The following is a 72,089-nucleotide window of genomic DNA, read 5'->3' as shown; positions in this document are numbered from 1 at the left end:
GTCTGGTACAGAAACCTCGTATTTGCTCTTGATGTGAACAGTCTCCTACAAACATCTTGATTCTCTCTATTCTTATTTTTTTACTTCAGTGGTGTTCCTCACATGCCACAAATCGTCCAGAGCACTGTGAAAAAAGTAGGCACTGACATACAAAGACAGCTCTTCATGCTTTCATCAGGAGTCAAATGTCACCTTCGGCATTCTGGTTTTGCCTCTCTCCACAAGTGTAGTCAGATACCACTTGTGAGGAATTTTGGATACATTTAAGCTTCCATAACCTGACCTCTGCAGAGATTTAAATCACACTCTGCCTTTCACTAATCTATTTTACTTACATGTATCTTATTCACTTTGATTGAAGTTGTATCAATAAAAATTGGCTTTCTGGACTGATTTTGAGAGTTATAGATATAAATCAGACCAAGAGTTTCTTTAACTACCCACTGACAAAAGCATTGTTCTGGGTAAGCCACTAAAAACACTGTTACCTTTTAAATCTATGTATTCCAAAACAAGTACAACTCTGGAATTTGAATGTGCTTTTTAATGCACAACATCTAAGAAGCAAGAATAATGTCACTGGTGTGGAAAAGAATGTGCTTTCAGTACAGCATGTTTTAGCTTGCATCACTGTATGCCAATCTACAGTTGTGTTTTAAATACTCTGTGCTTTATTTGTTTTATTTCTGGTTCACTGCAGTGGTCTGAATGAGATATTTTTTCTTTTATTTTGATTAGGAAAAGAATGTTGCCTCTATAGGAAGACTTGATTTTTGCACCCTTTCAGTTATACAAACTTGCTTGGCATGGCTCTGTCTGGAACACTATTTTTAAAGTAGTAGTAAGGGTCTGGAGATGACTACAAATATCAGCTTCCTGGAATGGCCATGAACTTTTTAACCAAAAGTAGAAAGGCTGGGCTAAAAGTAGCCTGTGAATGCAAAGCGAACCGTTACAATTGTTTTCCCCATGTAAGATGCAGAGTTTTATTTCATGACGTCATATCCCAGCAAATTATAGTTCACAAACAAATAAATAGGAGCATGTGAGAATTTTAAAAATAAAAAAAAATAAAATCTTTGCCAATGTTGATGCTTCTCAAGGAAAACAAGGTTTCTTGTTTTTAATGAAACTTCTGTTTCCTGTAAGAAAATTTCAGTTACATGTAGTGGCAGTTAAGAACCAAAATTTTATAATCTTTCACTACTTTTACAACCTGAAAGTTAAGATTTCATTTTTCAGTTAAAAAATGCAGCACAAAGTTCTTAATAATACATTTATACTTAATGACTCTCCAAAGTCACTGAGACCATTAGGCTTTTCATGATGACCACTCTTAGACTCATTTTATATTGAATTAGGCAATAACTTTCACTGTGGCATGACTTTCTTAGCAGCATTTGTTGCCTGAGCAGCAACTGACAGAATCTTTCTCTGGATATTTTAAGATTCATAAGATGCTTCAACTTTAATTAACAAATTTAATTAGCATATGGTGGTTTGAATTTCTCCCATTTCCTCTAATCATCTTGTGCATGTGATGTCTTACAAACTTGTTGCTTGGACCTAAGAAAGGTCCCCTGCAGAGGGGTTATGGGGCCAGGCAAACAATTACAGTTATAGAAGGTTCTCAGTATTTCTCAAGGCCGAATCCAAATTAATTATTATCTTTTAATACAGTTTGCTTTTCTGCTGTGAATACTTTATAATGTAGACAGTCAGTCATGTCCCATGATGTCTATATAGCCTAGGGATTGGGAAAAATGCTTGCTAAAGATTTTGGTCTGTTTTGGGTTTTCATTGGGTTTATCATGTACGTGTTTTTATACATAAACCAGCACATGCCATCTCAATTTTTTGTCAATTTTAAAGAACTCTTTTCCCCTAAAAAATGGCTCTCCTTCATCTACTGCACATTAATCTGAGTGCTATAATAAACTTTTCTTACACTTTAAGATTGTTATGCATTGTGTCCATGGCAGGGGGTTGGAAATAAATGGTCTTAAAGTCCCTTCAAACCCTAACTATTTTATGATTCTATGATTGTATTGGCCACCAGGCTGAAAAAAAGGAGTGGGATAATAAAATGAAATTTTAAAGAAATCTTTTTATTTTGCAGACTGCAATAAGGAGTTGTGGGATTACGAGCTATTTCTTAGAGTGGGTAAATCAGATTAAGAAATTACTTTAAACTATTAGAGTGTTTGTGCTTATGACTGTGAAATAATTGACCAAGTCAAAGGAGGGGTAGCAGTTGAATTAATACTGCTTAACATTAGTATAGCATTTCAAAGCTCTTAAAATAATTAATTAATTGAGCTCAGTGTGTAACTCCCAAGAAATTATTTCCTCAAATTACAGCCTTTTCCTTCTGCTCTCAAACTATCCACAGAAACCTTTTATTTCTCTTAATGTATTTTTTTTATTTCTCTTATTGCTCATGTTCTTGTGAATGTTTTTGTACCAATAGGATTAAAATATATCTATATATCAAATAACCCGTAACAGAAATCAACACTGGTGTTAATCATGGGTTGGTGTTTCTATTTTGTAAGTAAGTGATAGCCACAGTCAGACTTTGGAGAAATCATTGCAGCTTTGAATCCAGAATCCATGAAGAAGAAATAACAAATAAGTAGGGTTTTTTGTGTTTTGTTTGGGTTTTTGGGGGGTTTTTTTTTTTTTTTGTGGGTTTTTTGTATGGTTGGTTTATTCTTTTTTTTAGCTTTTTTTTTTTTTTTTGTGTGTGTGTGTATTTTGGTTTGGGTTTTTTTTTTTTTTTTTTTGTTATTTTTTTTTTATAAGCAGGTTTTATTTCTGGTTTATGTGTTTTCCCTCTAATAGTCTTTCCCTTACCATGAATTTTCACAAACATTAATTCTGATTTGTGTGCTTCTGTGTGACCAGGATGTATGGGGTTTTTGGTGATTTCACACTTAGTTATTTGAAGGTGTTTTGAATAGGTGGTGCCAAATTAATTCATGGCGGTATTAATTTACTGTCTATTTTGGCAGTACGTATGCTGCCTGGACCCCCACACATCCCTGTGTTCAGGCTTATGCTCTTTTTTCCTGGTTCAGTCTGAGATACCAACCACATGACTTTGCAGACACAACTAGAGCGCTTCTCCAATTTTTGAAGTCAGCTACAGCCTCAGGTAACAGCCTTATAAAAATGGCTTCTTTTTGCCTCTCCTAGGCCAGCCTGTCATTAGGACTGAAACAGCAGCACACAAAATCACTGTGTCTCCAGGGCAGCCGTGTGATACAGCAGGATGCACAGTGAAGTGCCTTCATTAGGACTCCTTGAGCTTGGAGGAAATTTGCACTTTCAGCACAAATACCATGAAGTCAGAAGTGGAATGCGGGTTAAGGGAGGTAAAAAAAAGCTAGCTATGTAGCTCACATATCTAAGTGATGAATGAGTCCCCAGAATATTTCTTACAGATCTTAGTGAGTGGTCTCTCTGATGTTGCAAATGTGACAGGATTGCCAATGAACAGAGAAATTAATCACAGGGAAGACAATGTTTATGGAGATCTGTACTAACAAGCAAAGTCAATAATTATTTAGGTGATTCTTTTGGACTCACCTGCCTTTAACTCATGCTAGTTTCCATTCGCCTTCCTAATGTAAAAATGCCAGAGTCACTGTATTCCTGATCAAACGATTGGCCCAAGGTCATACAAAACTCAAAAGCAAATACATTACTGGAACCACTAGAGGTCTTGGTTCTGCCATACAGATGAAATAATCTAGTTTGTCAGTAAAGGATATAGCTGCTAAACTATTCCCAGTATTGTTCTCCTTTAAACAGTCCTAGTCCTTGGAGGGGAACAGAGTTAGCAGTGACTGTGACAACCCTGAGATGCAGCAAAGCAGGCCTTAGCATTGGTCACCGAGTTACAAGAAGAAGCACCAGGAGGTATTGCGGTGTAAATTCCAAAATGGGATTTGTGTATAATAGGGATATGTGCAGAAAATATCAGAGTTGTGTTTTTCTTATGGATAGATAAATCAATGATGTAAGGCATTGCTGTCTAAAGTTCAACCTTAGAAATAAAAGTAAAGCAAAAAATTCACTGAATATCTTCCAACAAAACATACCTCTCTTTTATTTTGAAGTCTGTGGGTAGTAACAGTTAATCTCTTAAGGACGCACTTGATTTCTTCCTTGATTTCTGATTAATTGTAAATTATACTTTATCCAGTCACATAAGTAGTAGCATTTACCATCCAGCTTCTACTTTTAAAGTAGGAATTGTTGATAACACATTTACAATTGTTAGATTCATACATACATGCTCCCTCTGAGCATGTAATCCCTATCCTTTTGTCTGGTGTCACTACTGTTCCCCTGGTCCCCAAGGTTAATGGAGACAGTGTGGTCTTTCTTGAGAAGGATGAGGAGGAAGGGGGGGGGATTTCTGGGAAGCTGTCAATGTCTTGAAATCTCTAGGAAGGGTATGATATAGACAGTGAGGATTGTTTCCTCCGCACTCCAGGTCTGCTGGTTTTTTATACACTAACAGACTCTACACTATGATCTTCTTTCCATTGGCCCTCAGACGGTGTTACAGCAGAATGTACTGGCTATCTATGGTGTGTTTTATACAAGTTAGACACTTGTCCTTTAATGTCTTTGTTATGCTTAAAACCAGTTTAACATTAACAATTTTCCAAGGTTTCAATCTTTTGATGATTAATAATTGAGAACTGATTAATTATTTACAGGCCTCTGAATTGATCCTGTTCCCACACTTGCAAGGACTCTGCTATCATCCTATGCTACACTCCTCTACAACACATCTTTATTCTAGGGTCACAGGCACTTTTTTATGCACTAAATAACTGCTGGTTATTACCACCGATTAGTTACAAAAACATATCAGAACTGTTATAGTAATAGACATTGCAGCATACAATCATAAAAAGCTGAACTAAAGCTACGAAAATAGGTAGTAGTTGCCTAGTAGCTAGAAAATTGCTGTTAGCTAAACAAGCTAAAACAAAGATCCAGGCAGGCCAAGACAAATCAAGACTGACAAGTCCTATTTCTGAGGCTTTGCAACATTAATACAAAGTCTGTGGCCTGTCATTAGCAATGGTAATAATATTATTTGGATCATGAGGCTACAACACCCAAACACACACATAAATGTGCAGACATAAACATACCTATATACATTTGCACCTTAAATACAGGCAGTACATGAAGTCATGAAGCATTCTTACAGTCCCTGTTGCCAGTGGACTGCAACCAATACATAAAGCACAAGGATTTTCACCCAGTCAGAATTCTCAGTTTGAGAAAATTATAGAAATTTGGGTTTGTTACATACATTCAGATTGCAATGAAAAAACCCACCTATGGTGTCTTGTGTTTAACAGGTGTTGCGTTGGACTGCAGACCTTCTTAAATCAGCTGCAAGTCTTAAACTGTTTGATATGTTTTATCAAAAGATCATTTATCGTTTTTTCCACACACGAATAAAGTGGCTATTTTCTGGTACATCTAAAACCAAATTGTAAGTCTGACATTATTAAGGTTGAATAGATATGCAATTATATCTTTTAAGAGGAAGAATTAAACCTCATCTTAAATTTTTAATGTCTGTGGATTACACTGTATATAGCAAAAAATGGTCATAAAGTGGGCTCATCATAAAAAAAGTTTTATGGCATATGAAAAGGGAATATTTCTCTCAGAAAAAGAACACTTCTAATTAGTTAAGCCAGAGATGAATGAACCCATTAGATGGAAGAGGCTGAAACAGATTTGTAGTCCACAACCAGCTGCAAGAACAAAAATTATCATCTGCCAAAATCATCTTCAAAAAAATAAGAGCTAATATACTTTACAGCCTGAAAGCACAGTTTATTTTGCATTATTGGGCTTTATTCCACCCTTCTTAATTTTAATCTGAAGAAATATAAATATAAATCTGATTTTCCTCAGTTTTGCTGGCAAAGTTAAGGAATGATCGATAAATTCTTGAATGGCTTAGCTAATAAGTTTGGCTGATAAAAGCAATAGCATTGATATAATATAGTTGGAGTAATCCATAGGCATAATATCAGAGCATGTTTTCATTTAAGAAATAGAAAGACATATAATCAGCATAGTAGATGGACTGAGAACTTGCTGTCAGTTTTTAAAATATAATTACTTGTAGGTCAGGAATCCCAGTGGAATGAGTATGTTTCTTTTGGGGTATCTTACTCTTTTGGGCCTTGTTGATTTAATTTAAAAATCAGCAATCTTGAAGAAAATATAGAATAAGTATAAATGAAGTGTATAAATTACACAGATATGGTGGAGGTGGTAAACAATGATAAATAATGTTCTGTTTGGTTATCTAAACCCAAGTGTTACATGACAATGAAATGCAGTGTCACACATCATAGAAGTGAGAAACATAAGCTATAAATACAGGAGAGAATTACGCATTTCGAAGCAGGAATAATGCCAAAGACTCTATGTATGGGGGGGTTGCTGGTAGTTCACCAGCTAATCAGGAAAGCCCAATGATGAATTGTAGTTAGTGAGCTGAATGCACTAGGGAATATTGCATGAAAAGGAAATTCTATCACCATCCCATGGTGTATAGTCCCCCAGTCTAGAGTGAAACAAAGGATGGTAAGTTAGAGAAAGCTGAAGAAAAAAGATGACAGATTAAAGAGGAAGAATAATCTTAGAGACAGACTCCTCAGGTGCTTCATTGACTTAACATATCTAAGGAAAGTTTAAGGGGTGGCTCTCTCCAAATCTTTAAGCGCTTTGAAGTCTAGAAAGTGGAAAACCAATAAAAAGAGACTTCTTCCACCTGGCTGGCACAAATGTGACAAGATTCAATGGTTGGTAGCTGAAACCAGAGAGGTGGATCAAAAATAAACATCACATTTCTAACAGTAAAGATAATGAATCCTCAAATCTGCACACCAGGAAGGTGTAAAGATACCAAAAACAAATAATTATTTTGAAAGAATCTGAACACCTTACATAAGCAGTTGGGTATAATGTCTTTGTGGTGCCTCCATTTCAGTAGTCTCAATTCATCATGGTCTTTCAGTGACCACTAGATCAGAGTCATAACAACTACTGGAAGCATCGCTGGATTGCTTTTCTGTTACCAAGAGCACCAGTGACTTCAGAGACCCTCTGTGATGTTGGACCCTGAACAAAATGATGTTATTAGCTTAAAGCTATGTCAAAACATACGGTGATCACATCCAATAACAAAAATGTAATTTCTATTTTAAAAAGAAAGAAAGGACAAAAATAATAATACTTTTTAAAATCCTGACAAAGCCTGGTTTTCTTTTTTGATGAATGTTCTATTTAAAGGAACTAGCTTAGCTGGTAGCTGATTTTCAGACGCTGAAAACTATCACTGATCCAACAAAAACTGTACATGATTCTACGTTTACTATGGGAAACAATTTCTGTTGGATAAATAGAAACATTTGAAACATTTCATTTTCTCCCTGAAAGACAACTTCATTTCTAAAGTGAAGCAGATAGATAGACTACAAACCTTTTTTCTAAAGGGGTTTGAAAGACTCCTTTTAAAAAAGGATTCAACAACTAGAAACAGAATAACCTTCTGTTTTGTGCTCATAGAAACTCTGCACAAGCCTAAGTGAATTTGTGCCTGTATTTTACTTTAACTAAGAAGCTAAATGTATTTGTTTATTATTTCTTAATTTTGGCCATGGACATGAACAAAAGATTTTGTTTCCATTATTTTATTGTAGGTATCTTGTGACAATCCACCCTGTGGTTAACAGAAGATGCCCTGTATTTTGTGATTTGCAATTAGTCCCACCCAGTGGGACAAAAAGGTGATGATTTAGCTCCATTTAAGAATGCAGTTCCACCAAGGAACTGTTTTGTGACACAAAGAATAAACCACCTCAAAGCATAAGGCAGAGGGGGGATAAATGAATGTCAGAACAGATTTCTCACATCTGCACTGAGGTCACTGAGCTTAGTGGAAAAGTTTGTTGTTTAGTGTGGGCTTAGGACTGCTCTAGTAAAGGTACGCAAAACCAGACTGTTGCAATGGGTGGTTGAACATTATGAATAAAATAACCCTCTAACCTATGCTGAAGAGGAGTATGGGAAACTTACTAAAGATGGAAATGCTAAGTGTACTGTTTGTTTGACTAAGTATATAAGCGTGAATTGAGAACGTATTGGTTTTTTTCATCCATAACTCTTCAAAATCCTATCCAAGGATTTTATATTTTTAACTAGTAGTAGATCAGAACAAACTTCAATCTCATTGTCCCTCTTAAAATTAAATAACCTACTTCTTAAGTCCGAAGCATGTTAAGAGCTCTGATCTGTGACTCTCTTCTTGAGCAAATAGGAAAATCTCATCTCACGTTATGTCCCTGAATTCTTTTTTTTCAGCTGATAATGGTTTCACTTAGAGACTGTGTCTATACTCCAAAAACCAGCCTTGAGAAAGAGAAGACAAGTTCTTCTTTTGGAATAAAGCATGTTCTATTCTTCATCCATTTCCAAATTCTACTGACAGACACATTTCAAAAGGTGCGTAGTTTTGGCCAGAGAAGCATCCAAAATCCAATCACAGAGAGGTCACAGGCCTATCCCTCACACCTGGACCCAAACTTTACCTCTTTATTCTCTTGATGATATGCTCTCTCACTTTCAAATAAGGACACGACGTGCCCACCAACATCTCCTACAAGACCTAGTGATTCACGGCTAATTTAATAGTTGAAAGAAACATCTTTCCTATTTCTTGTATTAAAGAATGAAGAATAGGCTTATGACTAAAAGCTACTAAGTTTATGAATCCTCTTGCCTGATGATGGCATCTGTTTAGGTGTTGCTTCTATTTTACAGGGCGTATATGTGTGTGCATATGTATATGGCTGTGGAGGATTTTTCTATTAAGCAATTACTGTTTTGCATATTATTGCACATATTCTGTAGTTTAAATAATAAGAATTGTTCAGTATATATGGTACTAACATCTTGTACCATGCCTTGCCTACAATCTTCTAACAACATGGTTAATACTCTACTACACTTTTGAAAGCATAAAAATATACTCCTTTAATATTTAAGAAACAGTATAACTATCATGTGAAGCTAACAAAAACCTCAGAATTTCATGACTTGGAGAACTGGACATTAAGTCCTACACCTAGAATAAGGAAGGTAGATACGTAGGGCAAAGAATGCTGGTTACATATGAAACACGAAGGATTGTATTTTAAAAAACAATCAATAGGTCAGAAAATTTGTTTGAAATGGTGAAAAATCAATTTAACTTAACTCCATGATACATTGCAGAGCCTTAAAGAAAAATTGTATATTTGTGCCAGTAAGGAAAGTAGCATTCTTCTGTGAATCCACAGAAATTTTGGATCTATGATCATTTATATACAATAGAGATAAGTAAAGTTACGAGGTTGTTCTCCTTTATTTATATATTGCTTTGACCTTCGCTGGAGTCATATTGATCTAGTGGAAACAAATATAATAAGAAATTGGAGATGATTCAGAAAGCAACTAGACTGATACAAGTATTATTAAAAGCATGAATTGTAGATTAAGTGATAAAAAATTTAACCCAGCCAGTATGATTAAAATAAATTAGTTTGAAATAGATAAAGATATAAGCAAAGGTTCTTATTCTTAGTCGTTTTCTGAAGTCAGAAAGAATTGAGCAATAGATGAATAGGGGAGGTCCTTGCACTATTTCCAGCAATGAGTCCTAAAACTTGCCAATGCCAGACTCTTTCCTCTTTTTACCTTCTCTACATCATCAATAAAAGATACTTACAAACAGAAATAGGTAATTTTGAATGTGATCTAAACTGAACCTCAAAGCCACAAGATCTTTTAACTGAAATGCTTGTTCTTACCAGCTCATGAACTTAATGAATTTGGTATACTCTTCCTGACATGTTTCCCCCCAAAAGCAGTATACTGACATGTTACAAAAGAAGACTTGGTTCAAACAATAGATGTTTGGATACTTCTGCATGTTTTTAATATATTGTCCTGCCATGTTCTCCACTGAAACATCTAAAAATAAAAAGAGTGTCTTCCTTCAAAATACATATGCTATCTTTTGTACTCTGTTGCTCAAGTTCCATTGGCTCTGATGTAATTCTTTAAATATCTGTAACTTAACATTAATTTCAGGCTGAATTTCTGGAAATTTTCAATAGGCATATGCCAATCAAGACAAATTGGGGTGATGGTACTCCCTTAGTGAGCAGCTTTCTGAGTAAATTTATTCATAGTAAGAGATAATGTCTGGACCAAGGTCAGGAAAGTTAAATCTCCACTGGAATAGCTGTGTGCAGACAGCTGAGGAAATAATTATATCTGAATTGAAAAAAAAAAAAAAAGAAATGGACTGGGGTCAATAATGATTTCAGTTCTTTAACCCTAGAGAATTATTGCAGGCCCAGATAATGCTGAAACTCGTTAAAGACCTAAAGGATTTCACTCCCATCTGAATTTCTGTTTGAAAATAACAACAGTGATGTTGTAGCAAATAAGCCCTGAAGTTCAACATTCTGTACCTGCTAGATCCAAGAATGTTGTAACTGTGTGGGCATAAAGGTAAAAAGTTCCAATAAGACAGCAATGTGGGTGTCAACCAGCAGGGCTTGCCTAAGAAGCCAAATGAGATCATGGAGTTGAAACATTTGTGTTCAATGGGCACGAAGCATAGGAGTTCATTTGACATAGGCACATACACATACACACAGAACATTTACTACCTAAGGATTTCTAAATCCTTTGCAAAGACAGTGCTTTCCTCACCAGCTTGTGCAGAGCCCAGGAGCTGTGGTTACCAGGCTTCTGGTAAGGAGAGCAGAAGGGTTTTGCAGGACTAGGTGCATTTCTGAGAAAGAGCCTCCTTCTGCTGCCTCCACTGTTGCAAACCAACAAACAAAAACCTGAAACAAAGCTAAGGAGGATTTGATTTTGAAACTTTTTCAGAGTCCTAACTATAAAGAAACTGACATGCAGCCAGTCAGTTCTAATTTGTACAGCTCTAATTTGTAAAGGAAGTAATCAGTACAAATGAAGAGCAGATAAAAAGAAATTACCATCATAAGGGAGCAGACAGAAATGAAGAAATAAAAATTCCTGGAATGTCTCCAGCAGAGTTTGGTTCTCATGTTATTTTACTTATTAAAGACAATTAGGAGAGATTTGTCCGTTGTTATGTCCCTTAGATTAGATTAGAAGACTTAAAAGTTTTCATGCGTTGGCCTTTTCCTGTCCTTAGGGGAAAAAAATCCCTCTGAGAATGCTACGGATGGGTAGAGTCTATGAAAGGTTTCAAATTAGCTGTTTGCTCTCTGTCCACTCCCCTCTACTTTCCCCTTATCTTTTCTCCAGTATGTTTGCATATTTAACTGTACAATTTCATCTGGGAAACTGGCAGGAAGTGTATGGGAAATAAGGAATTCTGATGAGATGCCATTAACATCTTGATTTCTGATAATAGTCATATTTCAATTTGCAACAGGAGGTGGAAATAGGTAGTCTATAAAGGAAGTAGAAATGAGGCCCTTTTAACAGCAACTAAATCATATTGACTGTCCTGTTACACCCACACATCACTAAGTGCTCTCAAAAGCTGTAATCTGCAATGACAAAGATGGAAAATAGACAATTTGCTTAAAGAATTGAAGTGGCCTTGACTTCTCCTGGCAACTTTTATTTTTCCTGTTTTCTCAACAGTTAAATTAACAACAGCAAATTAGTATCAAAGATAAAGGCAGCTGTCCTGCCTTTGTTCTACATAGTAAAATTTCCTGCAGGGAAATTCCTGTTCACTGAAGGGACCACGGGTTTGTGAACACCCAGGTATTAGCCTTTGCAGAAAATGTTCCTTAAAGGGCAAGTTACCAGTTGTAAGTTACCATTTACTTCAGAAGTGAAAGCCAGGATTCTCCAACTGGGGGAAAGGAAAGATTTATGGAAAAGGAGTGTCCAAGAATTTTCAGAATTAGATGAAAGATCTTCCTAACGTAGCAAGAACACCTTGAAACTAATATGAGCTCAGATTAACAACCAGCAGTGTGACAAAGCCAGGTCTGGAATCATGAGCTGTAAGTATTCAATGCCAGAGAGCAGGCAAGGGAATTCTGCGTCAGCTGTTAACTGCACATGCAGAGGTATTAGTGGGAAACTAATCACTGCAGTAGCTTAGCCAGTACAAAAGGAAAGTATAGCAAGGACCTCTGCATCAGCAGAATTATGACGTTCTCTTACAATTTTACTGAATTTAAGCATGGAAAAGAAGGAGAGAAAAGACAGCTCTGATGATATATCACACAACCCAGAATCCTAACAATAATGAAGTCTTGTCTTCCTCCACTCCAAGGCATTTTAAATTTCTTTGACAATTTTCCAGATGGTGTTTTCTTTTAATATAAGGCTAATCTGGAAAAGCTGTTTATTGTTTAACAGCAATATGGTGTCTTAATACAGTGAAACTCTGACAGTCGCCAAGACTCCTGGCCTCACTGCAGCAATAGCTTCGCCAGTAGTGTTTAGTGTTTCAGATGTGACCTGAGCAGCAGGGAGTTGTCCTTCTGACCCCATCCCATTTCTCAGTGCTGCCCAGCAGAGCTCAACCTGCCCCGTTTGAGGCTTGCTGTACTTTGGCCCTTGGCAAGTCTTCTCTGCAGGCTCCAGAGATCAGTAAGGCATCAGGCTTGGCTGAATTGCACAACATCCAGAGGCAGAGGCCTTTCTGTGTGCAACCAGGATATTTTCAATAAAAGCTGGGTTACATAGGGGAAATGTGACCATTTTGTACTTAGCTACAGGTAATCCTGGCTCAGACTTAGCTAGTCATCTGTGAGCCTCTGAAGGTATAAATTCTATCCAACTGACTTACAAAAGCTTTGTGAAACAGCACAGACTAGCATCACTGTGTCTGCCCTTAAGGAGCTCTGCAAGAGCACGATTTCAGCAAAACAATCAGAAATAGCTTTATATTCCTTTTATTCATCCCAGAAGCTACAGGAACTATTTTTGCTCTTTTGAAAGCATGTAGTAGCTTTGTTCAGCTACCTATAATAAAATGCTGATTTTTCCTCTTCCATCTGTTTTTTGTTGTTGTTGGTTGCTGTTTGTTTTTTGTTTGGTTGGTTTTTTTATAGACATGGCAAAGTAAGCAGCATTGAAAGACTTGTTTAAAGCACATACTCAAGGGGAAGCTATATGTTGTTTGGGATTTAACACGTCTTCTGGTCTACTCAGTCTGGCTTGGTCTGTTCCTCCAGTAAGAATTTTGAGAGCTGCCTGTGCAAGTGATGAGACTTTTGCACTTCTTGTGACTTCAATCCAAACTACTAGTGAAATACTGATGAAATGGCTTTGTTGTCATTTGATATCAATGTATTCATAGGAGGAAAAGATAAAGTATAAGGTAGGAAAATACCAAAATTGGTATTTTCAGATAAAGGACTCAGTCCTGGTTCCTATCATGTCTTTTATGTCCTTGTCAGTTGGTACAAAGCAACAGAAGAAATATCAGAAAATCTAGTTGCCAGCAACAGAAGAAATATCAGAAAATCTAGTTGCCAGTTCCAAACTACTAGTGAAATACTGATGAAATGGCTTTGTTGTCATTTGACATCAATGTATTCATAGGAGGAAAAGATAAAGTATAAGGTAGGAAAATACCAAAATTGGTATTTTCAGATAAAGGACTCGGTCCTGGTTCCTATCATATCTTTTATGTCCTTGTCAGTTGGTACAAAGCAACAGAAGAAATATCAGAAAATCTAGTTGCCAGGGATATCCCTAATTACAACCTTCAGATGCATTAAGTAGCAATATGTCATAGACATTTTCTCAACCCTCCTCCAGTCCTGGGCTTTGGCAGCTGGGGTACAATAGCTTCAGCTGCTTCTTCTCTCAGGAGAACTCTTGACAGCTAGCGTCACCTTTACATGTCATTTCAAATTGAACAAAGTTTTATCTATGTGACAATTTACACCTTAGTTGCCAACATGTAGGGAGAGTTAAAAGATGGTGACTATCTCCCAGAATTAGGTCTCCATTTACATGTGGAGTTTTAATTCCCTCTGCTCTTACTGCACATTTCTGATTCTTTGTGAAGTTGCAAAGGAGATTATGCCAATGCACTTTTCTCCTCTCTTCCAGAACCAGTTTTTAGCAACAGGAAAACTGTAGAGGAAAAACACATACTAAGAAATACCATATATAAATAAAAATAGATTAAAATACTGTTTTAGCTTCTATGGACCTGACGGTGCATACTGGACAGCTGTGCATACTTCTGTATGTAATGGCCAACTGAATCTAATACTGCAAGTAAGTCTAGTTGCAGGACATATCCTGCTGTCCTAATAACATACAGAGATACTAATAGAGTTTCCACTTGTGAAATTGCTTTCTGAAAACGCATATGGTTTAATTTGGCTCTACAGCTTTTATTCCTTTAAGTGTCAGCAATTTGCTGAAAACATTATTATTAGTTATAATTTATTTATTACCTCCTTCAAAAATTCCTAACAATATTTTTTGAACTCTGGCATTACATTTAGATACACTACTGAGCCTAGCAATTGACAAAACTGTGTCATAATAAGTTGAATGTATGCTGCCTGTGGTTTTAATATAGCAGCAATGTCATTATTTTGTCTTATAACTTTAAGGGAAAATTGGCCTCTTTGCTATATCACAGAGCACATATAATTATGCAGACAATATGTTTTATGCAATAATACATATAGATATTATATTCAAAGAGTGTTCAATCTGCAGTATCTAATCAGCAAATGTTGGGAGCTGCCAGAATTTAGAAGGCCAAATGAAGCAATGTTTTGGCAAGGAAGGTTCCTGGGTCCTGGTCTAATCTTATGCTTACACACCAGAAAGAAAATGGTAATTTCTTTTCTTGAAGCTTTCTGTTCTGCTTGCTCTGTACCCTGGACATTTTTCATGATCACATTGGTAAAGACTGAATAATGATTTGAAATTCAGGGAAAAAATTTTGTTCATAATAGAAGTTTTTACTCTAGCATTTCTAAACTTGTGTCCCAAGACTGATTTCTTTTCTTTATTTTTTTGTTAAAAATGTTAAAATTCTTAGACCCACAACAGATGTCACAATCACCTGAACTAAACACTGGTTAATAGTAATAGGGACTGACTATTTTCTATGAGCAGGTCTCTGTGGACGGGTACACCATCCTGAGCCCTTCCGTTGAGCCTGCAGGCTGACCAAAACCAGCTTGCTTCCCTCCAGAAATGGAACATCTGTGTGGGAATACTGCTAAACCTTTTCTTGCTCAGCTAGTCAGAGCAGTGCAGAAGCCCTCAGCACACACAGGTGCAATATGTGCCTTATAGACACCTCCAGACTTTTGGGAACCCGGGAGAGGGAGATGACCTAAATGTCTGGGCATTGGGGTACACAACCACAACAGGGCCAGCTGGTGAATTCGGGGAATTGAGCATTTTGTATTTATTCTTTAAGGGAAACAATCTGAGAATTTCACAGGCAGCAAATCACATTCATATGCACTGCAACGAAGCATAGGGCTATTAATGGAAATGGCAGAATTGTTAATAATAGTCACAAGTCTCTCATATCTGTGTTTTATTTATCGTCTGCATTTGGAACAAGGCAGGCTGATATGTTTGCACTATAGAAAAAACTTGAAGCTAGGATTCCTGCTCCCTCCTGACACCCAGATCTCCCAGCACTTTAAGGAGACTGAAGCAAAAGAGAAAACTAACCTTGTCAGCCAAGGAGAAGATTGAGGAGGCAGAAGGGAGCTAGTCCTTGCTGGAACAGCACCAACGCCCCCTTCCTCAATGCCTCACAAACTTAAAGCTTTTGTTATAAAAAGGTAAAGAGTTTTACATCTTTCTCACATCGATCATAATTATAGTGCGTGAAGAAAACAGAACTGCTATACGCTGAATCTGATCTCAGTGTGACTCCGAGCTGGGAAAGAGCCCACTGCAGCTGTTCCACTGCATTAGAGCCATCAGCTTCACCTCATTAGGAGAAGCATTCACCTTCCTACGAGATCTCTGCTGCATAACCTCCTGCCCTGCCGCTGAGACAGACATGGTAAAAGCAGTGTCACTTAACCCCTTGTGTTCCCAGCTGCACATAAATGTAGGGAATAGAAAGCCACAGAAACAGCTAGAAGAACAGCTTCTTGGAAGCACTGGTGTCTGTGCACAAGAAAAATTATCACTTTATATACAAAGATATTCATGCTGCCACTGTGTTGCCTCACTGACTGACAGATCAGCATCTGGTAGAACACCATGTGGTACACCAGCAAACATTGAGCAGTCGCTTTGGCCCAGACAATGTGTTAAGAAAAAGACAACGTAAAAGAAAGAACAAATTTAATTGTTTAGTCACCTTAGAGCAATCTAACATAGTCAAATGTTTCTCTCAGAATAAAATCTCTTTTGTATTTTGTGAGGGAACAGGAGAGCATGCAGTGACTCTTTGTATTTAACTAGATACCTTTTTTAACAGTCATATTTGATTTTCTTTATGGTACCAAGTTTTTCTTATTAACTTTTCTTTCCAAATCAAATGTACAAACATAGTAAGTGTATAATATCAACATAAGGTGTATGAATTGCTCTGAATCTTAAAACATTCTACCTAAAAATCTTTGAGAATTGCAGTCAGAAACATGTGCACATGCTTATTCCTAGAGCTAAGCTCTGATGTACACCTCAGTGCCGTTAAAAACAAATATTGTATTTGAAAATGTCTGGAGATCGTATGGAGTAAGGCTGGCTTAAAGCAAATGTGGAATCCTTTGTAGAGTTCAGTGTTTGGGGTTTTTTTGCGTTTATTTTTTTGTGATTTTTTTTTTTTTTTTTGGCAATATTTGACCTCTTTTATAAACTTCACTAGGCTAGTGTTTATAGACTGGTAGAACTGCCTTTACTCTTAAATACTCTATTATTTTGGAGACTTTTTGTGGAAAAGAGTAATATAATCAGGGCCTGACTCTCCTTTAATGTTACACAAGCTTTGCTAAGGAAGAATCCCCCAGACTCCAAAGTCACTCTGTTAAGGAAATGAGACTCTTCAAAAGGCTCTGAGCTTCCCTGGTGTTCAGTTCATTCACTGCTTTTGAACATGAACATGTTCCAACACAACAAACATATGTTTTGGTGTCTCCTCTTCACAAAAGGGCAGAGAAGGAAGATTGTGGAAGAAATCAGATGATGGACTTCCCCAGGCTCTTAGTCTCTGAACATATGCTGCCCACATTAGGTCTGAGAGCAAGAAACGTAGAGGTCTGTCCTCCTTCTCTACAGGGCATTACTGGAGCTTTGATCTCTTGCCCATATCTGGCTGGAACTGGGATCTGCACTTCACAAAAACTCTTTGCAGCTGTAAAAACACAGCAGGAAATCTGTCCTATTGCCAAGCCTTCACCTCTTAGAGAACAAGGATGCCATTGGAATAGGGACTACAGCAGGCTGCAAGAGTGGGTATGTTGCACTGTTACTGGGACGCAAATGGGCCCAGTTGGAGCCAGAGCACAGGACTGGGTTTGTCTAGGTTCATAATTTCTACAAGGCAATTGATAAACTGCATCGAAGGATCAGGTAGTCATGTGTCTGTGTATGTCTTGTGGGGCAGTGAAAAACAAGGTGTTTCTCAGTCCGTGATTTAGAAGTAAAAGCCAAAGGAAAAGCTGGGAGTGTGAGGAACAATTTGATGCAATCTTATCAGAGGGGGAAGTCCTATTATGTAAGTTTTGATTTAAACTCTTGTTATTTTGGGCTTTTTACTAGTGATCATAAACTCTGCATACGTCCTCTGGTCTGTGCTATCAGAAAGCAATATACTCCCTTCTCACCTATCCCATGGGAATGGACGGGGGGGAGAAATGGGTGGCTACTTGCTCAGATCCCACAGAAGAAATTTTGGATGAATTTCCCATAGCCTTCTCTAAGCTCTGAGACTAGTCCCTTTGCCAGTCAGAAAAGATCAGGAGCACAGCCCAACCCAACAATGGGACTGCTTTGTAAGATAAGTCAAGCTTTCTCAATGTTTTCTGTTCCTTTCATTGTGATGTTATGAAAATCAGACAGTATCCAAAAGTCAGTTTCCATAGTGAAGCAGTGCCTGGTAAGATGGAACAAATCAGAACACCCAAGAGAGCTAGTCAAGCGTAAACTTGGATAATGGAAGGCTGCATGTCCGTGCATGTTTTGATCTGGAGAAGGAGCATACAGATACTCCATGTTAATTCCCTTTGTAAACCTGTTTTGGTATGTACTGGATAGATTCCTTCTAAAACACAAACTGGATGTTTCAATATCTGTGCTAAATGTTTTCCAACCCTTCACTGATTACTTAGTTTACTTAGTATCCAAGCTAAAGGACATTTGGACAGTTTTGGTGATGCAGACAGAAGGATATTTTTTCTTGACCAAAATAAAACCCCAGAACTTCACTGATCAAAAATACAGCGTCCAGTACCAACTGATTCATTTTATTTGGGCCAAACTGCTTGCTAATGTGGACACACTGTGAGTGAGCCACCGGCAGCCTTCCCTCACAGCAGCAGAATTTGATGCTATTAATGTTTATATGCCCCTTCTTACACACATTTTTCCATGGTGATGCCTAATGAAGTAGACCATTCTTGACAGCAAGAATGCATGTGAACATGTTGGAAAATACCATATGCACTTTATGCTACATGAGAGGATACAGAACAAGGTGACATTTTTGGAAACTGAATTTCAAAGGATGTGGGAATAACACAGACCATCTGTGTAGTCACTTTTTTTCCTGTGGAAAACATGAAATTTACAAACAGGAAAAAGTTATCTGGCCCAGCATGTCTGCTTTTTTTGGTTTACCTTAATCTCACTTTCCTGTCTTTTTACTCTATGGCTTGACTCCTTTTGTGCTCAAGAAGGAAATCTGAGGCTCTTTTGAACTCATTTACACTTCTCAGCTTCAGCCTTCTCTTCAATTATTTATTCCATATGTTTGGAGCCCTTTCAATGAAACAGCTCTTCCTGAGTTTCCTTGGTTTAATTTAAGTTGCCACCAGCTTTTGACTTCTCTATGTGAGTAATTTTGCAGATTAAAATTTCTGAGTTTTGTGAATATAAAGCTTTTCATATTAACGAATACCATGAGTTATTTGGTTTTGTTTTGTTTTGATTTAATTAAAGCAGGAGAAATATAATAAGAGTGATAATGAGTAATCTTAATAACATTTTTAGTTTGGTCATTGGGGTTTTTTTTTTAAAGGAGGGCAGTGAAGAACTAAAAAAACAAAGTTCTAACATTTTTACAAATTCCTATAATTTCCTGAATTACCATGTACCAGAGTCACCATAAGGAAATTTAGATTTCTAAAAATCAGATTTCTAAGTCTGGGCTCATTCTTGGCTAATGAATACAATGGTTTATAGGACCCATTGTGGACATGTTTTACTGGAAAAAAGTTCCCCTATAGGTGCTTATGTGTCTCCATTGCTTGCAAAAGAAACCTATGGAGTCGTACTCAGAGTTAGATACCTAATTCTAGATGACTTAATTACAGCTGATGAATTCCACACCATGTGTCCACTGCTGCACAATAAATATAATTTGAAATAATAGGACTGAGACATGTAGGTTTTCATTGTGACTCCCCATTCAGTACCTTATCCACTGGACCACTAAGCCAGAAAAAGTAACTGCTGCAAAAGCAACAATAACTGAAGAAGCTTCAGTTTCAGTTTCATTAAATATTGCTGAAGAAGTCAGGCATGTGACTTCTCCCTGCTGGGTAACATGGTGAATCTAAATCTGAAGATGTGCAGCCACTGACTGGGAAAATGTGGTTGACAAGAAGAGCAAGCAGCTGATAGCTCATAAACATTTTGAGACCACTCTAAAAAGAAGGTACGAGTCCTCAGAACATTCTATGACTGCTTGAGGGGCTTAAATACTGAGCTCTGTGTGGGATGAAGGGTTTTACTAGGAATGTCAGACTCAGGGCAAGACACGACTGTCAGCAAAGGATGTAGAAGAGAGGAAAAGCAAAAAGGCAGACTGACCTTCTTTATATGCTGATGTAGCTTGGGGACCCAAAATTTCATTAGAAAGTAAGAATTGTTGAGATATCACTCACATAAAGAGTATTGTCATTGTCTTTTCTTCTGGGTAGGAAGCTCCTAGATGTAGAAGGAGACTAAGAGGAGAAGCAGCATTTTGCTGTAGTACCGAGCACCTCTCAGGTTCATAGCCAATACTTTGTTCCAAAGAGTTCTGTTTGACATTTTCTGTCCTTAACATTACTCTGTCAGTGCTACTAATAAGTTTGCTCATTTATGTCTGAATTTTGGGAAAAAAATTGATAAATGAAGAAAACTTATATGACCATTTACACTGAATACAATAACTTTGCTTTTGCAAAGGATTTAGGAATATATTTATTGTGCCTCTATATACATACGTATGTACCTCTGCTATCCCAGGAGAATGATTGATTCATTTGTAATGAGCAGTGGGTGGCTGGACGTAGACCAGTTGGCCAGATCGTTGCCGTGCTGCCTCTCAGTCACTTTGGCAAAACACCTCACTAGGGCACGATGGAGCTTTGGCTCAGTCTAATTCTACTTTTTCATTGCATTTTCCACAGCTGCCTTCCGAAAAGAGTTTTGTCCTCTCTGTATGCTCAGCACTGTAAGCTAGAAAGGTCCTAGCAAACCATGTCATTCTCATGAGTGTGACTCAACTCTCTTTTATGCTCTGCAGTGTCATTTAGATCCAGAATAGACAGATATTAAACAGTGCTGGAGAAATATTTGCAGGAATGGCCTAAAATTGATGTAAGTAAAGTACTATAAAATATGTATTTTAATATTTGGTCAAGAAAGAATACCAAAAAAAAAAAAAGTTTCACTTAAACACTTGGAGTTTACCAAAATACAAGACTATTTCATGCCCAAAAGTATGGACGCCGCTGGGAAAGGAACGAGGTAAATGTGCACAAATCAAAACGAGAGGCCATTCTTGCAGACAAAACAGTGGCGAGAAACACTGTGCATACAACTGGGACAATTCTTGGCAGGTATTATGTTTAATAACAATGCTTTCAGTCGAGAAAGTTTTAGGCTATTGGCCCTGCACACTACATCTAACAAGTGATATATTATTAAACTAGAGTTCTGTTTTATTGGACTGTAAAGTTTGTTCAGAAAACACTTCGAACTGAGCATGCTTCCCTTTCCTTGCTTGCGACTAGCTTTAGCTTCATATGCCAGCACAGACATGGAGGCCAATATTTAATGTCATTTTGATTCTTTTATAGAGAGGGGAAACTATATGCAATTTACACGAAATCTTGGTTTTTATTGCAAGCTGTAAAAAAAAAAGAAAAAAAAAAAAGAAAGATATTATCTTGGGTTGATTGGGTTTTTTTTTTTTTGTGGGTATGTTTGCCAGATTGTAGCAAGGCATATGTGCTATGGGGAGAAAAACTTCACAGCTTGAAAAAAGGCAGCATTTGAGTGGGTTTTATTCCCCCCTCAAAAGTAAACAGTTTTCACAATTAACCCCACTGCTCTGTTTATACATCAAGTAAAATGTGGAGAGTACACACAGTTGTTTTCATTAATTTTTGATAAGCAATAGCAACTTAAAAAAATTACTCCATGGTTTATGCATTACCAGGTCTTTAATTCAATGGAAAACATATGCAGAAACAGACTTTCAGTCTTGCTATATGACAAAAGAGGTGGGAAGCCATGGAATAAATATGTTCTGATTTATCTGTTATATTGGAGTTTTTTTCTGTCTTTCGCGGTGTTCCTTGACAATACAGACCCAAAAAACAGATCATGCTTCTAAGCTGCTTCTTCCGCTTGATACTAATCAGCACATATGCTACAAGATGGAGAAACCCAGTAGAAAAAAATGTACATAAAATATTCCATTGCTACCTTATGGCTATAGAAACAAACAAGCCCTCACAGCATATCCTGGCATTCAATATGCTGTTATAGCTACGAATTTGCAAATGTTAAGGACTTTTCTAGGAAATGCCTTGCCTGCAACTGCTTGTCAAATATATATGGCTTTAGACCGAATGTAATGCAATGAATGTAGTCATTTAAATGATACTTTAACTGGACATTCTGTATTTTTTGTTTTAATTTCAGGAGAGAGAAACACATCATCTAGCTACTCTCATTAGGTGATTTTAAGGTATTGAAATTTACAGCTATCATCTTTTAAAGTAACACTGATGTCATAAAAACCTGTGGGTAATGAAGTAATATGTAAGTAATAAGCTGAAGCCTAGATACGTAGTGCTGTGCACCTAAAGATAGATGCTCTTTGCATCTTTATTTTATTGCTAAATAAGTAAGATGATTTTCAAAAATAGGACCCTGATGTACTCAGTAGTCATAAAAATCAGACCAATTATTTGTCATTTAATTGCTTTGAAGCTTATATTGGGTTGCATGTTTCTAAAAATGAGACTAAAGGAAAAATTAAAGTCACCTGGGAAGTCTGAAGTAGGAAGACTGAGAATTTTATCTAGACATGTGATGTACCTACATCTCCACCACAAGACTGAATCTAGTACTTTCCAGAAGCTCGTCACCTAATTGTCATTAGCCTCACAGAAGACTTAGTAATAGTAAATAATGATTTACTAGTCCATTCCACTCCACCAGTCTTCAAGATATATACATATATGTATATAGTACATACATCTGTGTACCATATACATAGTATTGCCCTGTGCAAAATTGGCATTTGCCAAAACCTGCCACATGCAGTATGTAACCATCCAGTTTTTCCTTTCAGATCAGCTAAGTCTGAACAGAAGTAATCAAGGAGTGGCAAGTATTGCTAAATCATAGTTTTTCTAAGTGTATGCTACTCTAACAAGTGCTGTCCCTTGACTGTGCTCTTCCCCTCATGCCTGTTAATAGAACCTGCCCTCAGCGCAGTTTGCATGTGTGTAAAGTCTTCCCAGCGTGACAAGGTTTGTACTCTTGGCTCTCTGCTCAGCATCTGCTGATGTGAGTGGCAAAATGGGCTTTGGCTGCAATGAGACAGTACCAGAATCGAAGTTTAACTATTCATGCTGAGAATAGGGAGGTGCAGAAGGATGAAGAACAGATGGGTGACAAGTAGAGAGGTAATACTTTCTCTGGCTTCTCTCAAACAATGCAGCCAAAGTTTCCAGCCAGGAGGGGGTGGCTCTTTACATGAGGCTTTAGTGTGAACCAGATATTGTTCACTTTGCGCATGCAAAACTGGAATGAAGTAGAATTGCAATAGATGGCTTGGATCTGAGTGACAGCTATATTAAATGAAGATCAAGTAAATAATATTTTTAGTTCAACTCTAACGGTTAAAAGCCCCACTGTGACTTAAATTTTCCAAGAAAACAAGCAGAGGTAAAGACGACATTAGTTGCGATCATGAAGAAAGTTTTCCAGCAAAAAAAAAATTAAATCAGAAATGTATTTCTCATAATAGTGGTTTCTGAAGTAATAGAGATTTTCATTGTTTTCAGTTAAGCTGAGGCAAAAGTCACAATGCAGCTATTGCAGACTCTGGAAGAGTACCAAAGACCACACAAAAGTGAAAGATGACTGGTACGTTTTAAAACAAACTGTGGGAAGATGTGAATATATAGCAAAGTTACTGGAAAAAAGGAAAAAGCATCTTACAATTAAGGAACTGACAAGAGACTTATGCAGGATCTGAAACCAAAACTTGGATAAAGACTCTAAGAACAGCAAAAGCTAGACTTTGATGAAGCAATTAACATTTGTTCATGCGCGTGTCAGCACTGACTGCCTTTAAAGTAGGTGGATAGCGCTCTGATACACTGCACACAATGGCAAATTCAAAATACCACAACGGAACAGAGGCAGAAAGATCTGAGAAGTACAGAGGTGGCATCCAGAAAACCCTATCCAAAGAGCTGCATGCACAAACCAGGACAACTTCTGACATTTGGGAAGCAATGCAGAATTACATCACTTTGCTGGAACACAGTGAGCAGCCAAGTCAAAACAAAGACATTGGCACCAGCAAGGCTACCTCAGAGGGATTACACATAGAAAAATCAGGCAGTGTTTCAGTGAGTGATGACTGATCTCACAACCTGAAACAACTCATGTATCCATAACTTTAAGTTGTTCACCAGCATTGTTCACAAAATGGGGCCGTAAGACTGAAAGGAAAACAATGAGGAACAGAAAGGAAACTAATTCAGCCTAAAAAACCCACCCAGACAACCAACCAAAAAACATTTAGACAGACATATTTTCTCTCCCTCCCCTCCCACTCCCCCGATAAAAGTGAAACATTTGAAAATAGAATTTTGGAAGAGATATAAAGACTTCAGATATGCACTTCAGTCCCTGGACAGTGAAGCAAAGCTGAAAGATAGAATATCAATATCAGTCCAGTAAAGTCTTGTTTCATCTCAGATGAAATCTGCATAATGATTTCTAGAGGTAAAGTTCAATGTCAAACACAAAAGAAAACACCTAAAGTGACTAGCCAAAGATGTCAGGGACAGTGCTTTCTGAAACTTTATTATCACTCTAAGGGGTTGTTCTTGGAACTAGGTGAGTTTTTTTGTAGAAACACCTCAGGTTTTAATGGAAAATATGTGGAAAAGAGCACATGAGGCTTAGATAGAGTTAAAAGAAAAGAGAAGGGCCAGAGATATTTCACCATGTCCTCAGAGGAACATTAAGAAAACTTTTATTTCATATGCAAAACTGCAGGTCAAGTCAATAGAAGCAGCACATTTTGGAAGTAAATTTGGAATAGATTAATTCATTTTACCTGTGAAAAATAGTCCTGGACAAGGATTCTTATTTTTATTATATGACCTTACTAAAAAAATAATATATCTTAATGCATGCTTATGTGTAACATATTAACTTTTCCTAAGTTACAGGCTTTAGGTAATATTGAGACTTTTTCAGTGGATCTAAGCAGTCTGCAATGAAGTACAAACTTGAAATATTGCAACTTCATGAAATGATTACTGATAAAGTCTTTTGAATCAGTCTAATACATTGTACAGTTAAAACACAAAATGGGTTTACTGGTGCCAGATGGTATGTACTCTTGACATTTAGTTTCAGTTTAAAAGTGAAAACAAGAACTGTTGCACTCCTGGACACTGCTGTCAGAATCATCAGGAATTTCTAACAGATGAAAAAAAAAAGCAAAATAAGAAGAAAAGCAACATGATTTGGTGTCTCAAGTGCTACCATAACTTCCAGAAAATGGTGTAATTCCTATCTATAATGGCGAATATGATTTACAAATAGCAGGGATGTTGCAAGACGTGGCTTATGCTCATTTTTAGGTTGACTTTCTTCGCAGACACAAGTTGTGAAGCTATTTTTGTCTTAGACAATAGAAATGTGAAGGCCATTATGTGTGTCATTTGCCCAGGAAGGTCTGGGATGGGCAAGAGCAAGAGCTTCCACAGGCAGACAGATGGTCACCCATCACAACTAGGATAAGATGTTCATTGTTTTCTGATAGCAAAGGTGCTTGTATTTCAGGGTAGATGTACCTGACCACACTTCCCTCAGAGTCTAACCAAATACTTTTAGGGAGTGTTAGCACATTAATCATAAATTTTTGGAATACTGTGTGGGACTAAGAGTATTAATCCTTAGAAGTGGCACAGGGTGTTCACAGAATGATATGTAATAAGGAAAAGGACTCTCCATAAAAACTTTCTACTAGCAGCTCTGCTTTCACAGAGGAACATTGTTGGCCCTAACTTCAGCCATTTGAATTTCACTCTTTGTGATTTTTAATTTAAATAAAACCCAGTCATCTGCTGCCATCTTGTTTATAGCAAGACCTTGCTAAGTGTCTAGATAACAGCTCAGTAGGAGATCCTTCGGTTAAATGTACTTTGTATACACATGGGTAGGTCTCCTTCATGCTCCACAATTTAATTTACTCCACGCTACAGTAATTCAATCTGATCCCCATTCAGTTACAGTGCTTGTCAGTGTACCACTGACAATATTTCCATGTTTTTCAGAACTCTTGCTAATCTACTCACATAATGCCTCGTGGGTTTACTGAGGCTGCCTTTTTCAGTATGACCTGAGTGACTGTACCTGTGGGAATGCTTGAAAAAAATATAAACTCTGCATATTGAATTGCCGAGGTATCTCCAGAGAGGACGCCTTTAACACCGGAGCGGGGGGAAGCATAGCGTCCAGGAGCCTCAGTTCGGAGCGGCAAGAGCGACCGAGGGAGCCTCAAGTCCTCGACAGGACTTGCCCAGGAGCCGGCAGCTCAGCTCACGCGAGCAGCTGACTCACAGGGGGCGGCGCCAGGAGTGACGGCACCAGCCCTCAGTGGGGAAAAACCCATCCCAGGGAGCGCGGACACCAGGAGCGCGGCGAACAGGGCGTGGCACGTCAGTCAGGGCGTGGCGTGGCGTGGCGCGGCGCGGCACGGCAGTTCGTGCGGGCAGGGAGTGGGATGGTGAGCACTCGCCTCAGGACCAGGGCCCGCTCTGGGAGCTCTGCCCCGGCGGTGGCCAGCGTAGGCACCCAGACAGAGCCGATGAGAGGGGAGGCTGCGGCGCAGACCTCGGAGTGTAGAAAGTGCCGCGACTCGTCTCTTGAGGCGAGGGCGCACAATGGGCAGGGCTGCACTCGGTGCGCCCTGGTGGAGGTCCTCCTGCAGCAGGGGCTGAGCTGCGGGAGGCTGCTGGAGAGCTAAAAGACGCCAGGGAAGCTGAGAGGAAGCTGGGCTGCTTGCTCCAGGCCCAAACTGTACAGGGGCCGCAAACGTCCAGCATTGCTCATATAGGAAAGAAGGAGGGCAGCAACCCAGGAAGCTGGGAATTAGTTATGAGAAAAACTAACAAAAAAAGGAGGAAGAGGACAATTAATGACAAGAGGCTTCCTCCTAAATCTGATGTCCCCACCCAGAACTGCTTTGCCAGTTCTGCAGGGGGCTAACCCACCACACCTGATGGACATCCTGCTGGTGCACCAGTAAAGAGGATCACTACTGGTGCCTCCAGGAAAGAGCGGAGGGTCACAGTAGTAGGGGACTCTACTTTGAAAGGCACAGAGGCACGCATCTGCCGGCCTGATCCAGTCTTGAGGGTGGTGTGTTACCTGCCAGGGGCTCGGATCAGGGGTGTTGCTGAGAGGCTGCCTGCTCTAGTAAGTCCTGCTGACTATTACCCCCTTCTAGTGGTCCATGTGGGTGCTAGAGATATAGATAGGAGTAGCCTGGAGAACATTAAGAAGGACTACAGAGCCCTGGGAGAGGTGGTTAGGGGCTCTGGAGCTCAGATAGTTTTTTCATCAATTCTCCAGGACAAAGGGGAAGACCTTAAAAAAGCTAGGTGGATTTGACAGGTTAATAAATGATTAGAATGGTGGTGCCATGGTCAGGGGTTTGGCTATTTAGAACACGGGGCTCCATTTGGGAGGCCAGGTCTACTGGAGGCTTGTGGAGCTGGTCTGACAAAGAAGGGGAAGAGCTGTTTTGGTAGGAGGCTTGCCAGGCTGGTCAGGAAAGCTTTAAACTAGGTGTGTTGGGGGAGGGGCGCATTGATGCATCCCAACACTCCCAGTCAGTTGCCAGCACCTGTAATAAGTGCTTGGAGCGATGTAGAGATGTTCCAGCTGCCCCAGCCATTGAGTCGGCTTCATTTGGAGCTCGGCTAAGGTGCCTCTATACAAACACCCCTAGTATGGGGAACAAGCAAGAGGAATTAGAGATGTGTGCAAGGCTACGGGAATCTGATGTCATTGGTATCACAGAAACATGGTGGGATGGCTCCTATGACTGGAGTGTCGGAATGGAAGGTTACAGGCTGTTTAGAAAAGACAGGCCAGGCAGACGGGGAGGGGGTGTTGCTATCTATGTCAGTGATAGGCTAGAGAGTATGGAACTCTTGTCTGGGGACGGGTGATGAGGTAACAGAGTGTTTGTGGGTCAGGATCAAAAGGAAAACAGCAATGGGGGACATTACGGTGGGGATCTGTTACAGGCCGCCTGATCAAGAGGACTCTGTGGATGAAGCGCTCTACAGACAGATAGGAACAGGCTCACGCTCGCAGGCCCTGGTCCTCATGGGGGACTTCAACCATCCTGACATCTGTTGGAGGGACGGTACGGCCCGGCACAAGCAATCCAGGAGGTTCCTCGATTGTGTGGAAGACAACTTCCTCTTTCAAGCAATAGAGGAGCCGACAAGGAGAGGTGCCATGCTTGACCTCGTGCTCACTAACAGGGAGGGACTGGTTGGAAATGTAACGCTCCAGGGCAGCCTTGGCTCTAGTGATCACGAGATGGTTGAGTTTGAGATCCTCAGGACAGTGAGAAGAGCAGGCAGCAAGCTCACTGCCTTGGACTTCAAGAAAGCAGACTTTGGCCTCTTCAGGAACCTCCTTAGTAAGGTTTCATGGGATACAGTCCTAGAGGGCAGGGGGGCCCAAGACTGCTGGTCGATATTCAAGGATCACCTGCTACGTGCTCAAGAGTGTTGCATCCCTACTAGAAGAAAGTGCAGCAGGAGGGCCAGGAGACCTCCATGGATGGACAAGGAGCTGCTGAGGAAACTTAGAGGAAAAAAGAAGCTTATAGAAGGTGGAAGCGAGGACAGGCGGCCTGGGAAAAATATAGGAGCATTGCCCGAGAAGCTAGGGACCAGGTTAGGAAAGCTAAGGCCCAGCTAGAATTAAGTTTGGCAAGGAATGTAAAAGATAACAGGAAATGATTCTATAGATAGGTAGCAAATAAAAGACAGACTAGGGACAATGTGGGCCATCTCCAGAAGCTATCAGGAGAACTGGCTACCGTGGATTTGGAGAAGGCTGAGGTTCTTGATGACTTCTTTGCCTCACCAGCAAATGCTGGTGCAAAAAAATGACCTCTTTGTCTTCACCAGCAAATGCTCTGACCACACCACGAAAGTCTTGGAAAGCAAATGCAGGGACTGTGAGAATGAAGACCTTAGGCCCACTGTAGGAGAGGATCAGGTTCGAGACCATCTTAAGAACCTGAATGAGCACAAGTCCATGGGACCTGATGAAATCCATCCACGGGTCCTGAAGGAGCTGGCGAGTGAAGTTGCTAAACCACTGTCCATCATATTTGAAAAATCGTGGCAGTCAGGTGAAGTTCCCGATGACTGGAAGAAGGGTAATATAACCCCCATTTTCAAGAAGGGGAAGGTGGAAGACCCAGGTAACTACAGACCAGTCAGTCTCACCCCTGTGCCTGGCAAAATCTTGGAACAGTTTCTCCTGGAAAACATGCTAAGGCACATGAAAAACAAGGAGGTGGTTGGTGACAGCCAACATGGCTTCACTAAGGGGAAATCCTGCCTGACCAATTTGGTGGCCTTCTATGATGGAGCCACGGAACCGATGGACAGGGGCAGAGCAGTTGACGTCATCTACCTGGACTTGTGCAAAGCATTCGACACTGTCCCGCACGACATCCTTGTCTCTAAATTGGAGAGACATCAATTTGATGGATGGACCACTCGGTGGATAAAAAACTGGCTCGATGGCCGCACACAAAGAGTTGTGGTAAACGGCTCGATGTCCAGTTGGAAACCCGTAACGAGTGGTGTCCCTCAGGGGTCGGTGTTGGGACCGGTCCTGTTCAACATCTTTGTCAGCGACATGGACAGTGGGATTGAGTGCGCCCTCAGCAAGTTTGCTGACGACACCAAGCTGTGTGGTTCGATTGATACGCTGGAGGGAAGGGATGCCATCCAGACGGACCTTGACACGCTTGTGAGGTGGGCCGATGCCAACCTTATGAAGTTTAACCAAGCCAAGTGTAAGGTCCTACACCTGGGTCGGGGCAATCCCAGGCACTGCTACAGGTTGGGCAGAGAATAGATTCAGAGCAGCCCTGCAGAAAAGGACTTGGGGGTGTTGGTTGACGAGAAGCTTAACATGAGCCGGCAGTGTGCACTTGCAGCCCAGAAAGCCAACCGTATCCTGGGCTGCATCAAAAGAAGCGTGACCAGCAGGTCGAAGGAGGTGATCCTGCCCCTCTACTCTGCTCTTGTGAGACCTCACTTGGAGTACTGCGTACAGTTCTGGTGTCCTCAACATAAAAAGGACATGGAGCTGTTGGAGCGAGTCCAGAGGAGGGCCACGAGAATGATAAGAGGGCTGGAGCACCTCCCGTATGAAGACAGGCTGAGGGAGTTGGGGCTGTTCAGCCTGGAGAAGAGAAGGCTGCGTGGAGACCTCATAGCAGCCTTCCAGTATCTGAAGGTGGCCTATAAGGATGCTGGGGAGGAACTCTTCCTTAGGGACTGTAGTGGTAGGACAAGGGGGAATGGGTTCAAACTTAAACAGAGGAAGTTTAGATTAGATATAAGGAAGAAGTTCTTTACAGTGAGGGTGGTGAAGCACTGGAATGGGTTGCCCAGGGAGGTTGTGGATGCTCCATCCCTGGCAGTGTTCAAGGCCAGGTTGGACAGAGCCTTGGACCACGTGGTTTAGGGCAAGGTGTCCCTGCCCATGGCAGGGGGGTTGGAACTAGATGATCTTAAGGTCCTTTCCAACCCTTACGATTCTATGATTCTATATTTTTCTGTTTATTCCAACTGGATTTGTGAAAAGTGTTCTTCCTTGATTATTTATCTTAATTCCTAAGGTATTTGGAAAGCAAGGATTTATTTTAGGATCGCACATCTTTGTTATGGTAATGTTGTTACTCTTATTTACGAAAGCTGTGAAGAATCACTCAGGCAACAGCTAAAATTGTTCATGTGTTTATCTGATTTGTTAACCTATTGGTAGATATCGAGCTGTTTATTAGTACTCATAAGTCACAGGACTGCCCATAATTTCTGTTAAAAAGTAGAATAGGACCCTGTGGCACCACTAGTACAAATTTTACACATGGTTTTCAAGGATTGTATATGTTTTAGGTAGTTTTTTGTTGCGTCAGTGGATTACATGTAACATAGAAAATATCTGGGTAAACTGTGCTCCCTCCTGGGGTGCATGATCACAGAGACAAAGTAAAAATGCCACTGTTAAGCAACACATGTTGTATGCATGCTTTTGAGGGAGTTGCATTAATCTTATATTTGAATCATTGACATGATGTATTCGCGTGAGTGGGAGGGGAACCAAATGAAGGTAAAACTCAACAGCTGTTCCTCTGTCAACTCAGGACAACTTGGGAAAAAATGGAAATATTGTGATCAGGGAATGTCGGCACATATGGTAACCACATGGTTAAAGAACATGAGCTAACATGTTTTTCAGGGTTTGCTAAACAGTTTTTTCAGGAGAGTTTCTTCTTTTCTTGAACAGCTCATGGTCCCTGCACCCTCATTTCAGTTAAGAAAGACAATTACTTCAGTGACTGAATGGAGACATTGGTAGTCGAATTATGGGAAGCAGTTTGTCCATCCTGTAAGAATTTCTAAGATTTAAACATTTTTCCCGAAGTCAAAATCTAAAATTTCAACCTGAGACAATGTAAATTTTTTGTTACAAATAAACATTATAAAATGTATTATTTTCTTGCAATTCTTCATTTTTACATTTTAAAATGGCATGTATTTTGAAAGAGCTACCCGAATTCGTTGATATCAATTATAACTTTTAAAATCTAGAAATATCAAACCTGCAGACAATCTAATGGTTTTTTTTACTTTAATCTTTTTTTCGCATTGAGTTTGGTTTTAGATACGTCATCAGTACACCCTCAGATGATACGCAAAAAAATAAATTACAAATAAATAAATTATAAAGAAGTAGATCATACAAAGTATTGTAGCATGCACATAGCCCCCTGCCTTGAAGAAATGTGCAGTGATTGAAATCCTGAAGAATGCTAAAGCTCCTGGATCCAGCAGAGACATTTAAATTTGGAGACAGGAATCATATTTAAATATGTAGTTAATTATACAAATTCCTTAGTGACATATGGAAAACTGAATGGTAATTATAGCTCATTACTATCTACATCAGTAAAGGCAACAATTCAGATTTGGCAGTTACCTCTCACATCAGCATGCATGGTGTTGGCAGCCTAAGCAAACAAGATGACCTCAGGAGTTCATTACTGACTCCACAACTCCATCAGCTGTAAACTATTGAAGTAGTTCTGTGATCTGAGGCACAAAGTACAGCTGATGGACTATTTGTAGTTAGTAGTTGCAGTGTCAGCAGCACTGGATTTCTAATACTGTCCTCAGTCCATGTGTGAAACCACTAAATGTTGTCAGTAGAACTGGAGTCTGGCTACTCCCATCTAATCTGTAATTCCAATGCAATCCCTAATCTAATCTAATCATAAATGACATTCATGTGACCAAATGTAGATCTCTATGGAGTAGTATAAGGAGGGTACACTGAAGGGTAGGGTGATGTCGACCTAACCTGCTATAGACATCAATATAAAGATATGATGAATAATCTTTTGGCTTCATCAACTACGTTTACTAGACAAAATTTAACTGTTTAAAAAAACCTAAAATGTACTTTTACAGTGTCTGTCTTTGGTCATCCTACACAGAATTTTTGTATGCATCTCGTACTACCAGTGATATGAAACAGAATTGTGAGGCAGCTCAGCTGCTATGTCCTATTAAGGGAATCTCAACATGAGATCTCAGTTCTGGCATGCAGATACATTTGTAGTTATCTGGAAACCTGATGGACCTGGCAGAGGCAACAGAAATTCATGAGGTATGATCTTGTATGTGCTGAAAAAAATTCTAAAGAGCTTACAGGGGAGGACATGCATGACTAAGGCAGTTAATTTGGGGAACAGATACCCACAAAACCATGACGATAAAAAAGCAAATCAAAGATGTATATATGAGATTGCAAGAAGAATCAAGAAGTAAAATTGGCAGCATAATATTGCAAACTGTCAAATCAATCATACACATGGAACAAAAGACACCAAAATTCCTAAGCCACTGCTGCATGATCAACTGAGAAACAGAACACACAACTGAAGGGAACATATGAAGCCTAAACAAAAGTAATACGAAATGGGAGTCAGTACCTGGGAAATGGCAGCAGGTAGACCCCACCAGCACTAAAACGTCAAACTTGAAGGAGCTTGTATTGAAAAACGAAATCCAGACAAAGTGGTGAAACTTGGTTTTCAGCTGGTAAGGAGATTGTGTGTGTGTGTGGGGGGAAATGACAGTAAATTTTGTGTGTGTTTCTCATGTGTTTGCATGCTAACTCAACAGAAGGTTAAGGGATCAGTATAGTAGAAACAAGAATGTTACAGATTAATCATATTGAGACAATACAGGGTGAAGGGATTTAGTGGTCATGTGTTGGATTACAGACAAAATGGCCATTATCTTGTAAAGGATTTTTTAACTTTCCCCAACTTACGGTGTTTGTGTTTAGCCTGAGTCACTATATGCCCATATCTGAAAGCTTTGGGCTGACCAGTGGAATTTACACTGCAAGCTGCCATGAAGGATGCACAAACCCCCCTGAACTTTAAAAAGCATTAGGTTGTTAGTCGAAAGAAATCATAGAATGATTAGGGTTGTAAAGGACCTTAAAGATCATCCAGTTCCGCCCCCACTGCCATGGGCAGGGACATTGTCCACTAGAACAGGTTGCTCCAAGTCCCATCCAACCTGGCCTTGAACACTTCCAAGGGTGGGGCATCCGCAACTCCTCTGGGCACCCTGTGCCAGTGTCCCACCACCGTCACAGTGAAGAATTTTTTCCTAATATCTAATCTAAATCTCCCCTGTTTAAACTCAAAGCCATTGCCCCTTGTCCTGTCACTACACGCCTTTGTGAAAAGTCCCTCTCCAGATTTCTTGTAGGTCCCCTTTAGGTACTGGAAAGCTGCTATAAGGTACCCCCAGAGCCTTCTCCACACGAACAAGCCCAACTCTCTCAACCTTCCTACCAAAGCATGTTATATGTTGTAACGAGCTTTGCAGTTGCATGTGTCATACAATTTTTCATGCTTTCATGTTGTCATCAACACAGAATAACAAAAAAAAAATATCTCTTTGGTCTAAGCTTTTGGGTTCACATGTGGATGTGGATGTTTTGTGTTATGGATGGTTATTAATAACAGATCACTAATCTCTGGAGCTCAATGATTATTTCAACCCAGAACACCCACTTTGCCCTTCAAAAGCCCCACTTTCTCTCAATAATAAACATCCAAAATAACAGCATAATTGAGTGACATGCAAAGGAATTATTTATGTAATGGAGACATCTTGTTCTCATAAATTATTGAATAAGAAATAGCTGACAACCTGTTGAATTTTCCTAGGGCTGTGCTGACTTTATCAACTTGATACATGATTTATGAAAGTAGAATTGTCAAGGAAAAAAAAATGATGAGAACCTGGCTTGCATGCTGATAAAGAAACTTCAGTGAAACCAATATTTAGAATTTATAAATTAGGTCAAACTATTCTGAGTGGTGTTGTTGCTGTTTATACTTTTCAATGTTTCAAACATAGTATTTCCCCAAGCTGGTATATAAAAAAAGAGAGAAGTATTGAAAGCCAACCTTTTTCTATACTTGTTTGGTGGTTCAAGATGCCAAAGGGTTATGCTGGACTCCATGCTAATGTTCCTCTTTCACTCTTATTTCTCCTCAGTTTCATCCAGAGAAATGCTGTCTGCAAGCTATCACCTTTGAGCCTAAAGCAATGATATGATACCAAGTTCCAGGCTAAGCAAAACCAAATGTAAGCTCTTGGAATGCATGAACGTTGCAACACCACCATTTGGAACTCTTCAAATAAAATTTAAAACACTACAGTATTAGAAGAGTGGCAAGACCTTTAAAATTTTACATATTTAATATTTATAAACCCTCTTGCATGCAGTTTTCAGAACACTGTGTTTTATCTCATATGGCAATATTACACCAATGTCCTTCCATATGCTTGCTTATTTGTCTTCGAAGGGAAATTACTGCACTAATGCATGACATAAAATATTTGTGTTCTGTAATTGATACAACAGAAACCAAAAATATTCATGACTGAAAGCAAGTTCTAAAGGAATAAACAAAACCTCACGATTTAGAAGAAACTTCAAATTTAATGAGTACAAATTTGTGACCTCAGGCTGGTTATTTTCTATCGGCAAAAATATGTTGGAGGCAAGTGAGTGATATTGACTGGCCTTTTCAACAGTTATTTGTCCTTGCTGGACATCTGTCTGGAACTCTGTGTTTCTATGTATTACTGTAAGAGGAAGTGTACTTTTTAAATACAGAAGCAATATACAAGGAAAAATACCACCTGTGTTTTCATGGCTGCATAGTTGAGAAGAAAAGAGAATAAGTAGCTGGTCCTACTGGTCCACTTGTGCTTGAGCTGAGATGGCTGAAGTTTAATGTGGACACAAACCCAGCAAAGTGATGGTGGGCTGGAGAAAACAAGGGCAGATGAAGATGACGGATTTCTTAGAGGCTCATACTTGAGAAAATCCTCACAATTAATTGCAAAAGCTCACAGCCTAGCTTTGGCTACAACCAACCACTTAATGTTAGATAGTAGAAAAGCAGAATATTTTTCCCATCCAGGCATATCCAAGAGGTAGCAGTTGTTCTTTCAGCTGTGAACTTTGTCACTCACTGTGATACTCTTTATCAACAGATTTTAAAAGCCACATGGGGCCTAAAGAAGAGTAGGGGTTCTGGAGGAAGCAGTTTATTTTGGGATAGCTTCTCTGTGTAGAAAAATACAAATAAATATAGTAATTGCACATGTTACTCCAACCTTATATTGGATTTACCACTGAATAATTTTGCACAGGGTGACAGAGTAAATACTGGGACATTCCAAACTGAATGCATAATTACCCATGTTGCACTCACAGTTGCCTGTACTGCACATAAAAAGATATGGCTTGGATAAAAGGACTCCAAGACACTCAGGTTTTATTTCATTATTATAATATGTTATAACTGTATTACTTTATAATCAGTAAATGTAAAAAAATTTTAAGGCTTTGAATATAGGTATTTTTATACAGCAAGATAAATAATTAGCTAAATGTATCAAACCCCTACACACAATCCAGCAGCAGTAGGGAAAACAAGATTGAGATTCTTCTGCATCAGCAAAGAGGAGCCCTCACTTTCCTGTGCACTGTGTGTTTCCTGCATTGCTGTCTGAGTGATGGCCAGTAACACCGCTAGGTATCTAGATTATATTGTGAACTCTAGGGGTGGTGGAACTTGATGTTGGCCTCTTTACCAAGTGATAAGGACAGTATTGCCAAGGAAGAAGCTACATTCAGCGGCAGCTTTTCATGTGGAGCAAGGGGAACGAAGAGAGGGTCTGCAAAGCCTTACAGTTTATGGTCTTGGAAGTGCAGAAACCATGAAGAAGTGAAATATATGAGAAATTTAACAGAACAAGGAGGGAAGTCAGTAGGTGCCTTTGGGTCTTAGCAAGAAAACCTAATGTGCAAGCTAAAAATAATTAAAAAAAACTGAACAGAGAAAGGAAGAGGAACTGATGGCTGTGGTTAGTTTTGATGGTAGCAGTCCATCTATCTGGGAAAGTTGGAAGGGGAATGTTTTAAGGTACATAAAGTGCTCTGGGCTCCTCAGCAGGGCTGGGCATGGTGAAGGCAGTGTATTTTGTTTCTGTCCTCTTGTCTACTTGTAGGAAAGTAAACTATGAAGAGGCATGAAATAATAGGAACTACTTATAGTGCTAAAATGTGCAAAAGCTGGGCCAGGTCTCAAACACTAAATGAGACAAACCAGTTTCTGTGGCTCAGACTGATTGCTGAACAGGAGTGAAATGACACCCTGAAGGGAAAAATGGAGCAGTTGAATAACTTACTATTTCAGTCTGAAGCTTATAGAAGGTAAACAACATCCTGACACTGAGGTCATACTAGGCAACAAAAATGCTACAAGAAATCAAGCTTGCTGTAGCAAGGCATGTTAAATCAGAATCCATAAGGAACAAGCAAGGAACTGGGTCGGCTGTAGTTTGCAACACAAGTCAAAACAATGTGAACATTTGGAAAATGGAGTTCACTGTCTCACCTTGTAAGTTTGCAATGCCATCCACAAAGTCTTGTCAAGAGGGAACCTCTGGTGGGGAAGTCTCAGGCCAAAGTAATTGTAAAACGGTTTGACATCCTCTAAGGAAGCCAGAAGCCAGGGCAGTCAGAGAAGCACTGGTCTCCTGGATTTACATATCCTGAATGCTGAGCTGGAAAATAAATGAGCAGTGGGGTAGGCCACTTTATCTGGAGTTCAGAGTAATAGGCAGAAGAAATATCCTGAGTCTTTGATCAATTTGATAAAGAAGCAGCGCATCCCTATGCTTATCTGCAGGTTCGTGTTGCTTTCCAGAATTAGGATCCTACTTTACTTAAATTAAAGGATTTTAGTTTCATGGAGCAATTCTTAAGGATACACCTGTGTTACTGTAGTTTTCCTGAAGGAAAATGATTCACCTGAGACTGTGGTAAAATAAGAGTAAGCCATCTAGCCATAAATGGGGCTTTTTCATGCTGCAGTGATGAATGGAAATACCTGTACAACATTACCAAATTCCTGCTTACTTCAGCAGCAGCAGTATTGATTATTGATTAAGAAGATAAAATAATTGATAGATTAAAAAGAATGATTTATTTGGTAACTTGTGTCATGTTTTCAGTGCATTATTTCTTGATTTTCTATAGCTCTTTGTTTTGATAATTTAATTTTCTCCTATGCATGAAATGAGAACATGAAAACTGACTTAATATACAGATTTGTGTTGTCCACCCTATATTTAACTTTGCATAGAAAATTTGTATGTTGCAGTAAGTGATTGCTATAACAAGCCCTTCGTGAGATATTGTAAGTATATAAAAGATGAACTATTTGCAGCATAATATGTACTATTTAGCAAGAAATTGTTAGTTGCATTTTTCTAGTCCTTTATAATTGCTTTGTTGAATTTACTTGTAAGTCAGAGCTGGTATAAAATATAGTAAGACAGTACAATGAAGCCTTAGCATGTTGTTTTTTAATTAATAATCTTATAAAATACAAATTAGCATAGTTAGCAACTCATTTGAAATCTAATTAACTTAGATTTCTTATGAAATCTAATTAACTTAGATTAACTTAGATAACTAAGCCTTAGCTATCTTGTTAGATGCTTGCAATACTAAAATATTTTTTACGAGTTTAACATATCAATAAGATTGCAATTATGAATTTTTGCTCATTTAATTATATTGCAAAAGTTAGTTTGTCCTTAGATGAACATTAAACATCAATTCAATGAGCTGTCCTTTAGCAAATCATTTGATTGCTGACATACAAAATCTAATTTAATTCCAAATTATAATTAAGTACTTTTAGGCTTAATGTTCATTTCACATTTAGTGTTACAGTATACAGAGTCTAAAATACCTTTTAGAGGTTTTAAAAGTAGGAGGCAAATGGTTGAAGAAGAAAGGGCATTTGGTTCACTTTCTTATCTTGGAGAGAAATTTAAGGACTTTGCTTTTCTAGCTCCATATTTTGTGACAACCAGGTCTGCAAGTACAGGTGGAATGAATCACTCATTATTAAGGAGAGGCTGGGAATACTAATCTCTTACTCCATTAAAGCACAAGCAATTATAGTGCATCTTGTTCCTGGAAATCTTTTCCCATAACCTTTGTAGGAATCACTGAGCATAATTGTACTGTGCTTACCAGAGGGCTAAAATGGTTTTTAAGACATGAAACATGTTCTTATGTAACCACCTGTCATCTTCATATGTGATATGTGTCTTTGAAATAGTGAAGTATCATATGTGGGATCTTCAAAAAGTAATAACATCAAGGAGTTAAACTAAATGAGCAAGCATTGTACTAAGGTGATTGTTACCTCCTCTTTTTCCCCCTGTGAGACTGATTACAAGAGATATTCTGCTGTCTCACTGGAATTTAACAGGTTTTATGTAGCTCCAAGATTAGAAACAGTAGACCTCATAAATCAAAATTTTACCTTTCCCTGGGATTCCAACAGTTGAAGAATTTCCATATTAGAGAGAGGTACCTTACAGTAGAGGTACTTCTCACATTGTTTTTATTGGTTCTTTCAGGGACATCCTACAAATAAAAATGTGCTCTAGGGCACAGTCATTAACTGTATGCAATCAACAGGAAGAGAAACCTGGAAGAACTTATCTTTATGTGTTAATTAAGCTGTGCTTAGTTTTCCTCAAGAAGTGAGAGGAATCTTTTAGTGAGTACTATAACCATCTATGATTTTGTAAGAGATTAAACTGGTCCTCTGATTTACATAGCTTCTCTGATTTTGTTGCAGCCAATTTGTCTTATGGATCACTCATTACTAATTTTTCAGATCTATATTTCCTAAGGTGATTTTGCCCCCCGTCACACCTGTAAAATTTACATTAGCAGGTTACATGTGCTAACTTATAATATGGCTATGTACATGAACAAGAAATAAACAAATTACCTGTTCCATAATTTTTTTTTTTTTTGCATGCTTACTTTTAGGTTTTCAGTAAGAAATTGTGTTTCCAGTTTAATGGAGTATGTTATTATTTAAATGGTTCCAGAGTACTTATTTAATAAAAATAGTAACTCAAAGCAGAATGAATTTTCCATTAGAAAGGATATATTTTTGTAATTCCTTATAATGGTTATTTTTTGTTTTCAGAATCAATCTCAAGCATTTCTGTATCTTACCAGAAAAACATATAGACAATAAAGAATATTGTTATTTTCAATTTTTATTTTAAGGACTTGCAAAACTAAAGTGCACAGAAAATTACTGGAGGTTTTTTTCTTTGCTTTTTGTATAAGTAACTGAGTTGTGAGGAACAAGATAAAAGTAAGCTTATAAACTATAAATCTTCAATATTACTGCATAGTAAAATGGCTGTACATAATTCTGTGCAGTTTATCTGGAAAATCTGATCAAGATATACTGCAAAATGAAATGTCTCATGCCTAGAAATTTATGGGATGATATGGGGACACACTGCCTGAATTCACCTGTAGCACCAATTTCCACACAGAAAAAAATGGGTGCTGGTTGACTGTGTCATTGCCATAGTTCTGTGAAGACAAGCCATAAGGCTGTATGTTCCAGTTAATATTTTTGCTTGCAGTCACGCATTATATATAAGTATAGGTACTAATTTTACTAGGAGAAAGGCTTGACCTTTTGAAAAATAGGCTTAGCCCTAAACCAACTAAATTTTAATAGAAACCATGGATGAAGATCTGTATGACAGCCGTAACTGATAACTGGATCCTCCCTATCATCCAAACCCTATAGTGTGGCAATTCATTAAGGTAGTGACATGTTGATCATGTTGATGTTCCTGGGAATATTATTTTAGTTAGGACAGATGGATCTTTTTCTCCTACACAGATAAAGACTGTGAACTCTCAGGATTTCTCATTCTGCATTTCAGAACAAGGGAACTGAAAGGACACATTCTCCAGTAAGTAGATCCCACTCATGAGTCATACACAACTAGCACGAGTATCATATTTTTCTTCCACAGTGGTAAATAAATGTCATAAAAAAGATGACTGGGTAAATAAAAAGCAGAGGTAGAAGCAGACCAAAATACAGAAAATCTTAGTCCAAACCAATCTTAACTCAGTCCCAAAATTACAGTTTACTTCACATGATCAACTCTGTATTTACAGAGATTTCTCTGTTTCAAAATGTTTTGCATCTGAAAAGGGAGGACTACACATACCAAGCAGAGGTAGGCATGGTGCGGAGGTGGCTCAGAGTATGGGAGAACATATGGATCCTGCAGTAGGGAATCAAGCCAGGATACTGAAGGTACCCTATGTGGTCGATGAGCCAAAAGGTGGCTTATATTTCTGTTCAGATCAGCAAAATATAATTTTCTCTGTCTTCACCTCATTTACCAATGTGTTGTCAGTTGATCTTCGTACCGCACGTAAGCACAATTAACTCAACATTTTAAAATCTTATTGTGCTCTCTGAGCTGTATTTGTGTGTTTCATTGTAACTTCTGTAAAATACGACAATTAAATAAATTCGTCTTGTAGATACACACCTATTTTTCAGGTCCAAATGTGATCTAGGATTTCATTAAGCATAAACAGTCTGTAAAGATACCTTACAAATGTGCTAGTATCTGGTCCTATTTAGAACTAAATATGTTTCTAACCAAATAATTCTAAATATGAATGTAGTTTTTCTTAGGTAGGCCTAAGAAACTTGATCCTCATTATACGGAAAGAATGGACATGCACATCCTAGAGAATAATTGGTGACTATACCTCCTTTGAGCATAAATTTTCAAGTGATGATATAAAGAACATTTCATCATCTGTTCTATAATTAAGAGGAGCCAACATAAGTGGTACGAAAATTAACTTTCCCATCTGTCTTTAGTCATTCTTTCATGTTTGTCCCATGGGACATGTCATGTTTTCAATACTTTGGTTTCTTCTTTTTTTTAAGTCCACAAACTAAACCAGACCTATTTCTTGTATTATTTTCTAGACATTATCATATGATCAAAGTATTTCAGAGCATGGCAAGTGCTTACATTTATGATAAACAGATTTTCAGAATTATTTTTAGAAAAGGAAAGGAAGAAAATAATATGTGGCCTCTCCAGCAATCAAAATCTCATTTGACTAAAGAAAGGAAAATGCAGTTGTTTTGTGAATAGCCTTCATACGTTCCTCTTTTTATCCAAAGTCTGTGCTGGTTTTGAATTGTGTTCTTACAATGAAATTCATCAAAAAGAAAAAAATAATAAAAAAAAGGTTCCCTTATCTCTGGTCTACATAACCTTAAAAACAAGAGAAAATAAATTAGTAATTGGGGAGTACATTGTCCTCCACTTGTTCAAGAAAGTTATTCCTTACAAGTAGCCCTACCTAATGTGAATTTACAAGGTACACATCCTATATGGTACAAATGAAGGGGTAAAAACCTTATCTTAAAGATATTGTGAGCTCACATCCTGTGATGATGGGTAGCATTTATACAAGAAGCCTGCTTAATTTCATTAGGGTGACGGTGAAAGCAGCTGGTCACAGTTAGGTGCATGATAGATTATATGATAATCTATAAGACAGCCTGCCTACCTCTCTGGAACTTGGGTCCAAGTTTTCATTTTTGTATATTCTCAAAATTTCCACCCTTAGCAATTATAACTGTCTAAATTAATGAGTTAAAACTGCTATGAAAAGTATGCGTAGGTATTGGTCTTTTTTGGGTAAACAATTGTCTTTGTAATTATTTATTAAGTAATTGCTGCACAGATCTCTTGATCTGAAAAGAAGTTAGATTCTTAAAAAAAAAAAAATGTTAAGGAAGGCTGGTACTTTAACAAGCACACTAGTCACATAAGTACAACATGTCACAGCACAGGGAAAGACTGAGAAACAATAGGAGTTCAACTGGTTTCAGTTGTATTTCTTCACTGGCCTCTGCACAAGATGGGAGCAAACAGTAGAAATTAGGTCACATTGTGTAGAGGATTGTAAAGGAATATTTCAAGCTGGTAGAGACAAAATCAGAAAGGCCAAATTAAAAAATGGATGCATTTAGCAAGCTATGTCAAGAATAACAAGGACCACATTAGAAGTGCTGTAATAGTGAGAAGTAAGAAGTCTGAAGAAAGTTTTGGCTTACTCCCTCTGAGAAACAAGGAAGCTAGTTACAGCTGATACTGAGAAGAACAAAATGTTACAGTCTTTTTTGAGAGAGTCTTCCCAAAAAAGGTCAATTTATAATTTGAGGATTAGTCCAGCAGATTTGAGAGGAAATGAGCAAGATCTTAATTTAGAGCAGGGAAGACAACATTTAGAGATTATCAAGACAGTTATGGGTTTGTCGGATCTCTAAGCACAACCCCTTCCCCCCCAGGAAAAAGGACTTGGGGGTATCCCCAAGCCTGCCCTGCTCCCCATTGTAAAACCACTGGAGTATGAGAAACAAAAAAAAACAACAGCTTCAACAAAAACGTAGTTTCCTTTAGAGAAGAAAGCAGAGGAGCGTAGGCATTACAAATTAGTCACATTTTGATTTTTTTTCCAGCAAAAACCTGAAGCAAATAACCGAATTCTATTTAAGCATAGAAAATAACAAAGAGCTAAATAAGAACTAGGATGGATTTGTGGTGAATAATCATATCAAATTTTCTTCTTTGTCAGATTAATAGATCTTGCTGATGGGAAAAGAACAGGAGCTTTCCTGGTTCAAGAAGACTTTGATACCATCTCAAGCTACGAAAACAGCTTTAAAAAAGTCTTTGAAATTTGTGCAACACAAGTTAGACAGCAGTATGCAAGGAGTACTTATCTATCAATTCTCTATGAAAATAAAAGGAAGTTATTGGATGGGACTGTGCAGAATTAAACTGCATCCACTTCTTTTCAATACTTTCACTAATGAAGTACATGATGTAATAGAAAATAGTCTTGCTAAATTTCAAGAACAACATCTGACTGGGACTGCAAGTGTATTGGAGGACAAAATCAGAATTCTTGATAAATTCCAGAAATAGGCTGAAAATGTAGGCTGAAAATCAATAAGTCAGTGTTTAATGAAAATCAGTTGCACAATAAAGGATATGGGAACAACCAGTTAGGGAAAATTTTTGGAAATTATCTAGATTTAGAGGAGAGCACAAGATGAATCAAGCAGGTATTGCTCTTATAAAAAAAAAATAAATTATCTATGAGAAACCTGGACAAACCCTAGTTTTTAATTTTGCTTTAGGAAGGCTTCATTTAAAGTGGTGCTCAATCTACTACACTGCAAAAAAGATGAAAAGATGTTCAGCAGTTAGGACAAGCCTGACAGATACCCATAAGAATCTTCTGATATCAAAAATTTGATCCCGTGAGGAAGTAGTTGAGTAATTTATTTGAAAAATTGTAAGAATGAAGAATAGAAATTATATTTTTTTCAACTGTATAAAAATCTACTACGTAGGAGAAGGCAACATCTGTTTTCAACAACAAGGAAAACTGGAGTTTCTAAAGCCTTGTATCTGGACTCCAAGCAATACTAGGTATAAACCAAAGGCTTATTCCTAGATGTTCTCCTAAAAATGTCCATATAAGTAAAGTTTGTCTCAGTGATGACAATGAAACTACCTAGGACTTTCAACATCAGGTGACCAAGCCATTTAATCTCCTTAACACCCTACAAACAGTAGGTATTGTCCAACTCCATATGTGTGTGTACATACATATAGATAGACTTATACATGTGCATGTGTTTACACAGTTTATATGTACAACTGTGCACTTTATGTGTGTATATATATCATAAACATGACATACATACCAAGGCAGATATACATGTATGTACAGTCAGTATTGTCCAAAACACAATTCAGAGTACTTACATTGTCTTTTCCTCCAGTGCTTAAAGGGTACATAAAGAACATCACTTGTAACTTAGGCAACTATATTTTATGTTGTAACAATTCCTCCCTCCCCCCAGTATTTATCACTAAAATTATCTGCAAGCAAATATGAACAAATATAGGTCAATGAACAGTTTCTAATCCAAAATCTCATTTGAATATTCTTTATTAACAGTAGAATAATCCTATTCAGCATTCATTAATGTTTTTGAGACAGATGTGGTAGGTTTTTCCTCTATAGTAAATAAATTTGGTGGGAAGTCACAGGTCCCTGTGCCACACGTGAATTAATCGCAAGAAAATTCAATGGCAAATTTGCTCTAAAGACTGTCACAATTGCCAAGGACAATTATTCTTTTGCTTTTTCAAAAGAGGAATCCTACTTTCCCATTAAAATTATATTGATAATTTTTTTAATTTATTTATAATTTAAAATTATATATCAGTGCATAGTTTGTAGATTAATTATTGTTATAGCAGTTATAAAGCCTCTCTTTTATTTTCATGTTCAATACACAGAACATATTACAGGACACTGGTGCATCTGTCTTTGTAATCAGTACCTGCATGTTTGTCAAATCAACTTTCCAATGACTTAAAATTTTCTGAATTTCCTTTTCTGGTCATACACATTCATGAATGTTGACTCACTGACCTGCCAGTCACCGAAGAATTCAGACTTAATGTGTACATTGTAAACTGAACTTTTCTGTTTCGTTGTAAAACTACGTTGTCCAAAAGATTACCATTTCTGGCAGTCAAATGTATTAGAAAAGGAGATCGATATGTTAATTCAGCATGTTAAAACAACAAGGAAAAAAAATATCAGCCTGGGGAACAAGGAAGAATGTACATTCCTTCATGTAGCTTAGGAGAATTCCCCATTGTGTCTGTGTGGTTTATGTGTAAATGCATCCAAAACTCAAATCAGTTGCAATTTACAATTTTTTGTCAAGAGAAATAATGACTGCTAAAACATTTATTTTCCAAATTATTGAATGTTTTCTCACACGCAAAAATCAGAAAAAGATATATTTGGAAATGTTAGAAAGTTTAATTTCAAGTCAGTTAAAGATCATTCTGAGTTGTCATCACGTTTCCTAGGAAATGTAATTTAGTGTTACAGATTCAGCCATACCCTCTAACCAACATAAACAAACTTAAATCAGAGGGGAAACCACATTGTTTCATGGAAGATGTAGTCCAGGAAAAGCTGGCTGTAGAAGGGAAAGAGGGCTTGATGTAACACAGCAGTTTAAGTAGATAAACATAAATTTAGATTAATTCAAACTGGGATTGTTTGATGAATAAAAATTTAAAGGATTAAAATGTTGAAATCTACATTTCCTCAGAAAAGTTTCCAGACATAAATTTATTAACAAGATTCCTGTGGAAAATTTTAATTTCATAGTACTTGAAGTATATTCTGGAAAAAAAAAAAAAATGCAGCCAATTGTTCAATAATTTTGAAGGGAAAATAATTGCAGCAGGATCTGCCTAAGATTAACCTAAAATTGTCTTAACAATAGAAATAAGGTGATGAGTCAAGATGATGAATGAAGTGGACTCTGAAATCTTAAACCCATGGTTAAAGACAATTAAAATTCTACCCTGAGAACTGTCCAAAGTGAAGTTCCTTTAAAATTATCAAGGATCTGGCTTGGACATTTTTCCAACAATGGAAAATAGTAAACCAGCTGAACTGAGGAGCAGAGTCACTGATTGCAACAAAGTCACACCAGATTCACTCTGCTAAAAATGACAGAGGGAGGAAGTGCTTTCTGCCAAACAAATCATGTTTCTGTAGAGGAACTGTGAAGAGAATTACTCCTGTATTTTGTCTGAGTGCACCACTGAAGTATCTCCTCAGGATTAGCTGGAAAACACCCTCCTATATGCCATCTGAGAACCCAGCTACAGCATAGGTGGTTACCTACTTGGCAGTATCAACATCTGCATGCCCAGACAGATGCTAAATGCAGGAAGTAAAGCTGACCCAGGAATTTTATTAATACAAAGATAACCTAAGGCATGCTGATGTTTTTCAGTTTTAGTGATTTGTGGTGTGATACGGAAAGCAATCATACCCTTCTGTAACCTAGGCCACTGTTTTGAGTGGGCATTCTTTGGGCAACATCTATAACTGCTCCTAGTGAAAAATAAAGCTTCAAATGACAATTTTACAAGCCAAGTACTGCAGGTGAAATGATCAAACCTATAGGTTTTTAGTGAAATAATTCAATAAGTCAGAATAGTTAATATAAAAATGACACAGAAAACTACCTCCTTTGATGGAAATTAGTTCTGAGTAGAAAATGCAGTAAAAATGTTTGGTTTTTGTTTTGATTTGGTTTTTGTCTTTTTTTTTTTTTTTTTTAATTGAAGAGAATACTGTTGTCCTCATCTCTTATGCATTTTCATGGGTTTTTTTGTGAGCATAAAAAGATAGCTTCACTGAACAAGCAATAAACCCATATCTTGACCATTCCTAAGACAGTAAATCTTTATTTCCCTTCACAAACCATGGAGGTAAAACCAGACTTCTTTTGTGTTTATTTTTCACAGTGAGTCATCACACATACTCAACTTTGAAAAGTATAAACTGAAAAAAAAAAATCAGAAAGGAAGATAGAGTGTGGTGTTTCAGGCAACCTTAAAGGGGAGAAGTGTGTGTGTGAATGTGTGTGCCTGTCTGTGTGTCTGTACATGTAAATGGAAAAGCGAAACTTTGAATGTTTAAGGATAGACAAAGTTCTGAAAAGATACACCTGCCATTTGCACATGGAAACCTGTATAATCCCTTATGGAAAACCAATTGCACCTCACAAGTCTGGGGTATATTTTGCCCCTAAAGCGATTCTAAGCTGATACACTTACTACACAGAACGGCTTTTAATTTCCAGCTCTGAAGCTGAATCCTCCTGTGTTAAAACCAAACAACCATGGTAAGATTATATAGTAATGTTATTACATCATAATTAAGATTGGATAGTGGAAAATAAATTTACTAGTAGAAGTGGAAAATATTAGAGACAGAAATCAATTAACTAAGTTGGAATTTGACTAGGACATCAGGATTGAAATGGTATAAATTCTTTAACTACACTAAAAAGTTAAAGTGCTCTTCTCATTTAAAGGCTTCCATTTCTAAAAAAGCCAAGGTCCCAAAAGTTTGATAGAGAATTTATTGCTTATTCTACCAGAGAGACAAGTACCATATACTGAAAAAGCACAAGTAAATCCTGAAAGATAACTGTCACCAGACTGAACCTGCCTCAAGAAAGCTTGCCTTCTGAATCTAGTGGAAAGGTTTCATTTCACAGGGGGACTTATTCATCTCATTTTATTTTTGGATTCTTTATTTTGTGGCTGCATATATGGTCATTTAGTTGCCTCCTGTTAGCAATGAAGCTATGGGTCAGAAGTCTGTATTCTTAACTTTAATTATGAAGGGAAATAGTTGCAATTTTTTGAGAATAGACCTTTTCATCTTTTGAAAACTTCAGTACAGTGTGAAATAAACAGAGGATATGAAATTGTTCCTCCCTGTTGCTGCGTTGCTTCAGCCAAGACTTGCAGAGCTAAGCCAACCCCCTGGCTTAGGGCTAGAGATCACAGACACCAATATGGAGGATGATCAAATAGCGTTTTATTGGACAACAGCAAGCATTATATACCTTCTGCCATGCGGAAGTACCTATGCTGATCCAATCAGAAGGCAGGTTAACAATTTTTGCCTTTTATGGTATCGCCAGGCCTTACCCCACAATTCCCCTCTCCATGCTATGGGGGCTTGTAAAAGTATCAGGGGAGGGGCTCTCTCTTTCCGTACAGCGCGATATCTTCCGGCCACCAGACCTTAACTACCTACACTCCCCATTGTGATACTCTTTTTTATAAAAGGGTTATGTTTGCTGTTTTCAAAGTTATTACCCTGGAAGAAGATAGGCAGGAAGAGACTACTAGCAACTGATTCTTGATATAGGTGAAAGCTAACTGTATTATCCCTAAAATCTTTCAAGATCTAGTAAGGCAAATGTCTTCACATCTTCACTGTCAGAAAAGTTGAAAGAACTAGGCTAGAACGATGAGAGACATGGTGGGCATGAGATCTAATAGATCAATACTGACAAGACATTTGTAGGTTCAGCATTTTATGTTCTTAAGCTCTTCTTCAAGCACCAAAGACTGAAATTTTCCCACCTTTTACAGGATCGCATAACCGCAGAAGAGCTGAAGTTGGCAGGGTCTTCTGGAGATTGTCTAGTCCAAGGCCTCCTCCACCTAGGGTAAGTCTTCCTTGCTCCAGACTTCCCCGCTGGTGGCAGGGCCCTGTGATTCCCTTAGGCCAGACTTAGTGGTAAAGATTGTGGCAAAGATATCTAACACTTCTGCCTTTTCCATGTTCTTTGTGACCAGGGCCCCTACCCCATTCAGCAGCAGGCCCACTTTTTCCCTTGTCTTCCTTCTGCTGTTGATATAGAAGCCCTTCTAGTTGTCTTTCACGTTCCTCACCAGACCCAGCTCCAGCTGGACTTTGGGTTTCCTGAACCCTTCACTGAGTGTGTGAAAGAAAATTTCCTTGTTCAGCCTACTGATTCCAGAATCTGAGACCCTACGAAATCAGTTAAATTGATATCATCCTGGTTTCAGATCCATCCAGGGTGAGACAACATTGAACTTTGTTATATAAACACAGGCTTGAACACAGACTTGAGGAATAAAGGTGGAAAGAGAACTCATGGAAAACACCAGAAAACCAAATTTACTCTCTGGGTTGCTGCTACCAGAGGAACAGGAGGTTGAACAGCAGCTACTCTTGATGGAGCCTGTCCCTGGCCTCCTCTGGTAATGATGGTCTACTCAGTTCCTCCATCAGTGCTAGGGATGGAGCAGTAGCCAGTGAGACTACCCAAGGTTTTGGCATAGTCAAAAAGTTCTTTTACTGTTTCTGACAATGTACTGCTCTCGGTAATTCTTATTTGTAGGCAGTCAATGCAAGCTACAGACAGGGACAATCAAATAACTATGGAGATGAAGTGTGTGTGCAGGGAGAATTTAAATGCTTATAACACAAAACCTGGAAATTTGGGTGTCATCAGTGTCTTTTGGTACCTAGAAACAACCTGAGTATGCTCCCCTCCTCTGCTGCAGCAGGGAATCTCACACTGAACAAAGAACTGCAAAAGGGGGAAGGTAAAAACTTGGATTCACATTACCTTTCAAGGAAGTGAGTATTTTGCCCTGGGTGGGGAGGGTTTCTTTCCAGCAAAGGGGAACACTACTGCTCTTGCAGATGGCACAAGCTCATTGCCTCACCTTTTCCTGGAAAGGCAGAAAGAAAGGTATGCATTCAGTTGTTCTGATCTGCTTCATGCATGTATTGGCATATGGTTTTTTATATAACCTGTGGAACAAGTATCCATAAGACTTGAAATCTGATTTTTTTTTTATTTTGTTTTTTGAAGGCTTCCTGACTGTAAACTAAAGCCGAAGACAGTAAGTTGTTTTTAATTTATCTGAAACAATACAGTGCATGATTTGAAAAAAAAAAAAATAAAAAAAAAAAAACCACCATCAGTCACATCTCAAAAGAGCTAATTTAATTTCTGGTTTTGTTTCCCAAGGTGGCTGGTAGTTTGTTGCAGAAACTCAGTTCTTGATTAATATGCATCATTAATCATTTAAATAAAAGTGGACCCCATAATTTCAAAGAACAAACAATGCTACTTGACTGCTAATTCAGCAGCATAATTAGAAGACTTCAGACATGCTAGTTGACAGAATATGCTTAATAAAAAAGGAATAAACCTTGCTTGCAGGGTCATCCAATCATGAATATTACTAAGTTCTTCCTTTTTTCTCTTATGTGTGTATATATATGTGTATACACTTATATTTGGATAAAAATAATCTTAGAATAAGAGAAGTGAAAATAGTACTTGTAATTAGGGTCTGAAAAAGGTAAGACATTGAAAAAAGCAGCAAGAAAACATGTCAGTGCATGCCTGACTCTTCTACTCATCAATGACCATTTTCTCTCTGGATATTTTACTCTCAGATATGTTATTCAAAAAGTGTGCCTTTAAGTTCTGTTCAGTCCTTATTCACATACACTACTGGGCAGTATCACCAGATCAGCACAATGCAAAATGAAACAGAAAAGTACAGAAAGACAAAGATTCTGAGATAGTTGAACAGGTTATTACATGTCACACATACTAATCTGAAGGGACACATTTGCTGTAGAAGCACACTTCTCTATGTTCAAATCACTCATATTCCATTTCATCCTCTAGCTCACAATCATGTTGGATATTGTGCACCGCAAGAGCTTAGCTATGATGTAAGTCCCAAATTCATAGGGCTAGATTAATGAATTGGTTGTGCGTCCCTTAGTGCATGCAGATGACTCTAAGATGAATATAAGCAGCTGAAAACATTAAGGGCAGGAAAGTTAGGACAGAAACTTCCAGACTAAAAGTTATTAGGTTCAGATTGTGTTTTTAATGAGAAGTCTTAACGTTAAATGGATTACTTATCAAGCTCAATCAGTTGTAATTAGAAAGCATCAAAGTCTCTGACCTTATATAAAATCAAAATATATTGGTAGAACACCGTTTAATAATACATCAAGTACCAAAGTTTATACTGAGGTCACTTGTAACTATGTCCCATTCCTAACACTTCTGTCAATCACTCCCTGAATTGGTCATAAAATGCTTCTGTGTTCCCATTTGCAGTTCTAGTAATTGGGACATAAATCTGCAGAATAGTAAGAGTAGAGTAAAATGTAACAAAACGGTGTGTTCAGTTGTTGGACTGTATCACAGCACAGTATTTTCCTGTTGTCTAATTACAGATGTGCTGTGTTCTCAGGCAAGAGCAAAAATAGCTAGTGAAATAAAAAGCTTTTGGTTATTGTCATTGTACTACATCTGTGAGATTCAAGTAATTTTTTTTTTTATTTCAAAATTTCAAAATGAGGTTTGAATACAGTAATATGTTTCACTAAGGTTCTTTTCTTTTTGTCATTAAGGAATGTGATTCGTGTGTCTTTTCTTCCTGATTTTTTTTTTTTTTAATATAGATGGTGCTTAAACTTAATCTTTTCATCTATAATTAGAATTTACCAGAAACCTTAGTAACACTAGGAAAAAAAAGTCTTCTAGAGGAAAATCTTAATAAACTAAGCATGAGATGTAGAAAGTCTCATGGTTCTTTTCCTGGCTTTGTTTTTTACCCAGTGTATTATGGTTGGCAGCTCATTAACTGTCTTTACTGGTTTCCCTGTGAGGAAAATGAAACTGACAATATTTTGCCAAGGATCAACAAAACATACACCAAATAAAAGAAAGATGGAGTGCTTTATTCTATTGCTACTAGAAACAAATATGAAAAGAGGTAGTAAGATGACTGCTCATGAAGATGGGTAAGGCTTCTTGTTGCCTAAAAGCAACAAGATAATCCACCCCTTCAGCAGAAGTACTGACTGGTGCTTCTAAACAAGATTGTTAGCTTCCAAAAACTTGAAATCAATTCAATTGCTTATGAACCAGGAAACAATGACAAATCTACAAATTTGCAATCCAAATTAAGATTTATATACTGTGGGCTAGGGAAGAAACTTACTTTCAGATTACTCATTACCCCATAATTACAACCATTATTCATCTATTTCACAGGAAGTAAAACTGCTGAAGTTTGGCTCAAGAATTGGTTAACAGTGCTGTGGAGAGATCTAAGTCAAATAGGAGCACAGGAAAAAATAATTGATTCTTTGTAGCTCCGAAGAATGGACTGAAGACAACCATACGCTTTGCCTGTGGGCACAAACTGCTGAAAATTCAAGTCCTCTACTTTAATTCTGTCAGCAAAAAAAACCACTTTTTTTTTTTTTTTCTCTTCTGCAAAGTAGTATATGCCCCAGGCTATCAAACACTGTAATAATGTGTATCTTAATCTGTCATAAAAATTGAGTTCTTCAGAAGACTGGAACATTAAACTCTTGAGCAATATGTTTGGATTGAAGAGAGGTGGGCCAGGGAAAGAACAAAAATTTTACCCCTAAACCTAAAGATATTTGGTGAAATTAATATAGACAAAGGTGGCCATTCCTGAAATCCTTACTCTACCTTTATTTCCTTTGAAGAGAAAATTTCCTGCAAGGATGAAATGGAAAAGGATTTCAGGAATGGCCTTGAGGTGAGAAAGTGAAGTTACGCATGTATGTAGCTGACTTTTTCTTTTAGAAAAATAGAGGCCAGAAGTGAGCCTCTTGAATAGATGCAGTCATTTTCAAAAAGACAAAGAAACCAAAAGTTCCATTTGAACTTGAAATGTATTTGAGGGATGAGCCAGAACAGCTGTAGTGAAACTCACATTTATGTTGTGTAGTAGTTCCATCATTAAATACTCATGAAACTGATAAAAATGAAATAAAATAAATTTAAACAAACACCTTAGTCACAGGAAATCTTTGAAATTCTGCAGGGGAAAAAACTAAAGGTGTTTCCATTTCTTCATCGTGTGAAACTCCATCCCATTTTTGCAGAGATATGATCGGCTGAAGCCTGCTGTTTCCATGCCTTACTGTTTGTAGGAAACACAAGGAAGTCACTTGTACGTGGTCTTTTATATGGGATTTCTCAATCTTGGAATGTGTACCTTACAATTTCAATAAAGTTTTTGTTTGTTATGTGTAAGATACAAAGCTTTTATCCACAAAGTGGTCGGAAAAAGGTGTAGAAATCAATACAGCTAATGCGTATTTCACTGAGTCTGGCCTCTTGAGGAAAACAAGCAATGTCATTTTTGTCAGCAAAGTTCTGCTGAAACACAGATGTGCGGAGATATCAGGAAAGTTAAACTGTGGGAACACACTCCATTTTCTTGGAAAAGGCAATAAAGAGAGACCATGTGCAATGTCTGCTGCTTCACAATCAAAGTAGTACTTGTAAGCCCGAGAATCTGTTGTAGGATTTCTTTTCCCAAAAGATCATCTGCTTGCATAAAACTTATTACCTTTCCCTACAAGTTTTGCATTCTTTTTTTTCTTTCATGCACTTTTCAGAGCGACTTCCAGTGACCACCACTAATACTGGGGTCTTCCACACCATGTGTCAGTGGAGAATACTCCACTACTTGTTAAACAAGTTAAAACAAACTCAGTTTTACAACATGTCAGACCATAAGAACTGGACAACTATTTGCTTCTTACAACCCTGACAAGAAGAAGAAAGACAGGTCTTGCCCTGTTCCTACTGAAGTTCAAAATTTTTTTAAGAAAGACATTTGAAGAGAATTTAAAGAAAATACCCTTCCAGATCCTTATCCTAGATGACAGATGACAGTTTCTTGGATTTCTTTATTTCCTTATTTCTGGTTTTCGTTTGTTGTTTTTTTATTTGGTTGGTTGCTTGGTTTGTTTTGATCATGGTTTGTTTGTTGTTTAGGGGTGTTTGTGGTGTTTGTCAGTTTATTTTTTAACGTTGGATACCATCTTCAGGAGTATTTGGTGTGAAGTGATAAGTACCTTTCTCCCAAGATCTTATTGAAATGAAATGCTACTGCATGTAGGAGTGGTATCTAATAAACTGTAAGGGGGCCTTCAACCAGAATGGTCATCACCCTAGCTGAGTGGCCTCTCCTGAAAAGTCCATGGCTTCATTATTAAGTTGTAGATGGTAGGAATGGATTTAGTGCTTGAGAAAAACATTTCATCAAATAGCTTTGGTGCCTAAAGATTGCTACCCAACCAATGAGCAGTATAAGCACTGAATAGGCTGCAACAATGTCTTTGTGGCTGAAGATGGTAAAGATCAGAGGAATGTACATTTCTTTCCATAAAACATAGCTGATCTGCTGGAATTGCTTCCAGAGATAAGAATTTAGTTCTTTGTGTAGCCCTTCTCTTGGTCTCCCTGCTGAGGAAGCAAATTTTGTGTCCATTCAAGGCAATGGCAAAAAAAAACCCCTGTTTGTAAAAATTAATATGCTTTTCTTAAAAGGACATCTGCTGTAGGGAGAAGGCAGATTTGATTGCATTGGTAACCAATTCTGCATCACTCTTTCATGAAAAGGAATTAGAGCTGAATGATCCTTTGCAGCTATCTTCCAAATCAGTCTTTACCATCAATTTTATTGTATTTACTTCTTTGGCTTTAAAAAATGGTTCAAGAAATTCTGTTAAAAAAAAAAAAAATAAAAAATCCATTTTCCTCTGAAAACAGTTTTTCTCTTGAGCTGCTTTTCCTTACGCTAGTCTTTCTGCTGAAGATTTGCTGTGGGTCTCTCCCTCCCTCTCTAGGCCCTTCATCTCTCAGGAGGCTGCCTTTTAATTAAATACTTCATTTTGGATAATTTTTAATTCTTTGTTTAAATGTTATTGTTTGTGCTTTGAATTGATCACCCCTGTACAATCTGAAGCTGAGCATTTGCTGTGGCGCTGAGTGCATTTTTTTTGCTATTGCCTTAGGACATTGCTGCAAACAGTGTTGCAGTTGATAAAGATTCTCATGATAAAAGAATTTACAACAAAGGATTAATTAATTTTTCCTAAACTCAATGGCATCAAGATCAGATACTGTTTCTCTTTTTCTCACTTCCAATTCCTATTTGCTTAGGAGATAGTTTTCTATTTATTTGGACTAATATGAAAAGTACATTGTCATATAGACAGCCACAACACTCAACAGAACAAATGTGCCCTTGTCACCAACGTTTCTCTGAAGCTACTCTTCTAGCCATTAACAACAGGCTTAAACCAAGTGGTACTATTTTAGTCCCAGTGCAATTTTCTTGTTCCTGCAAGGAAACACCTTTTACCGTTCAGTTAAAAGCAAATTGACAGTTCCAGCCACGGTGTGTCGTAAGTTTCTTTCTTTTCATGGTCTTTCACCACTTTGTTCTCACTGAGTTTTCAAGGCTAGAAAATTCTTTGCATCTTTTATATTATATACAGTTTCACTGATGCTATTGTTTCAGTTCTGTAGAACAGGAAAAGAAGATAGAAATATTCTGTTCAAAGAGAAGATTAACAGGAATGTCCAGGCACAAAAATACATGAGAAGCAGTAGAGAACTTTGCTGCACTCAGACCAAAATAGTCGATGACGGTAACTTCTGATACCTCTAATGCTTATGCATGGCTCTTTTTTCTGCCTAGTGTTCTTCTGAACCTTGATGCGTGTTGGAGCCACTTTTCAGACAAAGCTTTTAGCACATGGTGATGGGAGGTCGTTTATTCAGAAATTCCTTAGCCGCTGAAATGAATTTGGATGAAAATTTGCACCCTGCTCCATTCTGCTGCAAGCCTTCCATTCTGATCTTAAATATGAAAAAACTTCCCTAGCTATTTTCTACATAGGTATTGGTGTTCCACTCCCTAATGGATATTATCAACAGAGCTGTAAAGTTACCCGTAGCCACAACAGTATCACAGAATTATAGATTGTAGGAGAGAAAAGAAATAACAAGTGAGTCACTTCTTGACCATGCTATATTGCACAACAGTGTATTTCGTGTTGCTTTATCTGGTGTAGTTTAAGGCATCAAGCTGTTTCCCTGGGGAGACCATTCCACACTCTATTATTACATTTCCTTGTTAGCAAGCTTTTGCCTGATGTTCAATCCAAATATCCTTATACTGGATCATCCCAGATCACTTGCTGATCTGAGTACCTTTTGAAGTCAATGAAATCCATGTTCCTCATGGGATTTTTAATACCCTGTGGTTTCTGGTTTTATTTTTTTGTTTTGGGTTTTTTAAGACGAAATAAAAAAAAATAGTTACAGTAATTTCTAAACTTGCACATGAAAATTGTTTTGCCACAGTCACTTAAGTGATAGGCAAAAACACAGTTATGGAAGAACTGCATGTTACAATCTTTACTTTTGGTTAGTACCTTAGTTAGAAAATCTGGCTTCAGTTTTGCTTTCTAGAATGTTGTTTAAATGGTTCTTTTTCTGAAATGCTGGCCCTAGATTTTGCCTGAAATTACTTTTTCTCAATGTTAACAAGCAGTTCAATTTCACAAATCAACTAGATGTGGAGCAGTTATTAATTTGTATATTTTTATTAAGTCTGAATCCTCATCAAAGTGATTGTTTAGGTTGTTCTAAGTATTCACTTCATGCACTGAAATCAGACAGTTTTGCCACCAAGATCTGCAGAGCAGTACATATGCCCAGCATCTTCTCAAGCGTCCACATAACACAATAGTGTAAGGAGTCTTCACAGATGTTCTTTACTTTGTTTGTGTCATTTGGGGCTGCAATTCAAATTTCTGTTTTTACGTTGTCTCCCAATTTCTTTGCTACTGCCTTCTAAGCAATTTATACTCCTTTTACTCTAAACCAGAACAGTTTTCATGTCTTGGCCCTGAAAAGACTATGTATGGCTAAAACCTACACATGACTTTGATGCTTGCTCTCTGAGATATCATGATAAAGAACACATCACATGAGGCTGCAGCATCTACAGACCATTTTAAAAGAGAACTCCAAGGTCTGGAGAGAGGTGAGCAGGAATGATTTCCTCCAACAGCCTATAGACCTCTCTCTTAGCCTGGACAGTTGGCTGTGGTGAGACAAGATTTAGGTTATCTGGACAGACAAAGTTTTATTTGTCTCTTTTCTAGCCAAAAGAATCTCTCTCATTGTGAGATGAAATAGTGACAATTGCCTTCAGCCAGGATCTTCCCTTTGGGACTTACTGTCACAGATTAACTACCTAGATTGTTCATGTTTTGTATTGTAAACTAGGCATTAATTTACTGGTATTTTGGTGTCCTCTGTGGACACTCCAAGAACACATTAAATGTAACAGAATGTAGCTGATGCTACTTGCATCAAAGTACTTCTAAAAGTGAATGTAATAGATGTTTATTTTAAAGCAGGTCTATGAATGCATATTTCAAACTCAAAGCTATTATCCACAACAAATTAAATAATCTATATTTGAATCCCACCTGTATATTACCTTTGAATGTTATATCTGTATCTATAGATGTGGACAAGGTAGAGTAATTTTCTTCCTCTGTTCCTTATTACAGCACTGCATAGCAGCAAAGCTAAATGCTGCCTTATTTATCCAGGGAGCATAAAGACTCTGGCAGCTTTGCCCATGCTCAACAAGCGCAGTAAAGGCAAGCTTTATTCATGCTGCCACTGAGGCCCCTGGGCATCTGCTGGGACTGTAGAGGAAGCAGTGGGTCAAGGGCAGCCCTGACTAGCTGGACAGGAACATCCAGCGCTGTTCTCTGCTTCTACTGAAAATATTTCCAGAGCTAGGTTGTACTTTCAAGCCACAGCTAGTTGCCTGAACTGTATCTATTAGGCTGCAGCAGCTGAAATCACACTTCTAGCTGGCAATTACCTCTTCATGTGTAATGTAAAAATGTGTGAAGTCCAAGAGCCTTTTTGCCTCTTCTACCACCAAGTACATTCTGCAGTAGTTTCTTTGGGAAAGCTGAGGAATGCAAAATGTGAATTGGTAATACCTTTCAGATGCCTTGAAGTTGCAATAAAAAGAAAATTAAACCATTTTACAAATCTTTAATGAAGTGATACAGTAATTAAATTCTAATTAACCAAAGGGGTAGTTATTTCCTGGTTTTGTATGCAGACGTATAACTTGTGCTGTTGCTCCTAGTTCAGTTATAAGAATTTCAGTAATGTCACTTCCATATCAGTCCACACTTTAGAAAATCACCTTATTGTCAAAAATTTGCAGAGTTCCTGGGGGAAAACAGTCCCTGAGACACTGACACTTGAATGTTCAGAAGCAAGCTGATGCTACAGAGCTAATTTTATCATTAAATAACATTTAGAATTTAATCATTAATTTGAGATTAATATTTGTCCCTTCAATTTTGCCAGACTTTCCAACTATAATATAACTGAGTCTCTGGCTGGTAAGAGGTTAAACAGTGCTGTGAGAGCTCCTGCACCTGGTACTTGGAGCAAGACTTCCAGAGCATAGTTTGGGATTGCAGTAGAGATGCCTCTTGATTATTTGCATCATGGGGAAACTCAGGTGAAATTTATGAGGAAGCATCTTTTGAACTTGCAACAGATGTGAGTGAGAGATTCTTTTTTATATTTAACTGGAGTATCACACATGAAAGTTCCTAGGACACAACTTCAAGAGAGGTAAACAAGAGGGAAATAAGAAGATGAACTTAATCTTTTATTCCTTTCAGAGCCTGTCAATTTAATAAGACTATTCCTTGTGCAGTTATAAAAATATAATCAATATGGAGACCTGACATTCTGACCTCTTCTAAAACTGTGAAAGTAAGAAATGAGGGATTCTATGGTTTTTACAGCAAAATGCCTAACTTCTGAAAGCTGAGGTTGAACAAGCTGTGATCAAAATATACCATATGAAAATTTGCATCTCCCAAAGAGTTTATTGGAAAAAGAATGAAAAGTAATGATCTCATACCAGTTTATTCTCAAAACTTCTCACATATCACTTCATGCTTAATCTTTTCTTTAATTACACATTACACATTTAAGGTTTAGTGCAAGTTATTGAAAATCAATAGGTTATAATTGTAGGATTAGTAATTACTGCACGACTTCTACAATATCTTATTTACATAATTCATTTACTGGCAACTTGCATTTTAATTAACCTAGAATGAGTGCTTCAATGAAATTGTAATTTAATGTGCTAAATTAAAAAAGTTGTCAAATCTTGCACTTAGTCATGCAACTGTGAGTTTCATTGTCTATTCAGAAAGATTAAGAATTGTACAATTAGGAAGATGAATTTAATCCTTGATTCCCAATGTATTATCTAAATCTTTGTTTTTTCCTGGTAAATTGTCTTTAAAATGTGGTAATGATCAGAAACACTGCCAAATTAATAAATTTTGCTGACCAAACATTCCCAACCAAATTTTCCCCTGCAGTATTCTTATTCAATAGATAAAGATGTCATAAAATTAAACTAGAAGAAAAGAGTTGATGAAGAAGTAGTCACCTTAACACCTCTCCAGATGCTCCATGCTGACACTGAATGTTGTCCTTCTGCTGGTTAAAATGCAAATATCAACTGTTTGCTGCTTTTTATTATATAAACAAAAAGTTTAATTCCAGCCTAAGAAGATAGCTCTGGTAGACTCAATATCTTTTCAATAACTCTGGTTACCAAAGATCAAATGGAATTATGCAAGAAAAGTGGACTTAGCTCTTAAAGTAGGAAGAAACTTGAGTTAGATTTTTACTGACCTGCTTAAGCTGCAGCAGTTTCTATATAAAATCAGACATGCAAAATTCCCTTTCTCAGCTATCTCCTGCTCACAGTCCTTTGTATATTGAATGAATTTTCCCTAATCTTTGATTTGATATTAATGTCCTTATTCTTGGAAAGAAATTTCTTAATGGCTTTTCCCCCAAATTTGCATTATAATATTGTTCAGAATACATTTTTAGTGTTCATCTGGAAAATACCAAAAAGACCATGTTATTGTATTCTGGTTATCTGTGCTCTGACATGATCAGTCCTTTCAGAAAACCCATAAAAATTCAATGGATTTTAAAAGAGCAATCACATTGGAAGTTATATAGTCTTATTTATAGCCTTTCGGCAAATATATTGATATAAATATTTAGGTAAAGTTAATTAATAGAAAGCAGTTGCTTTGTAATACATAAAACAGGAGCTTTGTGTCACACTTGAGTAAAACAGATAGACAAACACCATCTCTTTCACCTGATTTTCAATGTGGTGGCTGAGACTTTGACAAAAGATATAATTTAGTTATTTCAAGGCACTTCTATGTCAGTGTATACTCCACAAGATGTAGCATAATTTGTCTGCTACACTGTTTATGCAGTGGTCTGTCTGGCACAACATTCCCTCTAGACAGAAGATGCTGACATATTAAAGAAGTAAGCAACAAGCATTTGATTTCTGTTTATATTGCTTTTCTCAGAAAAACAGAGGAGGCGATTCAACAGAGATTTAGTTGCCACTGTGCGAACACAGCTCCTGACCTGAGAAGCAAGCTGGAATTTCATAGCTTTGCCCTTTCAATAAATTTAAATACAGTGTAGTATTTAAAAAGAAAAATTTTCCAGAAAATATTTTTTCACATTTTCAATTCAGATGCATGTCAGTGATGTTGTTTTATAATCAGACATGATGCATGGCATTTTAGTTTAGCAAATTTGAGGTGGAATTTTTCAGAAAGCAAAAGAATGTAAGCATTTCCTTAGTGGCTTCCCTTCCTATCATCAAGAAAATGCTGCTTGAAGCATCAGAGCTAAGAGAGCTCTAAATATCAAATTGCCTTACTATAGGCAGTGTATATTTGAGTGTCACACATGGTGCTAAGAGTGGGGGAGAATATTAAGTTTATACACAACAAGTATCATAAAATTCTATTTCCTTACCAGATTTAAAAACAATCTACCTCTATCTAAAAAAACTTCTACCTTACCAGCCTTTTACAAAATGCTCCAGACTTAAATCCTGAGATGAGGAGTGAAAGTACTAGCTAAATTTATTTTCACAATGAGATACAGTGGTTATAATGCACTTGATATATCTTACTGACTTCAGTATTGGCCTTAATTATATGAGGTGAAAGAACAGGAAAAACAGACAAATACAAAGAAAACCATTATTAGGTACTGGTTTTGCTCTCAAAAGAAGGGGAACTCATCCTTGTTTCAAGCAGTAGGCTTCTGCAGTGAAGTGTTCACTAGGACCAGAACTAGTCAAATGACAACTTTTAGATCTCTGTGATTGCTGCTGTGAGTCAAAGAGTAGCATGCATTTGGTAAATCTACATAATTTGAAAATGAAGAAAGGGGCTATTGAAAAATCAAAGCTGGGGGCTTAGACACGTAATCACAATTAGTATCATTTAGTAATCTAGTTCCTCCATGCTGAGGCACAGTAACTGTGCCTGATCTGCTCCCAGATTCCTGAATCTTAAAGACCATGTAGCTTGAATTACTGGCACATGACAAAGTTAAGTTGCTGCATTAGCTATATGTGTATACAAAGCCACCTAGATTAATGAACCAAAGACTGCAGCTCAACTAAGGTATCATAACTGTGCAGACATTCACAAACCATTAAAGAGCCCAAACATTTAACCTTTTTCTCAGCAATAGCTACTAAAGAAAACTGCAGCACATGCTTTCATAATCTGTTTCCGGGTTTTTTTCAATGATGTATGTGCCTTGTGACATCTCTTGCAATGGAGACAGCAAATTCTCAGCACCGGTTCAGCCCCTTGCATCTTTGACAGTCACAAAAGACTATGTATTCACATGAGAAGGCCATCCATTTCTCTCAGATCTGCAAAAATCCTTCAGATGATAATGTCTTCTGATAATCTAGGTTGGATACAGATCATTGCAATGGTGAAGGTTAAATCTATAGTCAATTCTCTAAAAATGTGGTTTCTCTTAATACAGGATTTGATGGGTTTGAGTTTAAATGAAATTAAATTTCTTATTTCTTTTGAAGTTTAGTACAAGAAGAACTGTTTCTATTGCCCTGTGTAACATCTCTTTCTTAATTTTTTTCTACTTATTTCTTAATAGCTCAATACTTGAATTCTATTTCTGATCCTCACTTCCTTGTTGCTTTGTACTGATCCACATATAAAATAGAGTTTCAGAGTAAGATGGACTCACCATTCTATTTTAACACAGCATCCTGTTTATGGATTTTTTTTAATATCCATTTATCTATCTATCTGTCTATATACAGCCATTATCTTTTGACTATACTCAACAATTACAGTGGAATTGTGCTGTTTTGAAGCAACGGAAAATTGGAGCCTAACTTTATTGACTATGTTTTTAATAAAAGAAACATACTTTCTTTTTTTTACAGTTTTAGCAGATATGTATAGGTTTACATTAAAAAATATGAAAAATAAGTAAGAATAAAAGGACTCACAGTATTCAGATGTCTGCTGTGTCAGAAGAAAAAGGTCCAAATGAATATGATGGAAAGAAACATCAGCAGAAGAGTTTTATTCACTAGGTAAAATGATTGGGACCCCACAGTGTGGACAACTCTGCTAGCAGACCATTTCCTGCTAGCAGACTCTTTCTAAATAAGTTGATTTTTTTTGTCTCAGTGGTGTCACTAACACTGTTACAGCTGTGATAAATACAGCTTTATTTAAACTAACAGCTCAAGAGCCATTTTCAGAAGGAAAGTTTTTGTGCTTTTCGAATAAATGTCTATCTGCATATACTGCAAAAACAAAAAGTGAAACCAAAAAGCTAAATCTTCTGAACTACCACCTTACTTCTGAGTGAAATTAGTTTCTTTCACCTGTGAAAGCACAGTTAACTACCAGGTGAAAGTTCAAAGCACATGTTTGCAAAATATAATAAGTTCATATAAATAATAGTTCTCTTCTGAATGACACTCTTCTTCCCTTTGATATGTTGAATACTAAAGCTAGTGTGCAGGCACAATTGCAAAATCGATGTAGGAAGTAAAACTGAAAAAGATTCATAATAATTACATTAATCACAGTTGTTGTTTAGGGGGAAAACTGCTTATCACCAGTGGAATAGGATAGAACACACCTGGGGTTCAGGGCTTTCCTGTGCTACTACTCCATGCTAAAAAGTTTCCCCTAAAAGTCAGAAATTTGCATATGATAACGTGAGTTGCTTTGGGAATTTGAAAAGAAATCTGTAAAACCCAAAAATGCCTGAAATTGTAACAACAATTAAACTCCATAGCTATCAATGTTAAAAATCTACGTAAAATCTCTTAAAAGATAGGGAGCAGTTCTGTAGATTAGATGTGAAGACATCACTCACAGCCAAGCCCTGTACCTTTGTCAAAAAGCAAAACCAGTTTGGACTAGCAACATCTGGGATAAAGTTTGGTACATAATTAGCTGATCTATTGGATGAATTATTAATTTTGATAAGAAAGAAATCTCTTATTTCAATGATTGATAGCCAGTTTCAATTGCTTCCTAAAAGGAGAGGACTAATATCTTCTTGGAAAACAAAAAGCTTAGCATATTTTGGTTTGCAAGTTTGCATTAAAGGATTTGTACCATTGTCTACATTTGCTTCTTTCATAAACTTTTATAATATATGAAGAGCAATGAATAATAAGCTTCATTGCTATGCAGTTGACTTTTCTGTTAAATGGGCATCAGTACTTTCAGCAATTTTACCAGTAATCCAAGACCTCAGAACTGGAGGAATCTGGGACGACTCTGATACTACACTTCTAATACTGATCTGTGTGTTCTCCAATTCCATCCCTGCCTCATCATGGTCGCTGTTGATGTATCAGTGTATTTTTTGCTGTTCCGGAGAGAGGCCAGAAGATGGTTCAGCCTTAAGCAGACTTTAGTGAAGTTTCAGGAATTCTGAAAATTATTCCACAGCTGCAGCAGCTCTGTAAGAGTCCACAATAAAGCACAAAACACCTCTGGATGTTCCAAAAATTGATGTCAAAAGAGGAAGGCCCATGGATTCATATTTATGCTGTATTTAATGCTTCTATTTTAATTAGAAGAATTTAGGGAAAGTTTCACTTGAATAAGGAAACATTTAGTGAAATATATTCTTTAAAATATATTACAAAACTTAAAAGAAGAATACTATCTTCTAGTCAAGGTCAATATATTTTTCTTTTTTTCCAAACTAATAGCATTGCAGATAACTTTCATTAACTTCTGTTACTTTGAATCATGTCCAGAATAAACAGCAAGAAATGAAAGCAGGTTAAACTTTATAAGTAGTATATTCTTCAGCTATAATCTTTGATACAGATGAATTTATTGCATTCATTAACTTTAAAATACACTATTTTAGTATGTTTTATTAGGGATAAAAAATTGTTTGTAAGCAACTGAATCATCTAAATACCATTAAGGGAATTAACTTAGTTAATCTACAGCTGCCTCTGTGTAAAACATCTACTGCTGTGTACAAACAATAAACAATATGGGCTTTCTATTGCAGATGTCTACCCAGTATGTGAGAATGGAATCTTTACTGAGTTTTGAGATGGTTAAATAAAAAGACATTAGGAAACAATTTCCACTTCATACAATTTTTGCAATTATCTTCACCTATGTACTTTAGCACTTAAATGTTGTAACAAGCTTAGAAGCAGTTCCTTACAAATAAGGGAAATGCCTTTGATTTCTACTACTTTTTAAGAACTCATAGCAGTAAAATTTATTCCATTATGTGGAAATGCAGAATGGTGGGTAGTTTTCATGCATAGGGCATTCAACACAGTTGTTTGAAAGGGCACACTAACCAAATTAGGACCTCCTATGGTTGTTTGGAATGAATACATGCAGACCAGTGGCCACATAATGTAGTCTAGGCTATGTACTCTCTTAACCAAGCTCTTTGAATAACTTTCCAGTGACTGTCTGGAAGCGAAGGATCTGGGCTCTACAAGGTGTGCAAGCTCCATCCTCAAGGTCTTAGCCATGACCTTGCTCACCCATAGTAAAGAATTTATTAACTCTGGTGCTTCTGCAAGACTAGCTCAGGAGAGTCATTGGGAGTATGAATCAAAACCTCTTCCTTGTGTCCCCTAACTCTTTTTAAAGAAAATAAGTTTTAACAGGGCTATCCCTGATACCGCACAGATGACCCTCCAAAATATATGTTCTTTCTGTGCCAGCCAGTCTATTAAAAAAATCTCCTTCTGCTCTATTTCCCCCTAGCCACAAGTTAGAGAGATGCTTTACCCATAAAAGAGAGAGATCTTTTTATACAATTACTTAGTAACGTATCAGCCAACAAAACTAAAAAATATGCCACCAAGTTCTTAAGCTTAGGGTCAATAAGATGCTTTAGCACACATTAAAACATCTTAGTGTACCATGGCTTGTCATTTCTCAGTGTGATGTTATTGGCTTTTGTTTGGGAGTCACCAGGACAACAGTGAATTGAGTTATCTATCTCAGCAACTGTTGTGAGTAATGTCTCATTTTCTGACCCACTGAAATGCAAGGGGCAAAGTATAAAAATTAGTTTCTTTGGGCAGTCAAAATCCTATTTTATGGCAGGGTATCATTATGTCTATGAACAATAGACATAATGATAAAACAAGTAGAATTATAATGGGTAGAAGCAGCATCTCTGCTGAGATATACACTTCCTTGTCTCAGCTAGAGGAGCACTAACAGCATGTGCAGGACAAGAAGAGTTGCATTTTTAATACCCAGAAAATGTTATGTCAACCAGGTCACTATTCTGCATTTATTTAGATGAAATGCCTTCAACTAGAAGCCACCTGCATATACGTTAGGATATATGCAGCCTCCTCAGTTCCCAGCAGGTAATCTATTCTGTGAAAATGCTTTTCAGTTATAAAGAAAACCCCCTACAATGCATCTACTGTGAAGTGTAGCTAATGTGTCATTCATATACAATCATAAACAGCTTTAAAAGCACATTGATTCTGTTTATTTTTATTTGATGATGCTTGTATATTTGAACATGTAGTTATTTCTTGAAATAACTGGGAAACAGCAATTGAAAAAGCAGTTGATTAGCAATTTAAAGCAAAGCAAAATGGAAACATTTTTCATATACTGTCAAGTTTTATTCTAAGTGCCTCCTGTTAAAATGGTATTGCTTACAGTAACAGGCTGCAGTGATTCACTGCTATATTAATATGCATTGCTGAGTACAAGTGAAATCTATATTCAGTTACATAAGATTTCGTTGTTTTATTATTGGTGGCCTTTTCTTCGAACATAAGCTTTTTATTGCACATGACATCATAGCCCATTAAAACATGAAACTTCTAGGACCAATGTCAAAGTCTCCTCCCAAAGGTCAGTGGACTTATATTAGCTCGAAGCCAGAAAGAAGGCAGAGGAGCAAAGTGCTCAAGCACATAAGGTATTTTGAGGACTCAGACCATAGCATCTTCCAGTGATTAATGACTTTCCAGATCAAAATTTTTTAAACAACTCTCATGTATGTGATACATATATATATATTTACATCCATGTGAGAATGACCTAAAAAAGAAATACATAGAAGTATAGTCACTTAGAAAGCTCTGTCATAAGAAATTTCTGTGCAGCCATTGCAGAGTGCGATATGTGTTTGCTGAATAAATGGCAATTTTTGAAAATGGTGATTTTTTTTTTTTTATTTTCATCTAGGAATTCTATCTTCATTATAGAGGCCCTTAAAAATACAAATATACTTGAAAAAATATTCATTTGTTTAATAAATTGTTTTTATTTTTGACATTAATGGTTATTTTCCATGTGCAACCTTTAGTCAAACTATCTTCAGACGGCTGCCAATCACCTCTCATGAGCTAGAAGACACTGAATCAGTTTGAAATTTGGGTTGTCTTTTCCCAAAATCTGGTATGTACTGCAAAAAGTGACACTGAAGATGATTTAGAAAGCACCATTCTCAAATCATAACAGATAATTGCACTCTGATAATAGTGTGATATCTTCCATTTCACGAATGATATATGAAGCCAAGCTTATGCGATGTTTCTTGATTAAACATTTTTCAGAGTAAATTAAAGATGTCTGAGTACATCGTTAGATAAATATCTTTTTACTATCCTTTTTTTAAGTTGATAAATGCCTTTAAAACTATTCCTTGGAGAGAGCTTCATTTCTATACTAATTGTAGCCATGTTTCTCTTTGGAAAGGATTACTATAAATGGTCAAAGGATCTTCACATACAGCTGTTATATCAACTAGAATCTAGATACTTCATATGCTCATAAATGTGTTTAATTTTAAACATATAAACAGTTCCACTGTGCTTTCATGCTTGGAGCTGTCAGAATAGTTAAAACTTCATTGTGTGGGACTCAGGTGTGATCCTAACATGCTTTCTATCATGTGAAACAATACGGTAAAATTAGCTGCGCAGCCAGGTGATAACAGCCAGAAACATAAAACATCTAAGAGCTAAATATTGTACTGGTATATACTGGTATATAACTCTATCAAAAAAAAAAAAAAAAAAAAAAAAATCCAAAACAATCTCCTCAAAACCCCCAATGAAATATAAATACTTTGCTGTGCATTTATTTTTTAGGGACAAGTAAAAATGAACTGTAATATAAATGAAGGGCACCAAATCAAAAAAATACCAAAGCTCACATTCTTCAGGGTTGTTATGTGGGGTCAGAAACACTCATCTTTGTCTCTAATGAATTAAATATTCAATTAAAAAATAACAGAACTTACCAGATCTTGTCCTCCTCAGTTTTATGAGAAAACATATAAATATCTGCTCACATTCTCGCTGATCAAAATGAAGCTTTGACAAAACTGATAGTGTCTGAAACTAGCACTGAGATGTGATCCTGGTTGACTGCTGTAAGGATGTTCGTTGCTCTGTTTTGCTCAGATTTTGTGTACTGTAGACTACGAAAGAATTAGAGGAAGGTCATCGGGTCAGATAGGTGGTGTCCAGTTTTTATGCTACAAAAGTAAATGAGATACTGCGTCTGAAAAGCTTAAAGTAGAAAGTAACAAAAATTATGATTCCACTAAGGTTGTTTATGTGCAGGTTGCAGCAAGAGGCAACAAAACTTACCCACACTTCCTCCAAACCAGAGGAGGGGGTTTTGCTGACACATGCTGGTATCAGGATACCTACTTGTACTGATGTGAAAAACATTTTCTTGAGAAGATGTATTTAAGATCAAGGAGGAAACCCTGGAAAAGCATATGCAGATGGTTTCACTCAAGGGAATTTAATGTGGGCTCAGAGCATCTGTTCTGAGAAAACAACTGCTGAAGAGAATGGGATTATATGGGATTTGGCCTGTTGCCATGGGTGGCTCACTCTGATTTGGGTTACTGCAAAACATAAATGTGATCTCTCTGGAACACTGGGGGCACCTATGGAACCTACAATCACTGCAGCTTTCTGGAGAGATTTTGGAAAAAAGCTCTTGAAAAATCTGGAATTTAGAGAGATAAAGTCTTCACCAATGTAAACAAGTTGATTTGTTTTTTCCATTTTGTAATTTTGCCTGATAAATTTTCAGGCTGGGTTTGGTCCATCTTTTAGAGGCACTGAGTAGTTTGCTTTAGTTTGTAATCTTGTCTGTCCATACAGCTGATTTCAGGCAATGCTGAGCACAGTTTGTTCTTGTCTCCTGGACGCGTGAGACTCCAGGACTAGGGAGCCAGAATCCTTTCAAGAAATTGGTCAGCCTAGCTTGGAACATGGATTTTCAGGCTATATCTACTTTTACGGGAAGAGCAATGCAGTAGGAGAAGATCTAGACAGTGAAAAAAATTGGACGGGATGCCTTTGCTTACACAGCAGTGGGGTGAGATGGTGCAGGAGGAATTGTTCCCCTGACTGTTCTGGCCATGTGGATTAAGTGTCCACTGGGTGACATTAGGTGGGCTCCTGGAGTGTTTCTTTGGCTTATTTTCACCTGAAAAGAATACGACTTGTGTGCTCTGCAGATGTAAAGCAAACTGTGGTAAGAGGGGGCAGATGGGAGATCTGCTTCAAAAAGTAATTCCTGATCTGAGCTAAAATACTGATGTAGATGCATCTTCAGGATTAGAGCATAGAACTGGCATTCAGTATCAGAAGGGTGATATAATCTATAGCAACCAGAACTACTTTCTTCTCAACCCAAATCATATTATTGACTTCTCTGTCACACTGGACAAGGCATCTGGAGGAGAGGAAAAAGAGCTGTGACTCATTCCGAGTATTTTTGTTGATGTCCCGTTCAAGTACAATTGACTAGAGTTCAACTAGTCAGGTTTAAAACTTTCCATGTGAAAAGGAAATAAATGCTTTGCTTTTTCAATTCTCCATCCTGAGTACTTTCAAGTACTGTGGGTATGTGAAGAATGCAAGACCGAATATTTCAAATTTAGGACCCTTTTAGCCAATGTTGCCCATTTAGTCAGGGTAAACATGTCTCCAAGAGTAACTCAGATGACTTAAACTGGGTAATTAATAAGTAATCTTTGGTGGGGTTTTTTGTGAATGTTAGTAGTAAACCCTAAGCTGTGACAATAACATAAAAGTAGAGAATGAATTTTTAACCCTCTTTTCCACGCACAGGCAGGCTTCTGACTGCTAAAAACGCTGTGGACAGGTCAAAGACCAAACTCAAAATTCAGATTGAGAAATAGTAAATTTTGAAGAAAGTAAATGAGAAGAACAAATTATCATAGACCTTGTGAGTTTAAATAGAACAAGAGGTATAAAGCCAGATTCTTTTTTTGTGGTGTACCTGTTCATCATGTTCCTTCCTTCAGCTGTGTGGACACATTATTATCTTCTTTTGCGTCAGTACTGAGTTTATATATGGGCCCTCCATTAAATTCTGCCACATCCTCTACTCTTTTTTTCAGCGCCACCAAATTTTTCATTGTTGCAAAGATTAGTTCTAAGGGAAACATACAAAGCACCAGAAGGACAAATGCTCTACTACAATGCACCACTTTCAGAGTGTGTGAAATTTTGTTTCTAAACAACTTGGCAGTGTCCTTATTTTCCACTTCAGTGATCTTCTTTAATCACTTCTCCTATTGTGTATCTAGTTTTTGAGGTTTATTTTTTTCCCCTCCTTTTTTTCTCCTTCAACTTTCTCAGCTCATGGCAGGCTGATGGTACAGCTCATGGTACAGAATGTTGATGAGCAAGACTCATCTCCAGCCAGGTGATAATTTTGGGCACCAAACACTGGCTGTGCTTCTAAGGAAAATTTGCAGGCTGAGCAAACCTTAAAAGTACAGTAAAAGCATTTGTTATGCACTCGTTGCAGGTGCCTCCACCATTCATCTTCTTTCTGTACTGATAGCTGTTCAGACAACGATTTGCTACAGCACTGATTGCACCAAAATGATATCCTATACTCTTTCTCTATTTTAGCTGGTATTTTGGCCATATCAGCTGCACATTACAGTAATAAAACAGGCTTTAATGTACATGTGGAATGGTACAGTGGTGATATGCAATGCTGAACAAAGAGCTCTATTATTACCATATAATGTGAATCTTTGCATAACTAGTCACTGGGCAAAATTCTCAGCTGGAGTACATGCATATAACTCCTGGGAGATCAAGGGATCTCATGCTAGTGGGAGTTCAGACTTAGCATTACATATGAAGAAGAATAACTCTTAGTTGGCATTCAGTTTTATGAAAAAACACATGCAAGGGTAAATGTTTGAAGAGGCTGGGTCTCGTAATCCTTTCTGCATTTGAAGTATGATTTAGGTGAACAGCTGATTATTCAACTCTCTAACTACCAGCTTCTTTCTTGCAATCAAGTATTTAGAATTGTTAGCCTGGATTCATACTTGCAGCTCAAGTGTGGGTATAAATTGAACCCACAACGGCAAAATGGACAAGCTTCTTTACAAAAACATAATCCTAAGTGTGAATGTGCCTGTCCTTGCTTATGGACTGGAAATATCATTCCAAGCTGATTTTCAATTTTATTGTTCAAGAATCACACTGACAAAAATTTGGGTGCCTTGTAGGTCTTAAGCTAGTATATTTTTGTTATGATGGGAATATTTGACTAGGTTTGTGGGGAAAAAATAAAGAAGCAACTTCATTTATGTCTTTGCGGAAACACACAAAGCCTCTCATCACTGGTAATTTTCCATTTTCTAAAATATTATTTTATTTGCGTTCACTACCAAAACATGAAACTTGCTTTATATCAATCATTTCACTTTTTGTTTCACAAACAAAAACATCATTTTGTTTTAGTAATGTGTTACAATGGAAAGTCAATAGTAAGTAAGAAAATTGCCAATATGATAAAATGAATGCTGAGACAAATTTGACAGAGGTGATCTGTATTTTTCTTTCAACCTGCTTGTACTGAGAATGAGGTGCACTCGATGATTTGGAATTGGAATTTGCACCAAACAAAGGCTTCTAGTCTTAAGATATTGTAGGTTTGTTGCTTTAGACTATCGCTTACAACTAATAAATCAATATTACTCTTTCTTCTTCACCATCTTTCTAACTAGTTCAGGAGAATGCATTTCAATTATGGGTTCCTTCCAACTTGAGATATTCTATGATTCTATGAACAGATACTGTTCTTCTGAACCTTAAGGTTTCTCTTAGTGTTTGTAGTTAAGGAAAGACTAATAACAGTGCATATATTCATATTAATTTTATAGCCAGACCTATATAGTTATGGAGGGTCTGGCAGTGTATTTCAGGAATTTAAGATGGTGCCACATGAGAACATTGTTTTGGACATGGACATGGAACACAGGTATAATACATCCATCTTGTTTCATCCTTGTGAGATGAAATTTTTTTTTTTTTTCAAGGATGATCTAAAAGGAAAGACTGGTTACTTATAACGTTCAATGTCGTAACTGATTTTTCCAGATCAGCAGCCTGTAGTAACACTACTCTTGAAAAGGAGGCTCTTATTGGATAATGTTAATAGTGGGCATTGAAAACAAAAAAAATAATATAGTGTTAACTCATGGGGAAATGCAGATCTGCATATACGAGTTTGTACTCCTCTTAGTTACAAACTACTATCCAGGTAGAGAGGTGAGCTGGGGAATGCAGGATTCTCTGAATAAGAGGAAAGAAATGCACAAAGTGTGCTAGAGACATGAACAAGGAACTTCAGCCTGGAAGCCT

This window comes from Strigops habroptila, chromosome 1, assembly GCF_004027225.2.
Source record: "Strigops habroptila isolate Jane chromosome 1, bStrHab1.2.pri, whole genome shotgun sequence".
Taxonomy (NCBI): Eukaryota; Metazoa; Chordata; class Aves; order Psittaciformes; family Psittacidae; genus Strigops; species Strigops habroptila.
This window is presented reverse-complemented; position numbering follows the sequence as displayed.